At 36.3% G+C, this 72,089-nt stretch overlaps 3 protein-coding genes, 1 long non-coding RNA gene and 1 pseudogene across 4 annotated transcripts; all 5 read left to right on the forward strand.

The window, feature by feature from the left end:
• Positions 1-19,842: 19,842 nt before the first annotated feature.
• On the forward strand, positions 19,843-20,737 carry LOC141832818 (uncharacterized). The gene is made up of 3 exons (XR_012602152.1): positions 19,843-20,238; positions 20,337-20,403; positions 20,720-20,737. It is a non-coding gene; the product is annotated as an uncharacterized LOC141832818 (long non-coding RNA).
• A 9,347-nt stretch (positions 20,738-30,084) lies between these two features.
• LOC141832951 (sulfate transporter 1.2-like) lies at positions 30,085-34,807 on the forward strand. Its single transcript, XM_074720318.1, has 14 exons — positions 30,085-30,175; positions 31,252-31,658; positions 31,737-31,785; positions 31,873-32,080; positions 32,178-32,352; positions 32,437-32,502; positions 32,596-32,709; positions 32,802-32,918; positions 33,007-33,133; positions 33,207-33,493; positions 33,577-33,767; positions 34,080-34,165; positions 34,241-34,317; positions 34,417-34,807. Exons 2-14 carry the CDS (start codon positions 31,323-31,325, stop codon positions 34,558-34,560), a joined length of 1,977 nt encoding a protein of 658 aa, XP_074576419.1. The 5' UTR covers positions 30,085-30,175; positions 31,252-31,322; the 3' UTR covers positions 34,561-34,807.
• A 1,657-nt stretch (positions 34,808-36,464) lies between these two features.
• Positions 36,465-44,281, forward strand: LOC141833724 (uncharacterized). Its single transcript, XM_074721218.1, has 9 exons — positions 36,465-36,878; positions 38,849-38,910; positions 39,138-39,252; positions 39,427-39,550; positions 40,210-40,290; positions 40,890-41,231; positions 41,323-41,495; positions 41,575-42,419; positions 42,607-44,281. The coding sequence occupies exons 1-9, from the start codon at positions 36,538-36,540 to the stop codon at positions 44,064-44,066; spliced, it is 3,543 nt and encodes a 1,180-aa protein (XP_074577319.1). The 5' UTR covers positions 36,465-36,537; the 3' UTR covers positions 44,067-44,281.
• Positions 44,282-45,966: 1,685 nt separating this feature from the next.
• Positions 45,967-47,543, forward strand: LOC141833204 (AT-hook motif nuclear-localized protein 10-like). The gene is made up of 5 exons (XM_074720590.1): positions 45,967-46,345; positions 46,570-46,622; positions 46,754-46,888; positions 47,026-47,193; positions 47,328-47,543. The coding sequence occupies exons 1-5, from the start codon at positions 45,967-45,969 to the stop codon at positions 47,541-47,543; spliced, it is 951 nt and encodes a 316-aa protein (XP_074576691.1).
• Positions 47,544-50,432: 2,889 nt separating this feature from the next.
• On the forward strand, positions 50,433-69,901 carry LOC141832844 (beta-glucosidase 12-like; annotated as a pseudogene).
• Positions 69,902-72,089: the final 2,188 nt, after the last annotated feature.

A 72,089-nucleotide genomic window follows, 5' to 3' on the forward strand; every position in this document is an offset into this window, starting at 1 on the left:
CAACCGACGACCCTCGACCGTGCCGTTACTCACTAGGTCTTTCCACCCCTGGCCAGTGGATTTTTGCCTTCCCCAGGATTCGAACTCTAGACCTCCAGGTTAAGTATCTCCCCTGTAACAATTGACTTTCCCTGAATACATATCTGCTATATTAACTCCATAACAGGCTATGGATATGTAATGACAGATAAATAACCAAAATGACCCCCCCCCCCCCCCCCCCCCCCCACGGTTCTATACATCCCTATGCACCCAAAATGACCCACACGGTCACTGTCCTCATCACATAAACTAACCCAGTATAACGATGCATGAAAAATAAGACTCACATCCATAAGAATATCCAAGTCTCAATAATACCAAAATGTCGAATCATCAAACTGCAGGTACTCAAAAATAAATAAGAAAAACCATAAAGGAACTCCGACTAAGTCTGATATACAGATAGCATGAAAACAAACAGACTCAACCGATCTCTTAGGACTAGTAGGGCAGCTCTCCAGACGACATCAACCTGAAATAGACATACAAGTAAACGGAGTGAGTTCAAACGAACTCAGCAGGTATCAAGTAGACATTTATCAATTAGCTAGCAGACAGTAATGGAAACACCGGTAGAAGAATAACAGGAATGAAAATCTGAACTCATGTGTATATATACTCACCAGAACATGCTAACGATATAATCATAGGTAACAATCCATATGATCCCTGTATATACATATCCAACATATGCAGAATAATCGGAAAGTAACCATATCGCCAAAGAATCTCTATATCATGCACAAGTATAAAAACATATCCTGGTCACCTCTGCTACCCATCTAATCCTTACATACCAAAGTGAGGTCGCGTGGGTCCTCAATGATAAAATGCCCGTCAGATCCATCACCGAGATGTGAGGTCGCGTGGGAACCATGCCCGTCAGATCCATCACACTCGAATGGTGAGGTCGCGTGGGAACTGACACATGCCCGTCAGATCCATCACCGATAGGTGAGGTCGCGTGGGAACTGAATATGCCCGTCAGATCCATCACCGATAGGTGAGGTCGCGTGGGAACTGAATATGCCCGTCAGATCCATCACCGTTAGGTGAGGTCGCGTGGGAACTAAATATGCCCGTTAGATCTAGCACTGGTATGTAAGGTCATATGGGTAGGGGTATAACCGCTGTGCACTCTGACGTCATCGCTAATGCGTGACCGAATGGATAGTATGCTGGCCAGCATGTCATAATATAAACATGGAACTCTAACCCTAGTACAGATAATCACCTACAATCCATCAGGCATCCTACACTAGTACTAAAGTGGTACAAATCATATGTCTAGCATGTGCATCAGAAAAGGTGATGTATAATAATCAAGCAGTAGCATATGAAATGTGTAACATGATATTCAATCAAAGGCATAACAGATAAATAATCAGATCATAGGTATCAAATAAAATTTACATGAACTGAAAATATACTATCACTGGCAGCTAGAAATAAATACATGTCTAAACAGGCATATCTATAAATAGATAAGTCAGAGACAAGATACCCGCCTTCCGAAAGTAGGGAATATCAGGAAAGTGAACCTCCGTCTAGAATTCCGGTTCAATGTCCTGTAATCACAATAAATACTCTTCCTAAGTATAACGATAGATAAATTTTTTTCAAATGAAATCCTAACCGATTATAAAGTTAGTTTCACCCCCTCCAAAACTAACCTAACTTCCTCGATTCAACAATAAGCAACAAATCCAAGAGAATTTAGAATTTTTTTATCATCCCCAACATAATAACCACAAAACCCTAAAATCCACCATAACCCCACAAAACCTCTCAACAGATCAACCGAAAATCAATAAGGAGATCTAATAATCACCAATACTATGGCAACATCAAATCCCAAAATCCCTACAGCAGCTAACAAATCAACCTTTCCACACCAAGTCCAACTTAGGTTCCTCCACCGCCAGCCACTCCATCCCCTGCTCTGTTTCAACCATAGTGCACTCCAAGCCTATTAGTCACGGCAACACCTAAGGTTTCCACTAAAAACATTGGCTAAACAACCTAAATCAAAATCCAAACACTTACCTCCGATTGAAACCCAATCAAGCCTTAGATTAGCCTTCCTTCTTGCTTCGGTTCTTCCTAGCCGAAACCAACAAGAATCCTCCAAGCTGCTGCCGGCCGGATCCACGAACTCCCACCAGCGATCAGCTTCTCCTCCTCTTCGATTTGCTGCCGCCGAACTGCTTCTACCACACGAGCCAAGCCCCCTTTTCGGCGCCACCTGCCTAGCAGCCCTATCCTGATGTCCGAAGAGTTCCTTGAGACTTCTGCAGTCAACACTATGTCCAGATTTCTTTTCCAATCTATGTAGTTGGGACTAGTAAGTTTGTTTTCTTTTAGTATGACAGCTAGTGGGTTGAAGGCCATTTTCCTGAAAAATCATGAAAATAACCATTGGTCAAATATTCGAATTTAAAATTATATTGATTCCTCAAAACAATATAATTAAATTCACCAACACCTCAAGCACCGAAGAATTAGCATGCCACGTTAGTGTGGACGTATACTAACTCAAACATTCGCAAAAGGAGGTTTTACCCATTAATTTTATTATCTGGTCAACCTATCTTTATGACCAATAAAATTAATAGTTGGTCCTACTTTGGTCATGCACATTCAATAGCAAGCCACGTTAGTGTGGACGTTTACTATTGACTGCATTCTAAGTGTACACCATTACTTGGTACTAAGTCCACTACTTAGGGTTACGTATGCCACGTTAGTGTGGACGTATACGCGAGCTAAGTAGCTTCCTATAACCATCCCTTAGGAAGTTTGTCTGGTGATCCGCATACAGACCCATCCGTTGGGGAGGAAGGTCTAAGCCAGCACGCAAGTCTGTATGCATCACCTACAAACCAGTAATGGAGACCGCGGGATTCGAAGAATCCCTCTCCCACTTAGTTTTTACTTTGAGGATTTTAAATTATGATCACATTAATAATTAATTCAATAAATTGATTTCCAGGCGAACCTTAGACAAAATCAATTATTGAATTCCTTATTTATGCTTTCATAATTAATTCTAATTTCCTATCTAATCATGCTTGTATAAAAAACTAATTCCTAATTGATCTCCAGGTTATGGCGAGGCAAAGGCCTTCTTGGATATGGGAGCAACCACCCCTTCCTAGACAAGATCAATTTCGGAGTTCGTTAATTATACGCGCATAATTTTCCTTAATTGTCCTTAAGGGATAGGAAATTAACCTATGTGTATTTTATGTTTAAACAAATTAAACACAACCACACACATATATATTTGCAGCAAAAATTAAAATCAGCAATAAATATGGAAATAAAAAAAATTAAAATTATTTCCAACTATTATGGCCTTTTAATTTTTTTCTTCGCTGCAACTCGGCTTTTGACCGTCTCGCTTCCTCTTCCGCTGCGCCTTTGTGGCCTCAAAGATCCGCGCCTTGCTAGGAACCCGGTCGATGCATGTAAATAAAATTTTACAAAATTTTCCTATACTCCTTTGAAGGAGTTTACATAAGATCTAATTTTGCAAAAAATTAAACTAATACGGTCAACCCCCGTATTTAAATCCTATACATGCACAACACACACACATACAATCACATAATTTTGGCCACAATAGTTGGAAAATTTACCCTGCAACACCGAGTTAATCTATTGCAATTTTCTAACTATTAATTATATGAAATAAGCATGCAAAACTAAACCGAAATAATTATTTCTGGAATCGGAGAACCTCGCTCTGATACCATTGTTGGCGATCTGGATCTCCGTTCTGCGATCCGGATTCTATCCGCTCCGAAGAGCATAGAACCCCACAGAAAAAAAATTTAATCCCGCCTTGGATCAATTGACAAAGTCTATAAGGAAGACAAAATCAATTGATCCTTCAGGATCGCCGATTCCTAATTATTATCTACGGTTTATCTAAAAAATTAATTCTAGTAAATTAAAACTGCGGAAATAAAATAATTTACCAGAACCTTTTGTCGACCTCGCTGCCTTCCGCTGTATTCCTGTCTTCTTCCTGGACGTTGGGTGGACAACGATCCTCCAGGAACTAAGGAACTGCAACACCTCCGGATGAAGAACTGGATCTCCTTCTCTTCTTCTCGCAGCAACTTCGCCTTGTCTCTTCCCTTTTGCTAGGACCGGCCACCACCTTGGAGGAAGAGGTTCGGCCACCTCTAGGGAAGAAGGAGAAGGGGCGGTGGAAGAAGAAAAAAAAAGAGGAAGGAAGAAGAAGAGAGGGGGGCGGCGGCAACAAGAAGGAGGCTAGGGTTTGGGAAGAGGGGCCTAGCCACCTCTCTTCTCTTGTTCTTGTTTATTGTTGCCGCCCACCCCTTCAAGCCCTCCTTTTATAGCCTTATGCCCAAGACCAAGCACCCCTTTCTTAGCCATTAAGAAATAATTTTAATTTGAATTAATTCCATGAATTATTTCCAATTATAAAAACTTCTTAAATCTAGGCCCTTAGATTAGCTTGCTTGGTTTCTAGCCGTTAGATCTTTATGGAAATAACAAAAATAATTATTTCCATCTTTATCTAATTATGGCCGGCCCTTTAAAGAATTATTTCCATGAATTAATTTATATTAAAAAGAAAATAAAACCGAACCGAAGAGATCTCATCCATCGGATGCAACTTAATCTCATCTAACGGTTACTAATATAATCTCTTTAATATAACTTGATCTGATTCGATCCAATGGCCATGATTGATCTCTTGGGCGTGTGGTTCAATGAACCATCTCTGGTTCACCTCGTGAACCGGTTCTTCCTTCCAAAGAGAATTAAAACCGAACCGGATAGATCTCGTCCATCGGAGACGACTTAATCTCATCCAACGGTTCTAATCTATTCTCTTCTATTCCTCTTTATTTATTTCGATCCAATGGATGCAACTTGATCTAATCCCACGGATACAAGTTGATCTCATCCATTAACTCATCCTACGGTTGAGAACCAATCTCATCCAACGGTCGAGATTCAATCTCATCCGACGGCTGAGAACTAATCTCATCCGATTGATTGCATCCTTTTGAAGATGACTTTAGGCTACAGCGGGGACCTCGAGGAGGTATTAGATCTGGCCTTCTGATGGGTTTCGGATCCCGTATTCAACCCCGAATACACACCTACATCCATCAATAACGATCCATTCCACTAGAGGATCATTATTGCACTACCAATCTAATCCCCAAATTACATTTTGGGTTCCTTCTTATTATATTATGCATTGCTCCCCGTGTTTAAGATATCGTATGTCCGTCAATTATCTGAGTTCACTGACAACTCAATAATCGACATCTAAGACCTTGAATAGTACCACTCAACCTTATTGTCAGTCGGACCAAGTCCACTTGCAAGATTTGACTTGACAATCCTTATGAGCTCTCCAAGGGGACATCATCAGCCCTACTGGGACACGGATTCCTTCTGTAATTAATGGCACACCGTATAGATAATAACATCACCCAACTTACCGGGAATAATTGATCTGACGCAAAGATCTCACCCTTTGGTAAATCAAAGCAATAATTACTACCTATAGATGCCCATTTATTACATCGGGATTAAGAGTGCATAATCTATAATAACAGAGGTCTTGTTCAATTTGTGAGTCAGAGTAAATTGAACAACCTCAATGGTCCTACTCAATACACACAAAGTGCACTAGTGTAATTCTACAGTCAAGACAGACAGTAACCGAATTACACTACAACCGTTCCCGATGGGTTGTCCAACGCCATCTTGGTTGTGAGCCTTAGTTTATAATTCACAAGGGACTGATAATCATGGTCTTCTGTGTCTCACAGACACCAAGTTATCTACAATGTGAACTAAGAGGACTTTATTGCAAAATGCACTATTGCAATCATTTGACCAAAACATGATTTCTTATTTCATAAATGTTTATACAAAAGACCTAGTCTTTTCAGTATACTTCCTAACACTGTTCCTCCTTGGCACGCGCTTCTGCTAGTTGCTCGCGTTCCCTAGCAAGGTCGGTCTCCAACTGCTGAATCTGACCTCTAGCCCCAATCAGCTCAGCCTCACGCTTCTCTGACAAACGCTCCGCTTGTAGGCAGGACTCCAGCAATTGCCTCCGGACGTGCCGCAGTTCTTGGACCTCCCTCTTCCATTTCTCAACCTCTTCCTCTGCTCTTACTTGAGCATTTTGAGCCGTCATCACCTCGGCCCGAGCTAGGTCCACGTCCCGTAGAACCTCGGACATGCCTTGAGGCATGGGAGGTCGGTCAGCCAATTCTGCTAGCAAACGAGTTATCTCGTTATCCATCCGAGCAATACGTTTATCCGACCTAACCACTTAACGATACAAGGCTTTTTGCTCCATCCCGATCTGCGAAAACAGGACAGTTAGAAAATTTACGGCATTATTAGATATCTTCGGCGCGAAAAGAATATACCATGATATAGGACTCATAAAGATGATCACTTAGTTCCACCATCTCGAGGTGAGGAAGAAGTCTCTGATGAGCCTCCAGACGCTCAGTAGCGGCTTCGCAAACGGTACGAGAGAATAAACTCCCGGGGTCAATTTGCGTACCCGGGGACGAAACGGGATGGGGCACATATGGCTCAACCCCGTTGGACTCATCAATCGCCAATTCATTAGGAAGAAAAAAGGAAGAGGGTGACGTTTCTGTCGATCCTCGGTCAATTTGATCCCTATCTCCGGACCGAAAGACAAGAGGTCGGGGAACGACCGGAAGCTCTGAACTAGGATGCTCGGCGTCGACAGGGCACCGACGCTTGCTTTTAGGATCATCCTCAACCGTTTCACTAGGAGGTCGATTCTTTTTCCTCTGCCGACCTGCACCTGACGACCGAGGTCGGGAAGAACCCTCTGGAACAGCTGTCTTATTTAGCCCGGCAGCATTTTTCGACGGCCCAACTTCTCTGGAGTAGGAGTTACCCCCGACATCCCGATTTGCGACAGACACTCTTGAAGGTAATAAGGTACCAGAATCTTCAGTTGGATCTCCCGACACCCACATGCTCTGCAAGCTGGTTAAATCCCACTTGAGAACTTTATTCATGGACGCATTTATCATTATGCGACCTGCGGGAAAAACGAAAGGTTAATGAGCAACCGTGAAATCAATTACTAAAGTAGGTTCTTACTCAAACGATTCCCCAGCCGAATCTGGATGGGACTAAGCCCGACTCGATGTAATAAGGCTTCGTTCTCTGCCAAATCATTAACATTAAAATTCAAGCCTGCCAATCTAGAAGATGCTTCCAAAAAAGCGGGAGAGCGACGTATTTGACCTAACGCAGGAACCAACGGTAGGTCGGTCACCCATGGCGTAAGCCAAACATAAGGTCGAGGGGGCTTGAGGAAAATAAAACAACCTTTCCAACCTTTATGAGAAGTCGGATATTTACTCAGAAAATTAAGACTTTGCCTGGCAGAAAAGTAAAAGACCCCGCATTCAAATTGACGCAAAGCATATAGACCATTAAACAAGATCGGGATTAACACAATTTGGTATAACCAACAGATAATAATGGTACTGCAAATCAGGCGGTAAGAATTCGGCGCAAGTTGAGAGAGGTTGAGACGATAGTACAGAGCCAAATCTAGAAAGAAAGAAGGGATAGGAAATCTAAGGCCGCTAGTCATTTGGTCATAAAAAACAGTTATATGGCCAGTAGGTGGTCGGCCGGGCCTCTGATCCGGAAAGGGCACATAAAGTTTGTGGTCTATCGGAATCTCAAATTGATCCCGAAACAAACCAATGACGTCCGAATCATAGACGCTGCGATGAGTCTCGAACCACGGAGTAAAGGACACCATGTGAAGTAGGGGCAAAAACTAAGCGGAAAAGCAACTTGGAACGCACCTGAGCAATTACACCAACAAAGAGCACCCAATGAGAGCGGCAAAATAAGGGAAAAAGTTGGAAAGACGGCGGCGATGAGAAACCAAGGATGCTAGGAGATGAGAAGCGTCGCTGCGCATATATAGGGTAGCGATAACCCATCTATAACGGAATATCTGAAATTTTATAAACATATAGGAAATATTCTAGCATACCTTTTCTGCCGTAAACTTAAGAAAAGGCTATTACGACAGGAAATTCAGTTCCGTATAATCATAAACGAATAGACCGTTTAAGTCCCAAGGTCCCTTTCAAAATCTTTAAAAGCGGGGGCCTGTGTTAAAAAACACGAGAAGAGCTAAGAACTCATCCTTATCGAACTCATCGCCCTTACGGGACACGCATAGCTCGACATACGCTTCAGGAAGCGAAATAAGATGAAACTCATGTGCTCATATCCGGTCCGATCTCATAGAGAGCTCAGCGAGACCACCTAAGAAACCAACACCAGCTCGGAACAAGCTAGGATAGAGGTACGTCTAACTTTGAAAAGAGCTCGGTCACGCTCAGGAAGAATCTTTAGAGATCGGAAAGAAGTGTTCAGTAAGTAAGATGTTAGATTCAGTAACAACTTAAACACCTAACAAACAGATCGGCTCCACCAAACAGAGTCTTAAATCTGTGAGTATCCCCAAACCTTCGAACAATCATCACTGCGTATCACATCTCACACTCGTCGACCTCTCTCGCAGCACTAACTTCCTCTTTAAGAACCGGTCATAAGCATAACCCTGAATCTAGGTCAAAGACCACAGAATTTGATAACCTGACCGATACGCCAGCACCTTATGCCTCTAACTACGTGACACTTATCAAAAGGAGCACATAGTAAAAACAAATATTACCATAAAATAGAAAATATAGCCAATAAAACTAAGTATTACAACAAAATAATACTCCCGTAAGGGAGGTAACCAATGATCACGACAAAATTCCTAATATTCTACATAACAGAAATTTCAAGTAGTCTGACCAAGAAACAACACAAATCAGCGGCCCTGCTTCTCTAAGTCCGGCAGCTCATCCCAAACCTTCTCTGGATTTAGACCACTCAGATCTGTACCCTTAGGTACCGCCCCCAGCTGGATAAGCTGCTTGACAGCTTCCTTGAATCCATACATGATCATCTTCCCTGTCCTAGCTCCCAGCAGCTCGTAAAATTCTGAAGATTCCAAGAAAGTCATTTTCTTCTCTTGCCAGCGCTGCTCCCCATCTTCCTTCGACCTGGTCAGCTCTTCCCGGAGGTCGAATAAGGCCTTCTCATGAGCCGAAGCCAAATCCACTTGGCGCTTCCTTTCTTCAGCCAGTTGAAGCTCCATAGCCTGCCTCTGGCTGATGCTTTCCGATAGCTCCTTCTGGAGTCCTTCTTGCTGATCCCGTTGGGCAGTTAGATCCGTCTCTAGCTTCTGCCTCCCCTCCCTTAACTGATGTGCCTCCTGTTGGGCTGTGGTTAGCTCCCCTTGAACAGAAATGAGCTGTCGCTCTAATTGTTGGAGTCGGGAGGTATTGAGCTCGGCATCCTTACGTTTCTGAATTTCGGCTCAGAATGTTAAATAGAACATATTCAGAATATCAGTCTACTGATAATTCCATCAGTCGACTGGTCAGTCGACTCAGGACCAAAATGACTCGACCAATCTTTCTGTAAGTTTCGAAATTTCAGGACAGTCGACTGATACATGAACAGTCGACTGATGCAAGTCGACTCATCCTCATACTTCACTCGACCAATCTTTCTGGAAGTTTTAAAATTCGATATCAGTCGACTGATATGTCACCAGTCGACTGATGAGAGTCGACTGAACGTTCACAACACTCGACTAATCTTTCTGCGAAGTTCAAAATCAAAGGTCAGTCGACTGTTTTACACCAGTCGACTGATATCAGTCGACTGTTTTACATCAGTCGACTGATATCAGTCGACTCACCTATCATCAGTCGACTGATGAGCGAAAAACCTTATATACGTGCCCGATAGCAGGCGACTGAAAAACTAGGTTTTCAGTCGCCGGTGGCCATTCTTCTCCCTCTCCAGCCTTCCTCCGGTCATTTCGAAGACTCCAAAGCCTTCCTAGGTCTAACCCTAGGTCTCCACTCCTCTTTTCTCAATTTGTTGCAAACCCTAGAGCTCTATTCTTCTCAATGGAACAACCAAGAAGGTAAAATCCTTTCCAACATTCATTTCCTTTCAAAATCTATGTTTTTACTCATTAACTAACTTATTCTTGTCTTGTGTTTGTGTTTATGTCATTACATTACATTGCATGCATCATACACATGTCATTTATATTGATTTGGTGCATATAGAGGTCTTAGGTTTAAACATGCCGTATCTAAACGACCTAGCCATGTGGGGCCTTCTCGTCGGGAACCCTCACCACCTAGTAGGGAGCCCTCACCTCATCATGAGCCTAGTGTCCCTAGATTTCATTCGGCGGAGCCGAAAATCTTTTTAATACTATCGACTTCCACCTCATGGAATGTCGTATATTGAACACTGCTTACTTCACTGTTAGGACTCCTCAACTCATGGGCATTATGGCTTTTTATAATCTAGGAATCCTTATGACTTGTACTCAAGATATAAATATTGACCTATGTAAGGAATTCTTTGTTAATCTTCGCCAAATAGGAGGGGATGTCAAGAGATATGAATCTACTGTGGGGGGAACCATTATTGAGTTCAACCCAGACATCCTTCAAGCTTTTCTCCAATGTAGACCATCAGAAAATCCTTTTGTAACTTTTCCCAATCCACATGGTATCATTTCTGGATCTTCTTTCGTCATATTTCTGCTGATACCATGCATCAATTCTATTTTGGTACTCCTAGACCTCCACTGCAAAATATTTTTGATCATTCTAGTATGTCTGCATTTCATTATGTTTGGTATCGCATCATTTTAGATTGCATTCTACCCATAGTCACTCGAGGGCGATCTGTTATTCGCATGCCACATCTTATCATGATGTACGCCCTCGAGCATCGTCTTGATATTGATATCGCTTTGAATGTCTTTTCTTCTATCATTTACTATTCTGCTCCACGCCAAGAAAAACTCTACATGCCCTTTTGCCACATCTTGACTGCATTTTTCGCATCTAGGGATATAGATATCTCCAAGGGTCAAATCAAAAAATCAAAAAGGCATATGATTGTCTAGGGTCCCGCCAGCTCAAGCTGGCAAAGATAGAGTTTCATGATGGTGCCATGATCTGGGCACATGACATGCCACCCAGGGACCTGCTGACCCTGCTGATCCTGCTGCTGAGGAGGATGCACCTGATGCACCAGAGGGACCTGCAGCTCATGATACAGATGCCCCTGCTCCAGCACCAGTTCCATCTGAGGATCGTCTCACACGCATGGAGCAGAGACTTGGACGATTTCTATGGAGAGTTCCTGTCCTTCAGACAGGACGTTCATGTGGAGTTCCAGACTTTGAGGCAGGACTGGGCTACAGATCGAGGTCAGATCCTCGATCTGTTACGAGGACTGCAGATGCCTCAGGCTCCACCACCTCCTCCTCCACCAGCAGCTGACGAGTAGATTTTAGGATTTTAGATGTCAAGATGTATTTAATGATATATCACATGTATCTTGAACATCTAGTTTTGTTTTGTTTGTTATGTATTTTTGGATATATGACTTGGTTGTTTGTTTTGACTTATGACATGTTTGATTTTGTTTCTATGACTTATTTGAATGTTTAATAACTTTTATGAATTAATTGTGTTTAATTTTAATATCTCATATGATGATTTTATGATTATATGTGTTTAATGATTTCTATGAATGTTCTTGATTTTGAATGATCAAGGGGGAGTTTTAATGCCATATTTAGAAAGAGTTTTAATCAAAACCTAAAGGGGGAGGTTGAATTTTTAAACTATTTAGAAGGAATTCAAAATTTTCAAAACCTTAAGGGGGAGCTAGAAGTTTGAAATATCAAGAAGGAATTGTGATTTCAAAACCTTAAGGGGGAGCTTAATTGTGTTAAATTTAAAGGAGTTGTGATTAAGGGGGAGTATATGATTTAAAAGTGTTTGAAGGAATATATGATGTTTAGGGGGAGCCTTGTGGTTAAATCCTAAACCAACACAATCAAACACATTTTAAAATCCCTCAGGAAATTAAAGATATTACCCCAATCAGAAAATTCTAATCCATTAGAAATAGTGATACAAAGTTGGACATATATTGACCTTTTCCATCCATTTATGGACTTTGTATCAAACTACCATATTTGAGATCTAAAATTTTTCAAATTATTTTTCTCAAATAGTGTTAGTCATAAGTAATGTACGTGTGAAATTTCATGAATTTTTGAAACTCGTACAATTACTTATGCATTTTTCAATCTCGTCTCTGATAACTGAAATTCAGTGTATCAGTCGACTGGTTCAGAGTGCAGTCGACTGATGAGTCGACTGATCGATTATGAGTCGACTGATACTACTGTTTTCAGCATATTTTGTGAACTTAAGGTATTCTTTTCCCTCCTAAACTATTGTTGGTGCAATACTAAAGGGGGAGAATCAATTTTAGAGAGAATTTAACCCTACTTAGCCTATGGTTTTAACTTTTTGATCTTTGACAAAAAGGGGAGAAGTATGAAAGGTTAAGTTAGGAAAAGAGGGAGATAAATGTTTATCATGCTTATTCATGCTTATTCATGCTTATCATATTTTATTATGCTCTGATATCATGTGATTAATGCTTTATTTATCATATGTTAATCACATGCTATGCTTTATATGTTTTAAAGACCTAACTTAAACAGGGTTTTGCCAAACATCAAAAAGGGGGAGATTGTTGGTGCAATCTTTGCCCCAAGTGCATTGAGTTTCAATGTTTGGCTAAACCATGTTTGAAGTTAGGCAATATCTGTGATCTAACATGTTTAATGCAAGTTTGCAGGAAAGTCCAGGTTGAAAACTTGGCAAAGGAAAGTCCAAGGTTGGTCTTGGCAAAGGAAAGTCCAAGCATGGGTCTTGGCAAAGGAAAAGTCCAAGGTTGGTCTTGGCAAAAGAAAAGTCCAAGGTTGGTCTTGGCAAAGGAAAAGTCCAAGGTTGGTCTTGGCAAAGGAAAAGTCCAAGCGTGGGTCTTGGCAAGGAAAAGTCCAAGGTTGGTCTTGGCAAAGGTGAAGTCCAAGGTTGGTCTTGGCAAAGGACTTGACATGACGAAGCTGATGGAGGCATCTCAAGCTAGTGCGAGGATGATAGAGCATCCAGGGGAGGCACGAGGCTGTGGGAGGTGTTTGAAGGCCGAGGTCAAGGTCAAGAGAAGCTGAAATGGGATTTTTCAGCTTCACCAGTCGACTGGCCCTGCCAGCAGTCGACTGCTCATAAATCAGAACCAAACAGAAAAATCAGTCGAGCCAGAGGAAGACAGGAGTCGACTGGGCAGTCGACTGGAGTATGGAGAGTCGACTGATGCCAGTCGACTGGTCTTGGAATCAGTCGACTGATATTTGAACGTTGGCGAAAAATGGCAAGCATTTAATGCAGATTTTGTTGTCGTTGAAGACCATCAGTCGACTGGCCCTGCCAGCAGTCGACTGATGTCGAAGAAAATAAAAGAAGCCTGCTCGAAATCAACTCAAGAATTTTGCCATTCTTTTATTTCTCTGTGCTTCTTCTGAGAACTTGTTGTTCTCTGTTTTTGTGCGTTCTTCCTCTCCTCCAAAACTACTTTTCATATCATTTGAGGAGAATCAAAAGATTGTAAAGGTTTCTCCGCCTTCGAGGGTTTTCGAGAAGGAGAAGATTCATAGTGCATCGGGTGTGTGCGTGCGCGTGGATCCTTGGATTAGTCACCTCTGCGGAGGTGGATACCAAGTAAATAATCCGGGTTAGCGTTGTGATCTTGTTTCTCTATTATATTTTTGCTTCCGCTAACACTCTTGCAGAGAAACTCGAAAGAAAGATTCGAAAACGCTATTCACCCCCCTCTAGCGAACCAACCGATCCTAACAGTTAGGTCGCATCCGATGGATGAGATCTCTTCGGTTCGGTTTTAATTCTCTTTAATACAAACTTGGTTCACGAAATAAACCAAATCCACCTTGATATGGCTGGCTTATGGGTTTTATTTGGAAACGGTTTTAAACCAAGTCCAAATTAAAACCAAATCAAAGAGTGGCCAATTAAAAATGGTCGGCGTCCACTTTTATAGGAATTGGAATTGGTTTTGGAAACCAAGTCCAATTAGATCCTAAAAAGGAGGGGGCGGCCAAGGACTTGGTGAGGTTTAAGGGGGCTATAAAAGGAGAGGAGGAGGGGATGGCAAGAGCACACAAGAGCAAGAAGAGAATACGAGATCATAACGATTTCGAGATTTCTCTCTTCTCCCTTTTCTCTCTAGTGGTCGGCGCCCCCTTTCCCTCTTTCTCTTCTTCTTCTAGCTTTCTTTCTTCTATTGGTGGCAGGATCTCCTCTCCAAGGTGGTTGGCCGAAACCAAGGTTGAAGACAGAAGGAAAGCAAAGGTTTCTCCAAGAAGAGGTGAGGCGATCCAAGCGTCATCCGGAGAAGGTTGCAGTTTCTTTGTTCCTGGAGGTTCGTTGCCCACACAACGTCTGGGAAGAAGATAGGAATACAGCAGAAGATCCTGAGGTCATCTTCAAGGTTCTGGTATGATTTTGTTTCCGCATTTTAAATCATAGTAGAATTGTTTAGTTTAACCGTAGTTAGTAATTTTAGAATCGGCGATCCTATGGATCGATTGACTTGGTCTTTTTAGACTTTGTCAATTGATCCAGGCGGGATAAAATTTTTATCCTGTGGAGTTCTATGCTTCTCGGAGCGGATAGAATTCAGTACATGGGACGGAGATCCAGAACGCCAACAATGGTAATCAGAGCGAGGTTCTCCGATTCTAGAAATTACTTCGGTTTAGTTTTGCATGCTGATCATACATAGTCAATAGTTAGGATGTGCAATAGTCTAACTCGGTGGTTGCAGGCATCTTAATTATTCCAACTATTGTGGCCAATGTGTGTATGATTGTATATGTGTGTGTTGTGCATGTATAGGATTTAAATACGGGGGTTGACCGTATTAGTTTAATTTTTACAAATAGATTTTATGTACACTCCTTCAATGGAGTATAGGATCAATTTTGTAAAAATTTTATTTACATGCATCGACCGGGTTCCTAGCAAGGCGCGGATCTTTGAGGCCACAAAGGCGCAGCGGAAAAGGAAGCGAGACGGTCAAAGCCGAGTTGCAGCAGGGACAAAAATAAAAGGTCATAATAGTTGGAAATAGTTTTATTTTTCATTTCCATATTTATTGCTTTTATTTTTTGCTGTGTATGTGTGTGGTTTGTTTATTTAAAACATATAAAATACACATAGGTAATTTCCTAACCCTTAAGGACATTAAGGAAAATTATGCGCGTATAATTAACAAATTCTGAAATTGGTCTTGTCTAAGAAAGTGGTGGTTGCTCCCATATCCAAGAAGGCCTTAGCCTCGCCACGGCCTGGAGACCAATTAGGAACGAGTTATTTATACAAGCATGATTAGATAGGAAATTAGAATAATTATGAAAGCATGAATAAGAAATTCATTAATTGGTTTTGTCTAAGAAAGTGGTGGTTGTTCCCATATCCAAGAAGGCCACGCCACAGCCTGGAAACCAATTTTTGAATTAATTATAAATGTGATCATAATTAAAATTCCTCAAAGTAAAAACTAAGTGGGAGAGGGATTTTTCGAATCCCGCGGTCTCCATTACTGGTTTGTAGGTGATGCATACAGACTTGCGTGCTGGCTTAGACCTTCCTCCCCAACGGATGGGTCTGTATGCGGATCACCAGAACAAACTTCCTTAGGGATGGTTATAGGAAGCTACTTAGCTCGCGTATACGTCCACACTAACGTGGCATACGTAACACTAAGTAGTGGACTTAGTACCAAGTAATGGTGCACACTTAGAATGCAGTTAATAGTAAACGTCCACACTAACGTGGCTTGCTATTAAATGTGCATGACCAAAGTAGGACCAACTATTAATTTTATTGGTCATAAAGATAGGTTGACCAGATAATAAAATTAATGGGTAAAACCTCCTCTTGCGAATGTTTGAGTTAGTATACGTCCACACTAACGTGGCATGCTAATTCTTCGGTGTTTGAGGTGTTGGTGAATTTAATTATATTGTTTTGAGGAATCAATATAATTTTAAATTTGAATATTTGACCAATGGTTATTTTCATGATTTTTCAGGAAAATGGCCTTCAACCCACTAGCTGTCATACTAAAAGAAAACAAACTTACTGGTCCTAATTACATAGATTGGAAAAGAAATCTGGACATAGTGTTGACTGCAGAAGAGTACAAGTTTGTACTCCAAGTGGAATGCCCACCTAAGCCTACTGAAAATTCTAGTGAAGAGGAAAAGGAGAGTTATAGGAAGTGGATCAAGGCAGATGAGATGGCGAGGTGTTATATCTTGGCTTCAATGTCAAGTGTGCTTCAACATCAGCATCAGTCCATGGTCTGCGCCTATGACATGATGACAAATCTCAAGGAACTCTTCGGACACCAGGATAGGGCAGCTAGGCAGGTGGCAATGAGAAGCTTGATGACGACTACCATGGCTGAGGGAACGCCCGTAAGGGATCACGTTCTCAAAATGATAGCTCATCTGAACGAAATAGAAATTCTTGGAGGACAGATGGATGCGGATACGCAGATCGATATCATCCTCCAATCACTGCCGAAGAGTTTTGAGCAGTTTCGCCTGAATTACAACATGAATAAGTTGGATTATACATTGGCGGAACTTCTGACAGAACTAGTATCGGCAGAAGGTCTACTTCGTCAAAATTCTCAAATTCACATTGCTGAGAAGGTTTCTGCTTCTAAGCCGAAAGGCAGGAAGAAGAAGAAGACCATCTGGACCGGCGAAGAAGGTGAATGGACCACAGGTGGCTAGGCCACAGGCAGGAGTGAAGAAGCCAAAGGGCAAGTGCTTCACGTGCAAGCAGTCAGGACACTGGAAGGCAGATTGTCCCCGAAGAAAGAAGAACAATCCAGGTAAATCTTACTCCTTAGTTGTTGAAACATGTTTAGCGGTGCTATCTACCAGTACCTGGTGTGTAGATACGGGAGCCACTGATCATGTCTGCAATAATTTGCAGGGGTTCCAGGAAACCCGACAACTGCTTAAAGGAGAGATCACCGTCTACATGGGCAACGCTACGAAGGTGGCAGCTGTTGCAGTGGGAGAAGTTCATTTGAAGTTTGAGAGAAATAAAACTTTAGTTTTGAGAGATTGTCTTTATGTACCTAATTTTAGAAAGAATTTAATTTCGGTTTCTAAATTGTTTAAGGATGGATATTCAGTCTTGTTTGATAATAAAGTTGTTGTCAAAAAGAATGAGGTTAATATCTGTTCTGGTACATTGATAGGTAATCTGTACACTCTCAACCCAATAACTCCCACGATGCAACATAAAGAACTAAATAACACATCTTCTAACTTAGGTAAGAGAAAGAATCCTTCAGAGTTGAACCAAACCTATCTTTGGCACTTAAGGCTTGGTCATATTAACTTAAGTAGGATACAAAGGTTGATAGCTGATGGACCCTTGGGTTCATTAGTGGTGGAATCATTCCCGACCTGCGAGTCTTGCTTGGAAGGTAAAATGACCAAGAGGCCTTTTTCAGCAAAGGGGTATAGAGCCAAAGAGGTGTTAGAGTTGGTTCACTCTGATGTATGTGGTCCTATGTCAATTCAAGCTAGAGGTGGGTACGAATACTTCGTCTCGTTTATAGACGATTATTCAAGGTACGGATACATCTTTTTGATGCGCCGCAAGTCCGAGTGCTTTGACAAGTTCAAGGAGTACAAGGCTGATGTGGAGAAGCATCATGGTAAGAGTATCAAGACACTACGCTCGGATCGTGGTGGCGAATACCTCTCGGGTGAATTTAGGAACTACTTGTCAGAGGCTGGGATCCATTCCCAGTTGACCGCACCGGGTACACCCCAACAGAACGGTGTGGCGGAAAGAAGGAATAGGACTCTTATAGAGATGGTTAGATCGATGATGAGTTATGCGGAGTTGCCTAAGTCGTTCTGGGGGTTTGCTTTGGAAACAGCAACATACATTCTGAACTTAGTACCTTCTAAGTCAGTACCCTCTACACCCATAGAATTGTGGACTGGGCGCAAGCCTAGTCTAAGACATTTTCGGATTTGGGGTTGTCCAGCACATGTGCTGAAAGGGGAGGCTGATAAGTTAGAACCTCGTACAGAAGTATGTCTGTTTATAGGCTATCCCAAAGGAACGAAGGGTGGTTTGTTTTATAATCCTAAGGATCAGAAGGTCATCGTTAGTACGAATGCCCGATTCTTGGAAGAGGATTATGTAATAAACCACAAGCCCATAAGCAAGATTGTTCTAGAAGAAATTAGGGGAGAAAGTCCAGTGTCAATACCAACAGTACAAGAGGAAATACCACAAGTAGCTGCACCGCGTGTCACAAGTGATACGCAGTTACAGACGGTGCCTCGTCGCAGTGGGAGGGTTGTCAGGCAACCTGACAGATACATGTTCTTGGGAGAGTCTTCGGATTTTATCCCGGGTGAACATGAACCCGATCCCTTGACCTACGACGAAGCACTCCAAGATAAAGATGCAGATTCTTGGCAAAAGGCAATGAAATCTGAGATAGAGTCTATGTACTCTAACCAAGTCTGGGAACTTGTAGAACCACAAGATGGTGTAAAAGCCATCGGGTGTAAGTGGATCTACAAAAGGAAAAGAGGATCAGACGGAAAGGTGGAAACCTTTAAAGCAAGGCTTGTTGCGAAGGGGTATACTCAGAAAGAGGGTATCGATTATGAGGAAACCTTTTCGCCGGTAGCCATGCTTAAGTCTATCCGGATTCTTTTAGTAGTGTGTAAGCTTAAAAGGTTCATTTATGGACTGAAGCAAACTTCAAGGTCTTGGAACATCCGGTTCGATGAAGTAATCCAGTCTTATGGATTTATTCAATGTCCGGATGAGTCTTGTGAAGCACCAACATTAAAGATTATAAGTTTGAACATATTGTTGAACAAAGAACAAAGTAAATATCTACTAATAAGTGGCAAGATAGAATCAAAATCCATTGAAAATTCAGCATGAATCTGAAAACAGGGGTATCAGTCGACTGCTATCTGATCAGTCGACTGATGTCTGATAATCTGATTTTCAGTCCAACTTTGAAAAGTCATAATTAATTCAGTTTAATTCGTAAAAATATGAAATTTGACACTATGATATATTTACCCATAAGCATTTTGGGAAAAATAGTTTCAAAGTAATTTCAATACCATTTTGATACCATGTACCAAGAAATTAAAATTTTAAAAATAATGTATCAATATTAAAGTGTTTTGGGCATTGAAGTGTTATGTTTGGACCAGTCCAATTGACCAGGAATGTAATTCTAGGGCATACATCAAGAGTTTGATGTCAAAGAATGGTCAATTTCCAAGAAACAGGTCAAAAACACAGTAAAACAGAGACATCAGTCGACTGGTATCTGCATCAGTCGACTGATGACTGTAAAGCATGATTTTTCAGCCCAACTTCAGAAATTCACAACTAATTCAATTTTCGTCGAAAAATTATGAAATTTGACACCATAGTTGCTTAACTCATTTGTCATTAGGAAAAATTAGTTTCATAAATTTTTCATTATTAAAATGTTATTTTGATACCATGTATCAAAAACTTGAAACTTTAAGTTTCTCATGATCAAAGTATCAACATTTAGTATGAATAGATCTTTTCACCAATTAAGGAGCCTAGAATGTGTAATATCCTACAAGAAATGTCATGACTCCTTAATTCTTCAAAAAATTTGCTAATAGTTTGCTCCTCTTCCTTTTCTTCTTTTTCTTTCCTGCCGCGGCCTCTCCCCTCTTTCTTCACTTCGTCGCTTGCAGCCAGGGAAGGAACAGACTTCTCTTCCTCTCCCTCTCTCTGTGCCCTAGCCGCTGCCATCTCACACGACGCCGTTGTCGCCGAGTGAACAACCTCGAACCGAAGCCAACACCTCTCCCTCTTCCTCTCCTTCGCCTAAGTTTGAGATCCGCCGACAGCCAAGAGAGGACGAAGGCAAGCACGGCGAACCTCAGTCGGTGAAGGACTCCTTTCGCTCGATCCAACTGTAGGTTGCTTCGGTGTTTGGTTGTGAGTTCTTGGAGGTATTCTTCCACGCGGAGATCTAGCAAAAAGTCGCCGGTGGATTAGGGTTCGGATCGGTTGTGTTTTGGTAAGGGCTGAAACCTTTGATTGGTTGTATAGAATCTAATCTATTTTGGGATAATAAGTCTTACAAGCTGATTGGTCTATGGATTTTTGCTATGCTAGGTAGGATTCCTTTGGATCAACAGAGAAGAGGAAACAGAACCTAAGTTGTTTTGGGGTTCAATCGGAGGTAAACCTTATTATGGTATTGTTAGATTTGTTCTTGATTTTGAGCATAGGGTGCTGGATGTTGGGCTTGTGTAGGATGGTAATATTTGACCTATAGATAAATGGGAGATTGATTGGGTTAAACAGGCGTTTCTTTCCTTTAACTGTGTAGTGGTGATATCTGAGATTTTTCTTAGTTTTAATTTCCGAATAGGATTGAACCCACAAATTTAATTTGGATGGAATTAAACAAATCTTAATAATCGGCTAGGATTTTATTGGATGGGAATATCTATATATATCATTGTAATTAGGAATGTTATGTATTCTAATTACAGGACATTGAATCGGATTTTGGACGGAAGATTTTTCTGATACGAATCACTTTCTAAAGGCGGGTATCTTGTCTCTGACTTATCTCTTAGTAGATATGCCGTGTTTAGACATATATATATATAGTTTGGCTACCAATAATATTATGTTTTTAGTTCATACTGATTTTTGTTGATACCTATGATCTGGTTACTTATCGGTTAGGCATTTGACTGTATATTATTTGACTCTATCCACATGCTACTGGTTGAGTACTATACATCATTTTTCTGGTGCATATGTTAGACCTAAGACTCTGTACCATTCTAGTACTAGTGTAGCGTGCATTATGGTTCGGATGTGATTACCTGTACTAGGGTTAGATTTCAGGTTATAGTATAATACGTTGGCCAGCATACTGTCCATTCGGTCACGCATTAGCGATGACGTCAGAGTGCACAGCGGTTATACCCCTACCCATACGACCTCACATACCAGTGCTGGATCTGACGGGCCTATTTAGTTCCCACGCGACCTCACCTAGCGGTGATGGATCTGACGGGCACATTCGGTTCCCACGCGACCTCACCTATCGGTGATGGATCTGACGGGCATATTCAGTTCCCACGCGACCTCACCTATCGGTGATGGATCTGACGAGCATATTCAGTTTCCACGCGACCTCACCATTCGAGTGTGATGGATCTGACGGGCATAGTTCCCACACGACCTCACATCTCGGTGATGGATCTGACGGGCATTTATCATTGAGGACCCACGCGACCTCACTTGGTATGTAAGGATCAGATGGGTAGCAAGGGTGACCAAGATATGTTCTTGTACTTGTGCATGATATAGGGATTCTTTGGTGATATTGTTGCATTCAGGTTATCTGCATATGTTGGATATGTATATACAGAGATCGTATGGATTTGTTAGGGATCATGTTACCTATGATTATATCGTTAGCATGTTCTTGTGAGTATATATACACATGAGTTCAGATTTTCATTCCTGTCATTCTTCTACCGGTATTTCCATTACTGTCTGCTAGCTATTTGATACATGTCTACTTGATACCCGCTGAGTTCGTTTGAAGTCACTTCGTTTACCCGTATGTCTATTTCAGGTTGATGCCGTCTGAACATGATATAACATCATTCTTAAAACAAGTAGTTTAAACTTCTAACATCCATAGTTATCATAAGTACCAAACCACCATAGTTTTAAGGTTTTACATCAAATATTAGAATTCAAGTTATAAAATCTATCCTAGGAAATCCCAGTATGGAGCCTTAGAGGTCAAGTTTGAGTAGTTTTGGCACGGGCTCCCCCTTAATCCAAAAACATTCTTTTAACAACCAATAACATTAAATAAAGCATAAGGAATCATAAATATCAATAAGCATGATCTGTATAAGCATTAAGTCATGAATAGCAATAACACCTAACTTTAGCTAGTTCATTCAATTCATTCTTCCCCTTTCAATCATCAAAAACATGGGAACTATAGAACATACGGAATAAGAATCCAAGAGGAAGCCTAGCTTTTCAAAATGATCCACTTTTGACACAAACTCCCCCTAAAACACACACCAACAATGCTTTGTGGAGCCTAAATTATATGTATGATTAATCCTATATACCATAAAAATGTTTCTAGATCATGTGTCAAAGAATGGTAAGTTATAGGATACACAAATGGTCAAGAATGGGTCAAAATTTGAAGATTTCAGCCACATCAGTCGACTGATGGATGGACCAGTCGACTGGCATTGATTTAAAAACTCACAGATTTATTGGTCGAGTGAATTCTGGCCTGCAGTCGACTGCTCCAGTCGACTGAATTCTGAATCAGTCGACTGATACTCTGAAATCAGCTCTATGTAGCGAACTTCAGAAAATCCTTAAAAATTCCATAAAATTCAGAAAAATCTGAAATTTTGCGAGCACATTTGTTTTCACATGTATTATCAAGGAAAAATATAAATTTATGAAAAATGATTGTATTTTACAAGTTTGATACCAAGTTTCAAAAATTGTGAAAACTCTTAATGGCACAAAAGCTTTGTATCAACATTCTTGATGATTAAGATTGTCTATAGGTAGATATCACTAAAGCTTTCATATGGGTTTATGAAATGTGTCTAAATTGTAGATTTGGGTTCATGATTGAAGTATGTTTCAAAATGATATGTTAAACTACAAGAACTCCCCCTAAATCCATACACCGTCCTTAATAAAACACATATATGCAACAAATAAGGTGGATAAGAGAGAAAGACATATCATGTAATTATTAAGTTCATATACATAGCAATCCTTCCTAGGTTCTTGTGAAAATAACATTTTGCTATGGGATCATGCAATGTTAAGTTCATATTCTTTCAATATACATATCACATTTCCTTCACATCATTGTCTAAGTTCACATTTGTCCAATAGCATTTGAAGCTACCTTAGTATTTTCCAAACCAACTTTCTTGATAATTTCTTTAACATATTTGGTTTGGTAAACATGAGTTCTTACCTAAACTACATGAAACACATCACTCTTTGGTACCCAAAGACTAGATTCACTAACATTTTCTAGGTACTTCTTAGGAACCCATGCTTGTCTTACCTTACCCTTAGTGATTTGTTTACTAAGTGACCCTTGTCTTTCTACTAGAGAAATATAGGCAAACTCTTTAGGCTTATATCCTATTCCGGCCTTGTTGTATACCGCCCGTTGACTGTTTAGGATCATGTCAAGGTTTCTAGACCCTAAGGTGAATTTCTCTAAACATTTCCTTAGATCCACAATTTCATTTTTCAATTTTTCATTTTCTTCACATAAGTTATGGTGGTCAAGGTCAGTATTCCTAGTTGTTCTAAGTTCCTCTTTCAATGCTTTGACTTTAGATTTTGATTTAACTAAAGCATTCCTAAGATAAGCCATTGTACGAAAGATAAGCTTTTGTTTAGCACTATCCATTACCTCATCCTCACTTGATGAAGATTCGTCGCTACTTGATTCTTCCTCCTCACTTGAGGTCTCTTGGTCACTTACATATCCCATCAGTGCCATGTGTCTAGTGATGTGGCACATCTCTTCATCATCCGATGAGTCGCTACTCGATGTATCCCATGTGGATTGGGCCACCATGACTTCCTTCTTCTTTTTCTCCTTCTTTTTCCTTTCCTTCTCTTCTTTCTTCTTCCACTCCGGACAGTTTGTCTTGACGTGCCCCTTCTTATTGCATTCATAACAAGTTACGTTAGGGTTATAGTTGAAACTTTGAGATTTACCTTGAGGTGGTGTGAACATCTTCTTGACATTTCTTCTGGTGAACCTCCTTGACTTCCCCATCATCCTTTTGACATAGTGACCTATTTCTTTGGCCGACATCTCCTCGTCGCTATCCGAAGACTCCCGATCGGACTCGGATGAGGACTTCTCCTTCTTTTCCTTCTTCTTCTTCTTTTCTGCAACCAACGCTATACCTTTCTCTTTGGAAGACCCATTAGCTTGTTCATGTAGTTCAAATTCACAAAATAGTTCATCTAGTTTAATGACTGAAAGATCCCTAGATACTTTATAAGCATCTACCATTGATGCCCATAAAGTAGTTCGGGGAAATGCTTGAAGTACATACCTCACTAAATCGCGGTTGTCGATTTTCTCACCTATGACATGGAGCCCATTCACAATTTCCTTGAATCGTCCATGCATTTGGCTCACATTTTCGTTAAGCTTCATGGCGAAGGATTGTAGTTGACCCACCAAGAGATCTCTCTTGGCTCGCCTTGATTCGCTTGAACCCTCGTTGAGTTCAATGAGTTTCTCCCATAATTCCTTGGCCGAGTTGAATGGACCGACCTTGCTCAATTGTTCTTTGGAAAGTCCACATTGCAAGGTGGTTGTGGCTTTTGCATTTGCTTGAGCCTTCTTACATATCTCCTTCGACCATCCTTTGATAGGGAGAGGAGCTCCAGTTGTATCCTTGGGATTTTAAATCCAACTACAACACTAACAATTCTCTCAATCGACCCTTTAGTTGGAGCAATTTTACTTTGAGTGCATATTGCGCATGACCATTTACCGGGGCTGCCCAAGATTCATTGACTATCCTTTGAAAATCCTCATGTAATGCCCATAAATTCAAAATTTTAAAAGGTTGATTCGGGGGTCGAACTTTGGCTAAGATGTGCACTATATCACAAGAATGATCCGAAAGACAACCGGGTGCCATGAACTCCGCATATAAGCATCAAAATCCGCCATCAACCAATGTGTGTTTACCAGAGATCTATCCAAATTACAAGAAACTATACCATTGGTCCATGTGAGCCGACATCCGATAGAGCGAAGATCCACTAAACCACATGTGTGGGCAAAGACTTGTAGGTCCCTCATTTCATGGTTGGTGACAGGCGCACCTCCTTGCTTCTCTTGGATAGATAGTATTAAGTTGAAATCTCCCATAATCATCCATGCTTCAGAAATGGTCTCGCCAAGATTTGTAAGCGCCTCCCATAACGGTCTTCGGGTAACAATAGAGTGCAACCCATATACAAATGTGACAAAGTAACTTCTCCCAGATATTTTGCAATTGATATAACAATGAATAAACTGATCGGTTGTCTTTAGAACCTCCATCTCCACCCTATGTAAATACCAAAGGAGCAATATACGACCATTATTAGACATATCAAAGTTATGAGCATATCCCATACCTACAAATCGCCTTTGTATGATTGGAGCTAGAGATTCCTCCTTTAGTTTTTTCTCCAATAATATCATTACTTGAATATCTTTATGCTTGAGGAGATGCTGCACTCCTCCTTGTTTAAGGGGCTTGTGGAAGCCCCTAATGTTCCAGGATGCAATATTCATTGATCACCATGGCGGGCTGCTCGCGCCCGAAGTTTCCACCCTCCCCTCGAGGTCCAAGTGTCGTCTTCTGAAGCCTCCTTTGTGGCTAATGTTGCAGCTGTGGGCAAGGATGAAGATGATGCTTCCTCGAGTGTGGAATGTAGTGTCGCACTTGCCTCTTGTTCTCCATGATCTGAAGTATTCAGAGAAGTAGCCACACCGGACTGCCCAACCGGACCAGCACATTCCGGTTGTGGTATGTTAGCTCCCTTATATGATTACAGGTGGTAGGTGGTTCAATTGCCACTGGAATGGGGTTGTCCACTGGAACAAGTGCCAGAGAGTTCTGTACATCCGGATTTGGCTCTTCCGATGCATTTTGCGTTTGCTTCCATTGTTGCCTCGGTTGATTTCTAGACCTTGTTCTTGGCTGCCTTTGTCCTCTTGTTGATTGTGACCTTGTTCTCCTACGTCTCTGGTCAAAATTCTCAGTTTGTGCAGGTTGTTCCTGCTGTGAATGTAAGTCCGCCGGATTAGAATTCATTCGACAGGTTGTGGTCCGATGTCCAATTTTGCGACAAACTTCACAGGATTCTGGCACCATCTCATATACAATCCGAATATCAACCTGGGCCCCAATTGGCAAAGTAATAGGTATCACATTAACTCTTTCTCCAAAGATCGGGATCTCAACCATTAGGCGAGCATAGACTAATCGCTCCCTCGTTCGCGTCAGGTTGTCCGTATACAAAGGTTTCCCAACCTCCGAACCAATCATACTCAACACTTTCTGTGACCAACAATCCGGAGGCAACCCATGTAGTTGAATCCATGCAGGAACATGTCTGCCATCCTCATTGAACAGAAAGCATCGTGGCATTATCTTCAAGAAAATCGGAATCCCAAAAGCAAAATATGGACCACCGTGCAAAACATTATCCCTATCCTCCTGAGTGTTGAAACGATAGACAACCCAACCACTTTTATGTAAAAAGAACTTAAACTTTTATGTAAAAAAAATTTAAAGGGAACTCCCCACCGATTAGCTATCGCAATGACTCCATTCTTGCCTGGATGTCTCCCCATAAAGCATCCTACAAGACAATAACCAAGTGAATCTTCAACACTGTCCAGGTCGGAAAATTCAAAAGATAGCCTCCCTCCTTTTGCCTCATACTGATCAAGGTGCATGGCATGCTGCATCTTGCGATTATCCTTGAAAAGTCCAGCCCATGATGCATTCCGTTCAGTTGTGTTCCTTCCTTCATCAGCCCTCCGTTCATCATCTTGACCCTTTTCTCCAACAGACCTCCTTCCGTTCGAATTGTCATTTGCAACTTCATTTTGTTCCTTCTCCGGCAAGATCTCCCCTTCCTCCGGCAGTAGAAGCACACCATTGCCAGGTTGGGTTGGGAATTCCACATCAACCCCTACTTGTTCCACGTCAACGACTCCTTCCACCTCATCTTGATACGCCACCTCATCCGAGTTTGTTGAAACCGCACATTCAAAGTGTGTTTCCAAGTTAGATGATTCTATTGCCACCTCATCTTCCTTCCCAAAATCCATATGATATGAAGGATTCTTTCTTTTTCCTTTTTTCCCTTTTTTCCCTCCCATGGAGGATAGTGGTCCACGATGATAACCTTCAACAGCTTTGTAAGGAAATAACAATCATCTAATTAAAGTCTGCAGCCTTACTTACCAAGTGTGATAGAATATTCCTTTGCTTGATCTTCCTTCTATCTTACTCTCTCAAATTTGAAATTGTTTCCGCCTAAACACCAATGCCTACGTGTCAATTGATTAGTACACCAGTGTTCCACCGGAGAAGATGGCCGGAAAAGTTTGATTTCACCGGAGATATTGGAACCAGCAATCAAAACCTTCAGATTAGCAGAAAAGAAGGCTATTGGATCTCTTCCGATTTGTCTTTGATGGTTGTGGACAAAACTTCACCCAAAGGAGAGGCCGCCGCGCACCTTCAATAAAAAAATCAGAAAAATTTACCGTCGCCCTCTTTCTCGCATTAATAAAAAAAAAAATGCTATTTTCTTTCTCTTTATCAAAATGTGTATTATAGAACTCATGATAACACATCTACACAAATATATACATGCTATCAAATCCCTTTAAAATAAAATAATTAAAATAGAAATATATATAGAGAGATAAACATATATATAATTAAATATATATTTTAATAAAATCTTAACATATTTTTAGGAGGTTAATCAACTAACTAATCAACTGTAATTATTACAAAACAAAAATAATCTCCAATGTTCTATGCATATATATAAATTAAACTTTAAATAAGATTTGAAAGTCCCATCTAGACCTTGAACAGAAAATAAAATAAGTAAGAAAAGAAATAAAATATTCCTCTCACAAAAATAAAAACTTAAATAAGATTCTTTGATTGGAATAACCACGCAAAAAATTATCTAATCAAATTTAAAAACTCTCTCTATCCTTCTTTCAAAGGGAGAACTCATTAAACTACGTACTTAAAATTTTTAAATATCTAAATTATGAACGATATATATTTTTTTAATTTTAAATTGTGTAATTAATTTTTTAAAGTACCTTGCTCTATCCAATCAGTGACAACTCAACATGTGGTTGATGAACCACCTTCATGGCCAACTTAGTCATCCGGTCGGTTGGAATTTTTTATGACTGCCTATTACATCAATCATTAATCGTCAAAAGAGAGAGAAAATTAGTTTATGATTTAAATATTTAAAAAACTTAGACACATTGAAAAATTACTGTTAATTTAACCAAATCTAATTAATCTAAACCAATTGTTGCCCTTATTTAAGCTTTAACTATATAAAACTACCAAAATATGAGGTGATTATATTTTGATATTTTTTTCCAGAAAAGTATAGAGTAAACATAGTATTTAAAATTTTATTTTATTTTAATTATGATAAAAATTTAAAATGGCTATAATTTTCTTTATTGGTTTGGTAGATATTCAATTAATCTTATTTAGCATTTAAACCAGCGTTAATTTAGTGCAACAATCAAAATAACGCTTTTTTTTACTATCAAATTAAAAAATATTAAAATAATATCTCATTTTATTTTAATAATACTATTATAGCAGCTTTGTTTAAAATTATTAAACCAATTAGAAATACATATTTTGGTAAATTTTAATTAAGTAGATTGTAATAATTTTGACAAATATATTATAATAAAGATATTTTGGAGATAATAAATAGAAAGAGACCTTATTTTGATATTTTCATTGGGGCGGCTTTTGTGATAACAAAAATTAGGAAAACCTTTTTAATTTATCTTCCTAAAATGGATTTTTAATTAAATCCAAGCTCAAATAATACCAACAATACGGCATTTTGCCTATTATTTTCCTAAGGGTTATAAGGGTAAAAATAAAACGAGCACCTTCAATTTTACAAATCATCACAAGGAAAGGACTTCTCTTTAATGATTTTATCTCGAAAATAATTCTTAATTCAATATTATTATAACAACTACCAATAATTGTTATAACACATAGAAATTATTGAGTAGCTATTATAAAATGTAAAGCTACTCAATAGTTGCTACAACATAGCTTTTATAATGTGTTTCACATAAGTTTAGAATTCAAAATTTAGGATTTATACTGTGTGGAAGCTAATGAGTAATTGCTTCAATGTGTAGAAGTTATTCAGTAGATGATACAACATATTTATAGCGAGTTTAAAATTTAAGATTTAAGGTTTACACAATATAAAAGCTACCAAACAATTGTTATAATATGTAGAAACTACCTAGTAGCTATTAAACTTATTTAAGGTGAATTTAAGATTTAGGATTTAGGATCTCTAAATATTATTATCAAAATTATTTAAATTTTATTCAAAATTATTTTAAATAATTGTAAAATCTATTAGGTAACAATTACACTCATAAACTCTAAACTCATAACTCATCTTAAATATATTATAGCAGTTATCAATAATTTTTATAAGTTATAATAATTATTGGATAGCTTTTATATATTATAGTATTATTTACTTGACAATTTTTATATAGTATAAATTATAAATTATAAATCTTAAAGTTATTTTAAATATATTATAATTTACCATAAAAGAATATTTTTAAATAAAATCATGAAAGAAGCGTCTATTTAATTTTATTTTTGAAAAAAAAATCGCTCCTCTCTTAATCTCCAATTAATTTTCACCCATTATATAATTACTCGCAATAACTTCGATCACTTTTGGCATCCTCCCATTAATTACGTAATATTCGCTAAGGAAGCTCGTCGTAATGTCAATTTCAATGGATGGGGACGCGTTTGCGGTCGTCTTCTTCTTCTTCTCCGATTTCCAGAGCATTTCACTCTGTCTACGGTTACCTTTCCAAATCCCACCCCGGCGGGGATCGAGGGTTTAAATCGGTGGCATAATGATGAAGGTAGGAGATCGATCGGGTGGTTTTCCTATAAGAACGCTTTGCATGCGAGTTCATTCTTGACCTTTACAGCGAATGTTCGAACGGGTAGTGCCGGCGGGCAGTGCACGAACTGGGAAGAGGCAAATCGTGGATACTCCATTGTGGATGATGGTGATTTAGTCCGGCATCTTAAAGAATAAAGGTGAGTTCTTTTTGGGTTCCTCACCACTTTTCGCTAAAAGGTTTTACCTTTTCCGCATTGCAATGATTCGAGGAAGATTTGTCTGATGCGATATTTGTTTGACATGGTGGGGATTTTACTTTGCACATTGGTTTCAGGATCCTGCCGATTGCTTCGGATATTTGGTCTTTAAGATCCTTATTCCACTCTGAGAAGATTATCTGGAGTACTATCATATACACTTCAAACTTTTCTAGCAATAAACCTTTTTCATTCGTTAAGATGTTTTTTCTTGGAAGCGCTGAGCTTTCTGAAAGTTTCATGGTTGTGCTTTGTTCTTCCTAACCATGCTTGTGCTAAATACTTCTACCGCACGAAGAAGGTAGCAGTAGAACTGCGTGAAGTGCCTTTTTTTCGTATCAACAGTTGTCCATTCCTGCCATTTTCACCTAGATGCATCGAACTAATGGAATAAAAAATATATATGGGTTTGAAAAAGGTAATCTGCAAGGAGGAAACATTTCATCATAAATGCCTCTTGATTTCTGAATCAATCCTCATAGGCGTCTTACACATTGTAAAACATTTATCATGCTTTATTCAAGTCTGTATTCCAACTTGAAGATTTGGATCAATTTTTTGCCACAAATCTCCTATTCTAAATTTCTTACAGTCTTTTATTATCTTGCATATAGTTCATTTACCATCTAGATTCACAACTGGGATGGCAGTTTGAGAGACACTTGATAAATTTGAACAGTATGTGGTGCTCAGCCCTTAGATTGTCTCTATTTACTCACGAGAATATGATTCTTCTTGGTAAATTGCATATGTCGTGATTGTTTCTGCGACTGCAACTTTTGGTTTGCTTTTATTAAAATTTTAAATTGTTACACACGCACATATGATATGTTGGTATTAGAACAAAATCAATTAATTCTTTTGTCATGGTTGTTTTAAAACGAGTGAGACATTGCTATTGTCATCTACTTTAATTTGTCTTATAGTGTCTGTCTTTTGCATTTGTGCTAATACTGTACTGACAGAACAAGTAGATCCAACATAGTTACACCTGTATTTTATTTTTTGTGTGGCAGCATCTGCTGGAATTCAACGACAATTAAGTTGATCTCTGAGCACCTGCATTTCTATCAGCACAAACCAAACAATGGTGAAGTCAGTCACAGCTGAAGTTGAAAACAAGGATATTGAGTTAGACAATCATTTTTCCTCTATCACACACACAGAGAGCTTAAAACGTTTTCACAAGGTGGGATTCCCACCTCAGAGGAAGTTTGTCAAAGAATTCAAAGATACATTGAAAGAGACATTCTTCGCAGATGATCCACTACGCCCTTACAAGGATCAACCTAGATCAAGGAAGCTGGTGTTGGGCCTTCAGTTCTTGTTTCCGATCCTTGATTGGGGAAGAAACTACAACATTACTAAGTTTAAGGGCGACGTTATTGCTGGCCTGACAATTGCTAGTCTTTGTATCCCTCAGGTATGCATGTCTAGAGATACTGAATAAATTGATTCTTATTTTTATACAATTTCTGAAACCATATCACTCTTGAACTAGGACATTGGATATGCTAAACTTGCCAATCTGGACCCAAAATATGGGCTCTGTAAGTTAGACTTCTTTAGATCACACGAATTAAACTTGATGTCCTTTATGATTTAAATTTAAAACTAACCACTTTTCTCTCTGTCAGACTCTAGCTTTGTTCCGCCAATAATTTATGCGGTAATGGGTAGCTCGCTGGACATTGCTATTGGACCAGTAGCAGTTATCTCTCTCTTGCTTGGAACTCTTCTACAAAATGAAATAGATCCTACAACTAACAAGGAGGAATACCGTCAGCTTGCATTCACAGCAACCTTTTTTGCTGGTGTCACTCAAGCAGCACTGGGTTTGCTTAGGTGAATTCTCTCTCTCTCTCTCTCTCCATATATTTATAAATTGTGCATGATCCTAGTTCAAAAAGTGATGCCAGTTCTCTATTGTTTGATAATAAAGGCTAGGCTTTCTTATCGAATTCCTCTCACATGCTGCAATTGTTGGATTTATGGGTGGTGCTGCAATTACAATCGCTCTTCAGCAACTAAAAGGATTTCTTGGAATTAAAAATTTCACCAAGAATACAGATATTGTTTCCGTGATGAAGTCCGTTTGGGGTTCTGTTCACCATGGGGTAATTCTACTAACTATCCCTGTCTTTTACTTATTGTGAGTTGATTGCTTCGCTAAATCTCACTTAAGTTTGATAATTTTGCAGTGGAACTGGCAGACAATATTGATTGGAGCATCCTTTTTGGCATTTCTACTATTTGCTAAGTACATTGTGCGCACTTAATCCAAATTTCAAGAAGAATACAAATGGGAGAATTTTTATGATTAATTTTACATCTTTTTGTAATTGCAATTATTTTTACAGGGGAAGAAAAGGAAAAAGTTTTTCTGGGTACCTGCAATGGCACCACTGGTATCAGTTATCGTTTCCACTTTTTTTGTGTACATAACCAGGGCTGATAAGCACGGCGTACAGATTGTAAGTTCTTAGCTCTTCTATAGCTGTGCAAGTGATGATAATTATATTCAGTTAGTATACTGAACTGGGTTTCATATGCAAATTATTTGCAGGTGAAAAAGATAGACAGAGGAATCAATCCATCCTCTGTCACCCAGATTCACTTCAGCGGTCCCTTAGCTGCAAAAGGATTCAAAATCGGAGTGGTTGCTGGAATGATAGCTTTAACGGTAGCAAACCTCTGACCGTGACACTAAAATCCCAAAAATTAAAATTTCCAATTCAATTGAAGTTAGAAGCAACACTGTACATCCACAGGAAGCAATTGCAATTGGAAGAACATTTGCTGCCATGAAGGATTACCAGTTGGATGGAAACAAGGAAATGGTTGCACTTGGAACCATGAACATAATTGGCTCAATGACTTCCTGCTATGTGGCAACAGGTAATGAATGAATGCAATCATTCATATGGATGGAGGAGCCTATCACCGCGAAACATGTATTTTTTCCTTGCAGGTTCCTTTTCACGTTCAGCTGTCAATTTCATGTCTGGCTGTCAGACAACTGTGTCCAATATTGTTATGTCACTGGTAGTGATGCTTACCTTGCTATTGATCACACCCCTCTTCAAGTACACCCCAAACGCGATACTTTCTTCTATCATTATCTCGGCAGTGATTGGTCTCATTGATTATGAAGCAGCATTACGCATCTGGAAGGTTGATAAGTTTGATTTTATTGCGTGCATGGGAGCCTTCCTCGGAGTAGTTTTTGTATCCGTTGAAATTGGTCTCTTGATTGCTGTAAGAATCTATTTGATCTTCGTCTCTCCTTTCATTATTGCTGCCCCCATTATCATCTGCAATGAAATTGTTCCTCCATATAGGTCTCTATTTCACTCGCAAAGATCCTCCTACAAGTAACAAGACCAAGAACTGCTTTACTTGGAAATCTTCCAAAAACAACACTATATAGAAACATCGAACAGTATCCAGAAGCGGCCAGGGTTCCTGGAGTTTTGATAGTAAGAATTGATTCAGCTGTGTACTTCACGAACTCTAACTATGTCAAGGAGAGGTAAAGACAGCTTGACTACGTGTAATTCAAATTTATGATTTCTTCTTGGTTCTGGATCTCCAATGCAATCGATCTTATGAATTTTCAGTCATGATATAGGAAATCTGACATAACTGTTAAAAAAATAAGTTGTTTGAGTGATAGAATATGCTATTCATGAATGTGTTTGTAGGCAGCTTACTGTTTTATGTGTCATGAATGTGTTTGTAGGCAACCAAGATCACACTGTTTATCATAGTGCACTTCTATTTATCATTTTATCAGTGAACTATCACTACTGATGATTGCTATGGCTGGTTATATATATTGCAGGATCCTAAGATGGTTAAGAGACGAAGAGGAGCAACTAAATGCTCAATGTCTACCTAAAATAACAATATTGATTGTCGACATGTCACGTGAGCGGCTAATTGTATTTTTTTTCTCTCCTTGTTATCAAACAATTCTGATATACATTGCACCTTATTTTGCAGCCGTGATAGATATCGACACTAGTGGCATCCATGCCTTCGAAGAACTCCACAAGAGCCTCCAAAAGCAAGAAGTTCAGGTTAGTAGTTAGTAGTACTGTCCCATTCTACTAACAACTGAAGTCACTTGCCACTACCAACCAAATTGTTTGACAGTCTTCTTCATATCTGTCCTCCAGCTTGTTCTTGCCAACCCTGGTCCAGTGGTGATTCAGAAGCTCCATCTGGCGAAGTTCACAGAGCTGATCAGCCAGGACAATATATTCCTCTCGGTCGGCGAAGCCGTGATGTCATGTTCTTTGAACTCAAGGAGAGACGTATGAACTTGATGAAGTGCTGCAAGCTTATTCATTCTTTGATGGATTGAAGTGGTTTTCCTCAAGATCAAAAAAGAATCAGCTGCTGCTTGTTTGTGTATTTGCCTGATTTTGGGTCTTTCAATTGTGCCTGAATTGTAGCATTAATGAATTTGTTTGCGAGGTTGTAGAGTAGATTAGATGGATAATGGAGAGAAAAGTAGAATCGCTTCTACTTTTAAATAGCTTTTAGTTTTATGTAATAAATATGAACTATGGTGCTCCTCTCTCTTTGAGCCGTTTTAATAATAAATTTAAAAAATATTTCTCTAACGATTCAATAAAAAAACCTCTTTTATGAGTTTTACCCAAATTAATTAGTACTTAAATTTTTTCTTAAAAAATTATAAATTATTATAAATTACGAGGGAAATTGTCCCCTTCTAATTTATTATTATTATTATTATTATTATTATTTAATTGTTAATAATTTTAGAGATCTAATTAATTATGAAAGCCGATGACTTCTCTTCTTAATTCGTCGATTAGATAAATATAAAAAAGTGAAAGCGAAAATATTTTATAATGTATTTTGATTGAGATTTAAATTATAAATACTTAATTAATCTGTTGAACTTTTTATCACTTAATTAATCCAAAGAAACCCTAATTTAATATTATACAATATCATGGACAAAATTAAACATTAATGAGTAATTAATCCAAAGAAACCCTAATTTAATATCAACAGACGTTTATATTGACGTTGAGAACATAATATAATATTATACTTTTGTTTATGATACGATAACTCTATAAGGATCATATTTGTTAAAAATATAGTTGTGTGCCATTTAAAAAAAAATATTTTCAATGATTTTTAATTTTAATGTAAACATAATCATACTTTGATAAATATATTTTTGACGTTTTTCAATTTAATTTTTCATAAATGATCATGGAGATTAATTCTAAAGGCTATTTTTTAAAATAATTTTATTGAACAAATAAAAAATACTATATATTAAATAATATTTATTAAAATATTTATAAATTTAATTATTTTTTAGTTATCCAAATTTATTTAAATATTATTATAATAATTTTGGCTAAAAAATTTAAATAATCTTAAAACATAAGTATTTTAGGATGTAAAGGGGATGTGAAATTATTTTAATATTTTTAAATTAAGATTTCATATTGAGAAATTAACAATAACGGGCATTCTTTTATTTTAGCCCTTCTTTACATTTAATTTTTTTGTAAGAAACTATAAATTAATAAAAATATTTACATTAAAAATTAATATCATATATATATATATATATATATTTAGTTGGTCAAAAATGAAGATGATGATTTTTAAAAAACCGTCAGGACCATATTTATTTTTAATCGAAAGCCCACCTCACTATTTTACCTTGTATATTACTCAAATATAATTTTATTATCTTCCATCTAAATCATCGAATATATTTTTATAACTATGATTTCATAATTATTATAATATAAATATGAATTCAATACTCTCGAGTAAATAAAGAAATTTATATTATAATAATTAATTTTTAATAGATTCAGATTATGGTAGTTAATTTTTAATAGATTCATTATAGTAGTTATTTGTTATAATGTCAATTCAACTCTGAAATTAGAATAGTTCAAAATTTAATATTTAAATAATAGATAATAATATAAAATAAAATAAATGTGAGACGTCTTTTACGATTTGAAAAAAAAGGGCATTGATTTTTGCTCCTTTTATTTTCTTGTTTATTTTCTAAAAAATGATTTAGAATTTATTTGTCTACTTAATATAGTGGTCCCTTCGATCAAAATTGAACGGTCTGATGAAAATTCAACTGATGCGCAGAGAATTCTATTGGGTGAATAACTCTCCTCTCTCTCTCTTCACTCTCGAGACTCGATCTTGATCTATATCGTGATATCGAAACCCTAATTGGAATCCTTCGCTCCGGCAGGCGATCGATCCTTCGCTGCAGCATGGAAGACTACCCGGAGGAGCTTCGAACTCCCCCGATCTCCCTCGTCTCTGTCGTTGGATACCCGGAACTACACCAGACGATCTCCTCCTTCCTCCACGCCGAGCAGCCTCCTATCAACACTCTCGCGCTGCCGGACTTCTCCAAGATCTCAGTGCTCTCGAGGAAGCAGAAGGATCCTCTCTCTTCGTCCCACTCGGTGGCGGGAATCCTCAAACGTGATTGGCTGTCGAAACACCGGACCAGGGTACCCGCCGCCGTTGCCGCCCTTTTTCGTGCTGATTGCGTTACTGGAGATCCTGCTCAGTGGCTGCAGGTCTGCACCGATCTTGAGAATCTAAAGTACGAATTCGTTCCTCTTTGATCTTGCTTGAATTTCCTTTTTCGCTTTGACTCGAAGCATTGCCATTATTTTTGTGTTGTAAGCAGCCAACTAGTTTAACTTCTGCACCCTCTTTCTTTTCCTATCGGCATTTGATGTTTCTATATTTCTCCCTTGTTCTACCAGTGGCGATGTGCTATTGCCCTGCCAGGTTTGTCTGGTTGACCGAGTTTACCTGAAAATTTTCTGGCCACGTAGGTCAGGAAATCATTTGCGAGGCAGTGCTTAATTGCCACTCAATGCATAAATCTGCAGTATGGGTCAATAGTAAATGTGTATGGATTAAAGTATATCTGTTAATATTAAGCTTCAAATTGTACCAATTTTTGGATATCATGGATTTTCAAGCTTTATATTATCAACAACTAACCAACTTTAAGTTAGCAAGCTTTAAGTCATCACCCATTTAACCAACTTTCTTTCCAATCATATTTCTTAAGTTTGAATACTTTAGTCATATTCACCAATCACCAAAAGCATAAATGGGAACATGAGACTAGCAAGTTATCCTTAGCCATAGTTCGTAAGCTTGCTAAGTTAAAACCTTTTTTTCTCTCCCCATGGACAAGATATTACTTTTCATAGCTTCTTTGTGAATCAAGATGACTGACTCGTGGGGGAAGAACAAAGTCGAGGATCACTTAGAGTCATGCTGACTATTCATATGTGATTTGGCATATTTTCTCACGGAGGTTTGTGGGGCCATGTAAAAGCCAAGTCAGACTTCCTAAAGTTTTTCATTTAACCTGAGTTGGTGTGCAATAGAGTAGATTTCATCAGTGGCCTGATTCCTCCATCTACTTTTTCTTTTCTTCATTCTTAATGTATTATTGTTTGAATCTGGCATTAAGGTACCTTGGATTTCTTAAGGTTTATCAACTGTACTGTAGTTCACATGTGAGGAAGTAGATTTTGTCATAGTGCTTGGGGCCATGTGGAACTTCTGCTCTTCTCCATGCTTGACTTGAGGTATTCTTGGCTAGAAATTAGTGTTAAGGTGGAATGGTCCTAGGGAGCCAGGTCAATCTTATGATTTTCTGATCCTTTATTTGCTCACACGTAGTGAGTTGATACTGATGCAGGTGCATAGAGAGCCAGTAGCCTTGTAGCACCGTACAAATCCTTAGCTGCAATAAGCGTTCAAATGTATCATGCGCAAATGTGAAATTTATGCATAGTGGTTTTCAGATAAGGTGGTGCACTAGCTTTATATCCCATAATCATCATCCTATCGCTGGAAAAGTAGATTTCATCAGGGACCTGAGGCTTCCATCTATTTTTTCTTTTCTTTATTCTGAAGGGTACTGTAGTTCACATGCTTGAATGTAGATTTTGTCAGAGTGCTTGTGGCCACGTGTCAATTCTGCTCTTCTCCATGCTTGAATTGAGGTATTCTTGGCTAGAATTTAGCGTTAAGGTGGATCAGTCCTAAGGAGCCAGGTCAATCTTATGATTTTCTGATCCTTATTTGCTCATGCGTAGTGAGTTGATACTGATGCAGGTGCGTAGAGAACCAGTAGCCTAGTAGCACTTAATAAATGTTCAAATGTATCACGTGCAAATGTGAAATTTATGCAAAGTGACTTTCAGATAAGGTGGTGCACTAGCTTTATATCCTGTAGCTGTCATCCAATTGCTGGGAAAGCATGTTGTTGCTCTCCAAAATGGGTTAACCCTACTTGTCATTTATTGTCATGTCCCTACTAATGGGTGTGTTTGTGTGATGAGCATTATGTTAGTAGCAGATTACATGGGTCTGGGGTTGGGCACTTAAGCGAGGTCTTCAAATGTTTCTCTTCTGACAGAATGTTCTTTTCCATATGATTCTGCTATTGGTTTTTAGAAAAAGCTAAATATTGTATTACCTTTAAGATTTGCTTTAGGTAACTCATTAAATAATGTATTACCCGTATTTTCTGATGATTTGCAGAGCTGTGCTTCATGGAAGAGGCATCAAATTGATTGTTATTCTTGTGCAGACAAATGCAAATGGTATGTGCGATTTTGATACATATGTGAATCATTCCAAGAGGCTAGGCAAAACTTTCTTGATGTGAAAAGATATATAATCTCAATATTCTGTTTTGATTGATAAGCATTGCAAATTGCTTTAAAACGTTATTTATTCCCACATCAAACTGCAATCAACCTATTATTGACTAAAATTCATGGTAGTTTATATGCGAAATCAGTTTATTGTGCAAACATGTTTAATGCAGAAGATGTGAACGAAGACCTTAAAATTGCTTTAAGAAAGCGTGCAGAAATTGATGCAAAATACTTGATGATGCTTGTACAAGATGACACAGCAGAATTAAAGCAGTCACTTACCAGGTGGGACATGAAATTGATGCATTTGCCAGCTTTCTTCAAGTTTGTTTCATTGTTTATGCTTGATCTAGAAACCTCACTTTCTTATTGTTTAGTATTATTAGTCTTGTCATAACTTAATAAGATATTACTTCGTTTAGGTTATGATCTGGTGAAATTAGCTCCTTTTCTATGCAGACTTTCAAGTACCTTGGCTGAGCTATGTAATACATATTATCGAGAGGAAGGACGGAAGATAAGAATACGCATAGAGAAAAGGTCCTTTAGCTCTGTTGAGTTGAATATCCGCTACTGCTTTAAGGCAAGGGCTTAACTTTCTATGCTTGGTCATGTGGATGATTAAATCTTCTGATTATCTTTGACCAATAAATAGTATTTAGTACTGCTTTTTGTGAAATGTGAAAATTCAGAAAAATAAAATAACAATGACAACCCATAAGCACTTAATTCTCATCCAACAACTAGGCTTTACAACTGATAGATCCATCTACCTCATTTAATCAACATTATGGAATTTCTATTATTGTGCTGACGATTTTACATACAAATACTTGCTTTACTCTGGCACGAACATAGTGAGATCATCAGCATAATGAAAGACCTTATGAAGGCGATGATTTGTCTAGTTTTGCTATTGGAAATTATAGACAGATACAGGACTAGCTAGCGAAGTACAAAGAAGAACTTGCTTCTTATAAAAACAATCATGTCAGTTGTGTTCATCGATATATCAATATTTGTTTCGAGCTCATCGCAAATTGAGATGACTTGTCTAGTTTTGCTATTGGAAATTATAGACAGATACAGGACTAGCTAGCGAAGTACAAAGAAGAACTTGCTTCTTATAAAAATGATCATATCACTTGTGTTTATCGATATATCAATATTTGTTTTGAGCTCATAGCAAATTGAGATGTTGGAGGAAAATGAACTAATACAAGTTTTCTTTGTCAAGATTAGGTTGCAGTTTTTGCTGAGTTCAGAAGAGATTGGGCTGAAGCGCTAAGGTTTTATGAAGAAGCCTACCGTGCATTACGAGAGGTAATTTCTCTTTATGTATAATTCATGGTGCTGTGTTGATGGTAGACATTAACTTCAAAAAACTTATTGCCATTCCTAGTAAACAGTTGCGAACAAGGGTTGGTAATGTTTCAATAATGATAGGTCTGATTTTTTGCCAGGTAACATAATAATTTACCATATTAAAAGTTCCAGTCTCTGAACAGGATTGAGATGTCTGTGCCTCATCTCCTACACTTTGGCTTAGTAGTAAAGTGCTTTATACAATTATGCATGATGCATGATGCAAATTATTGCATCTCTATAACATATCACTATGCTGTTTGAGATGATGTCTATGAGAAGCAACACAGTTGTCATATAGGCAACCGAGAAATATTGTATATTGTTTTTTATCATTAAGCCTTTATTCTACATATTTTTCTTCTCAAAATTGATTAATTCAAATATACCTTCTACCATAAAGCATGAAATGTAGTTAACTTGTTGATCAGCAGTTTGGATAATGTTTATGCATACTTATGTTTTATGGTAGAAATGAAATAACTGTGAACTAAGTAGGTACTAACATGTCTCCTTTTGTTGGTCTTATTGTTTATTTTTCACTCTCGAATATTCAGATGATTGCAACCTCTACCAGGTTGCCACCAGTACAACGTCTGGTTGAGATAAGAGCTGTGGCTGAACAATTGTTTTTCAAGATATCAACTTTGTTACTTCATGGCGGAAAAGTTGAAGATGCAATTGCTTGGTTCAATAGACATTTCAACAGTTATAAACATCTTGTGGGTTTAGACGAAGTCTCTTTTCTTCATTGGGATTGGTTGAGCCGGCAGTTCCTTGTATTTGCTGAGTTGTTGGAGACAAGCTCTGCTGCCATACCAAGCACCCTCTCTTCTCACTTTGGCACACCGGAAAGCTCTTTGACTGAATGGGAAATTCAACCAGCTTATTACTATCAGGTACTTGTACCATTTTGAATAAAATGCCATGCAATAATTGCTTATTTATTTTGTTGTGTTCTCATCTAATATTATTACTTCAATCCACAAGTTGGCAGCAAATTATCTGAGGGAGAAAAGATATTGTCTAGATAACTTGTTGTCCACAACGGACTCTGAATTTTCCAGTTCTGCTGGAAAGGTGCCAGAATCTGTAATGCCTTCAGTGTTCACAGGTCAATCTGCCCGTTTAGTTGAGCAAGGAGATATGATTGAAGTTCTTCCGTAAGTACATTGTGCTGCTCTAAAGTCAATACTAGTTTCTAATGGTACTTACTGTGTCTGTGGCTATTACTGTGTGCAGTCTTTCAGATGCTGAATATGTACAATATGCCCTCTCAGAGGCTCAAAGATTTCAAGATTCATACGAGATCATTGCCCTGTTCAGAAAAGCTTGTGAATCATTCACCAACTTAAAAGCTCCAAGATTAGCTTCTCTATGCAGTAATAGAATGGCTAAAGAGTATTTTTTTGCCGAGGACTTCACTGATGCAAAAAAGCTTTTTGACAGTGTTTCTAGCCTTTATCGTCAAGAGGGTTGGGTTACTCTGCTTTGGGAAAGCTTAGGATATTTGCGAGAATGCTCTATCAGACTAGATTCAGCAAAAGATTTCATTGAATATTCTCTAGAAATGGCTTCTTTGCCAATATTTTCTAACGGTGATCAGGAAATCCCTGATAGCAAAAGGGAGTATGGCCCTGCAGGTCTAGCTAGCCAATCAAGAAGAGAAGCATTGCAAAGTGAAGTTCTCAGGCTTGTGAAGGGGGAAGAGATAGTGTCACAAACAGATAGAGGCTGCAGTATTGCTGTTACAAAAGAGCAGCCTGTCCGTATTGATGTTGATATCATAAGTCCTTTGAGAATGGCGTTACTTGTATCTGTTGCTTTCCATGATCAATCTGTTAAGCCAGGTTCACCTGTAATGATCACTTTGTCACTTGTATCACAACTTCCTTGTTCCATTGAGGTTGATGGGTTGGAAATTGAGTTCAACCAACCAAAATGCAACTTCATAATCATCAATGCCGTTGAAGATATTTCTGCAGCAAGATCAAATGGTGACAACCAAGATGTTCGAATAGAAACTGCTCCATCAATTGTGTTGCCCACCAACAAGTGGCTGCGGTTGACATATGAAGTCAAATCAGGTAGGCATGTCAGTTTTGTTTCCTGTCAACAAGTTCCAGCTATTCCTTATTATCCCTTTATTATTTTCAAGATCTAGTTTGATTGTCCTATCCATTAACAAACACCTTACTGCACCTATCACTTGGACATACGTCCCTCTGAGTGACAGCTGATTATTTTTCCTTTGACTTTCACTTGTGAATGCAGATCAGAGTGGTAAGCTCGAGTGCTTGTCAGTCACAGCTAGAATAGGTAAATCATTCAAGATTCGCTGCCAAGCTGAAAGTCCTGCATCAATGGAAGATTTGCCCTTCTGGAAGTTTGAGGACATGGTTCAGACTTTCCCAACGAAAGATCCTGTACTTGCCTTTTCTGGTCAAAAGGTTATCCAGGTGGAGGAGCCAGATCCTGAAGTTGATGTTATTTTAAATGCCTCTAGTCCTGCTTTAGTTGGAGAAAGTTTTGTGGTTCCCCTCACAGTTATACCCAGGGGACATGAAGTCTATTCTGGTGAGCTGAAGATCAACCTTGTGGATGCAAGAGGAGGTGGGCTTTTGATGAGTCCAAGAGCAGATCCATTTTCATCCGGTAATCATGACGTGGAACTTATCAGCATCTCAAGGATGGGCGATGAGGATGGATCTCAAGTCCATTCTGATAAAATTAAGAAAATTCAGCAGTCTTTTGGGGTGGTATCCGTACCAGATTTAAGAGCAGGAGACAAATGGTACTGTAAGCTAGAAATCAAATGGCACAAACCCAAGTCAGTGATGCTTTATGCTTCACTTGGTTACTCTCCAAACTCCACAGAAGCTGCGAGAATTAATGTCCATCGAAGCCTACAGATCGAAGGGAAGATCCCGATCAGCATAACTCACACTTTCATGATGCCATTTCGCCGAGAACCTCTTTTGCTCTCTAAAGTCAAATCATTGCCTGGTGCTGATCAAAATGTCTATCTTCCACTCAACGAGACAAGCATCCTCATAGTGACTGCTCGAAACTCCAGCGAGGTTCCCTTACGTGTAAAATCCATGATGATTCAGTCCAACAGCGACAAGAATGAAACCTCCTACTCCATTCAGCATGTTGGTGGTGTTTCTGCTGACGACTCCCTTCTTGTTCCTGGTGGAGAATTCAAAGGAGTCTTTTCTGTCAGACCAAAGATCGACTCTCCAAACCTTGAGCTCGGTTCAGTTTGGCTGAGCTGGAAGAGAGACTTGACACTCAGTGACTCTGAAGATTCTGGTGCAGTGACGGAGCACAAGTTGCCCGCTGTCATTGTCGAACAACCACCACTGGTAGTAAGTCTAGAGTTCCCACCTCATGCCATCCTAGGAATTCCTTTCTTATTCTACATAAAGGTGAGCAACCAGACTAACCTGCTCCAGGAGATCAAATATTCCCTTGGTGATACTCAAAGTTTTGTATTCTGTGGACCTCATGATAATGCTGGCTTCATCCTCCCGAAAACGGAGTACGTGATGAGTTATAAACTTGTGCCCCTGTGTTCAGGCTCACAGCAGCTGCCACAGGCAACGATCACTTCCCTGAGGTACTCAGCTGCCTTGAACCCATCTGTTACAGCAACAACAATCTTTGTTTATCCCAGCGAACCGAAATTTTTTGTTGCTGATAATGAAAAGGAAACCATTCTAGCCAAATAAATTTTGTAGTTTTGCCATGGCTTTGGCTTGGACCAGTGATTCTGAGCCAAAGCAATCCCTCTAAGATGTCATTGTTAGTGTGCTTGTTCTGCTTTCCAATAAGTTAACAATCCTTTTTGTTTTGTCTTTCTCTATCTCCTCTTGTAAACCTAAGAAACAATTTTACCGTTGTGATTTTAGCCTATTGTGATCAAAATTGTTGATCATATCCGCAAGTCTTTGATAAATGTGAATCTGAAGAAGAATTTCTTTTTTTTTTTTATAATTTTTTAGTTGATATTATATATTCAATTTAGGTCGAACCGCTGTATCGATGTCTTGGGGAGAATTTTTTTTTTCTATCGATGAATACAAGAACTGAAATCTCATTCATTCTATATCGGTTTAAAAAATATAAAAATTAATAAAAATAGTTTTTTAAAAAATTATAAAAAATATATTTTTATATATCTTTGTCTTTTATTTATATTTCATTTCTTTTATTTATCTTTTATTATCTTTTACTCATGTCGCACTTGATATGAAAATGAGTTGCTAATTGCGTCTTGTCTTGAATGCTCTTAAAAATAATTTTTTATAATAGTAAAATTGTGTATAATAAATTTAATTCGATTCTTCTTCAAAATTCTATACCACTTTTAATAAAAGATCCTATTAAATGACTCTACTCACATATTTTAATTAAAAGTAAAATATAACTTTAATTAATATTTGAAAAATAAAAAATATAACAGTTTTTATATTTTAATAAAATAATCCTAAAATTACAGTTTAGTATCATAATTATGTCTAATTGGTAAATTAATTTGCTTAATTTTGACGCCTTTTGTTTATTATAAACAAGATTGAATATTCGATTAAAATTAAATTAAATCGAATCAAATTAATTGAAATTTGAACAAATTTTTTTAAATTAAGAATTGATCAAATTTTTAAATAAAAATCGAATAAATCGAACCATAAAATATCAATTAATTTAATTTTCTACAAATTAATTAAAATAACTGAATTTTTTAAATATTATAAAAAATTTATCAATTAATTAAAATTTATAAATTTTTAAAAATTATTTTTAAAAATTAATTTATTTTATTTTTATATCAAATAAAATATTTTAAAATTGAAATCAAATCAAATTAATTATTTTTTAAAAAATAATTAACATTCTAAAATAATTGAATTGAATTTTTAAATTTAATTATTTATTCGATTTAATTGAATTTTTCTCATCCTTAATTATAAAACTGAGAACCATTTGAACAGGCTTTAGCTCCGTTTGACCTGGCGATTGGAGCGCAGTCATTGAAATCATCGGTAAAAAATTATGATTTGCGATGGAAATGGGGCTTATTCACTAGCAATTGGAGCGCAGAAATCTCTTTGGTTCGTGAACCTGGTCTTTATTCCTTATCTTTTACTTTTTCTTTCCTCTTTCGATGTGAAATTAGCATTACGTTTTTTTTTAATATATATATATATATATATATATATATTTTCCCCATTATTATGGTATTTAGCATTATCTCTTTCGATGGGTTTTTTTTTTAAAAATATATATATATATATATGTATGTATATTTTTCCCATTATTATGCTATTTCTTGTTGCAGTTTCGTAGAATTTTATTTTATTTTATTTTTTTTTACAGCTTGATTCTTTGCTCTGCTGTTCTCGGAGGAGGAGGGCTTACACATTGAATTTGAAACATACATCCTCAAATCGAGAAACGTTTCTTTGCTGCAGTTCTTGCAGGTTATAATCATCAAAATTTCCCCTGTTTGGATTCAGAAGAGGCTCTCCAGTTCGATCTTCATCCTCAATCAAACGCTACTTGAATCATCGAACGTTGCGAGTATAGCAGAAGAGTTCTTATTCTGTTAGCTAACGTGTTTTGAACTCAATGGAGAGGAATCCAATGTTAGGGCCTCCAGCGATGCATAGCATGCAATTAGCAACCTACACAGTCGTTGGCCAACCATTCCTTACGACGCTAGCCAGTTCATCTGCTGCTCATCCTCAGCCATCACCTTATCATCAAGGAGATGGTGGTGGAGGACTCCCCGGGGTACTTGATGGTGGCTTCACAGCTCAAGCAGTCCCAGGAGAACCAGCTAAGCGAAAGCGAGGGCGACCCAAGAAGTATGGACCCAATGGCACTCTCTTGTCCCTTTCACAACCAACTGCTTCAATGTCTTTTTCTGGAGTTAGCAATGCAGCACCTTCAAAGAAACGGGGCCGTCCACTTGGTTCTTGCAAGAAGCAGCAAACGAATGCTCCAGGTAGATCCCTTTGTTTAATTTTCAATTTAAAAAGCTCAATTTAAAAAGTTAGGAACGTTTGCAGTGAGAGTTTAGTTCTTCTTTCTGGTTATACCAAGACACGTTTGTCAAGCAACATGTTTTTCTGAGAGAATGATTAATTGTGCTAGAATTTTGTATTAGTTTTAATGTCTAGAAATAAACTGTACTGTAAATACTAACATCTCTTGCTGTACGATTGACAGGATCATCAGGAATGAAACTTCATGTTCATTGTATTGATGTACCAGCAGGAGAGGTAAGCAACCACATTATTGTTCTTTTCATACTGAGGTCATTAGCAATTACTGCCAGAACTAAGAAGATGATTTTTTAAGTTTCACAAACAATGCATTTATCTGCTATCAATGACTAAACATCTGTTTGCAGGACGTAGTTTCAAAAATTGTGTCATATTTTCAGCAAGGATCACACTCCGTCTGCATTCTTTCAACATGTGGTGTTGCATCTGAAGTGAAGGTTTTCCAACCTACGACAACTGGTTGTGGTATTGTAGGTTACCAGGTTTGTGGAGAAACAGTTGAGAATTTTGTCAGTAACCAATGTAGAACAAGAAAGATCGATATCCACTTTGTTGCTTACATTTGGAAACTTAGACTAGACTGGATTTATAATACATGTTCTTGTGTGTTTGTGTTCAGGGTCTGTTCGAGATCTTGTCACTGACAGGCACATTGATGCTCCCTCTCCCGGATAACACTGAGCAGCAGAGACTTGTGAGTGGATTGACGATCACATTGGCTAATAAAGATGGGTGTGTCTTCGGTGGTGGATTAGCAGGGCTTTTACTAGCAGCATCTCCAGTTCAGGTCTGTTAAAGCATTGTTCCATTAATGGGCAAGTATAACAAACAAACAAACAAACAAACACAGTTCATCTTTTATGAACACTGTTGATTGCTAATGAAAGTTATGGTCATCACTTGCTCAACTCTTTTATGCAGGTAGTTGTGGGGAGATTTGTACCTGAAGGGACAAATGAATCAAAACAAGCTAATGCTGCCAAGGTTGTTCCTGTTCTAAACCTTGTCTCAGGTGGGATAGCAAACACCAGCAATCCACCTTCAAGGGATGCCTTGAGTGAATCATCAGGTGACCTGAGGAGCCTGCCTATGCAGAATGCTGGCACATTCAATTACATCAATTCACTAGGTCTTTAGCCATGCCTTCCTGAGAAATAGCGTGTCGATACACTTAGTTATTTGTATTTGATAGGCGTAAAACTTCGCTCAGATGAAGAAGAAGAAGAAGATCCCTGATGCTAATGTTTTAGATTAGTTTACTGATTTTGATTTCATCTCTTTATTCTTGTGGGTGCATCATACTAAACATTATTTCAAGTTGTGATGAAATTTTGTTTATGACAGATATAATTTGACACCAGTTTGAGTTCATGCCATTGGTTTGAGTAGTTTTGGATGTTGTGATTGTTGTTATCAGAATCGGAGAGGCATCTTCAAAATCAAGATGGAGTCGGGGGCGAAAGATATGTATTTATGTTGAGAGGATGGTCATGTGGTTGTTCCTCATTCGCTTCTCATTTTTATATCCTTACACCTCTTGTACTAAAAAATCGAGGGGGCAGAGAGCAGCCGTGCCATCACCCCTATCGGGCTCTGTCCCTGTCTAAAATGCATTATGGGTTCTATTGTGCTCTAGTTTGAGATAATTTTCTTTAAAGCAAACTGTAGCTGTGTATTTGAAATGAACTTTAAGGTTTGTTTGCTTTGCAAGGAAAGATACAGAGGCCATTAGGAAAAATAAATTTGAAAGAATAAATCTTTCTACTAGTTTCAGTGTCATATATTGGAAGATCTTTCTATATTTTGAATATAAATTGTGTAGTAGAGGAGTGAAATTGTACACAGAGAAGTGAAATTGTTACGCATAGAAGTAAAATTGTATAGTAGAGGGAAATTGTTATGTAGAAGAGTTAAATTGCATAACAAATTACAACTGTCCTTAAATATATTTTTGCCTTTGGTCCACATGGATATATATCCATTGTTATTAATATGTCTAATATTATTTTTTAATTTTTTTTAGAATTTATGATTTAGGTTAAAAGAAATAAAAATTGAAAAAAAAAAATTAACACTAGATGTTTTCAGGGATGTATATACAAAATAGTAGGTGAAAATATGAAATTAATTGTATCTATTAATAAGTTTAATCAATGTAATTATTAGCTATTTGAAAGAACAAATCGTTTACTACTTTCCATTTGTAAAACAAATAATAGACCCATTTAACTTCCATAACATAAAAAACAATTATGGCTTTCTATATATCCGGGCCATTGGTAAAGAAATTATTTAACACTTGGTATATGAAAATAATAATAATTAAAAATAAGAAAAAGATAATATAAAAATATATCAAGTAAACTTTTATATTTACTTTTAGAGTCGATAAGACTAAAGTACATAATTATTTAGTTATAAAATTAATATATATATTTTAATTTATGAATCAGTTGTTTAATTTAAGTTGTTAGGTTAGATGGACTAATAGATTGTTTAGAGTAGGTTGGTCTAGATATGTCGTTAAATTGATTGAATCAAGTTATGTTAAGGTAAAGTTGAATCAAATTAAATAAGTATAATTGGTTGGCTATCTTATAATTGAAGATTGAAAGGACATCTCTTATCCCTTTTCATCTATATTGTTTAAAGATTACTTTTCTTCGTCGTGATCAATTGTTACTTTTCAATTTATCTTCTTATAGATGATTGTAAGGTCGACCGTGTGAGGTTGTTAGGGTAACGAATTTCACTTTTTTGCAGAAGAAAAAATTATCCTTCTTTGTTAGATGCTATGTCATTATCATTTATACTTTTTGAATTTATTTGATGATCAATCTGTTAGAGCGGACTGTCCACCTCTGAAATTTATATATCATAAGAGTTGAATACTTAAATTAAAAAAAAATTATCCTGCTTTTAAAAATCATCAAAATAGCTCATCATCCATGATACTCACTTTGGAGTAACAGACCAAAGCACCATTATTCATCCTGGAGTAACTTTTACTAAATCTGCATTACTTTTGAGATATACTGCTCTTCTGCAAAAAAAGGTGGATCTGCCACCTTAGCGGCCCCACGACCATCTGTGAGGAGGTAAATCAAGAAAGTACAGTTGGTTACGACGCAAGAGGGTATTACCTGGCTTCGCCAGGATTCGAACCCTTGCCCTCTTTTGCAAGTCTGCTGCGTCGTAACCAACTCACCTATGCCCCGGGGGCTGAGATATACTGCTCGAAGGAGGCATAAGTAGCTTTGATCATCTAAGCACCATGTCCCCGGGGTCATGGTGCCGCGGGTAGGACATCCGCGGTTCGATCCCCAACTATGACGTATTTGTAGGAATTTTCCTCCAAATGGGAATCGCAATCAAAGGATGCTGGACATCTGGGTTGGCCGCTGCGTGCGCTTCCCGATTTACCCTGATGATCAGTGGAAAACTTCCGTGGGGTTGGGCCTGTCACCCCAGGGATTGAGTTTTTACGATTAACTAGGATTATCATTTTTTTTATAAGTAGCTTTGATCAAAGTTGTCTTTAGTTGCTCTAAGATGTTTTTGAGATATGATTAAATTGATTATTACAGGATAAACTTGTTTAAGTAAGCAACGATCTTTAGCGAAACCAAGGTAATACATTCTCCGTAATGACCAACTACAGTTTCTTGATTTACCTTATCATAAATAGATCTCTCTATAGGTATAACCCACTGCCTACTCTCATATGGGAGCTCAGCTGATCAAAAGTTTTATCAAGGGCAAAGGAAAACGAAGACTAATTAGGAGCATAAATTTCTTAAATAATTTTTTTAAAAAGGAGTATTTTTAAATACAATAAATAAATAAGGGCATTTATTTTAATTTTTTTACTATTATATTTTATTTAGAATGAGCTTGGATAGTATTTGAATAAAATTTCGGAGTTTTGTCAAAATTGTCCATTTTTTCGCTCCCATTCTTCGAATCCTCCGTTCCATGCCAGGCATCAGAAACCGCCACTAGGGCGGTGAGATCGGAGGGAGGCGGTAGCCAGTCGATGAGGCTCCAGGGCAGGGATGATCGTCGATCGATCGAGCCTGTCTTTGTTCATCGTAGTACTCTCCGATATCACGATCAAGGATCAAAGGTTATCGTGGCCAAGGATTAGGTGAATGTTTTTTTTTTCTTTTCTAATTTTATTGTTCACGCATTAGGAAGTTGCGGTATTTTGGTGTATATGTTTACGTTTGTGAAATTTCCAAATGGCGCACCGAAGGTTGTCTCAGCTCATACGCTCTACTTTATTTATCCCAGATCAAATCATTTCGATCTTCTCTATTTACGAACCTAAAATATCCCTGGAAGAATTATCTTGATGGCTCTAAATTTGTAGCAAGAAGAGATACACATTTATCTTTTTTCATTTTTGTCATATGAGCAGTGTAGAATCGTGAAGGTAGTTACTTTTGGCAACAAATACTTTCGATGTTCTTGAACTTTTCAAACGTAAGACTATATTTATGTTAATCGAACTTCCATGGACCTTCATCGACTTTCATTTCTATCATACGATTAGTTTAGGGTCATCGAGATATTTTTGCAGAAGCACCTTGATGGCTTTGCACTTGTCAATCCATCTTCTACCAAATGACAGCTGAGAGTCCAAGGAGTAGGAATATCATCATATTTCATGATTTTGACAAGTGCATACTCTTGAAGGTATTTTTGTGAAGATACCCTGATGACCCAAAACAAGCCATTCGGGTTAAAAAAGAGAGAGCGAAAAATGTCCATTAAATTGTTTTGGAAAAAGACCGTAACAATCCATTTAAATATGTTTTAGCACTGAAATAATTTTATTTTCTAAATCTCTTTCTCATTAATCAACTGGTTCTTTTTTATTTGTCCAACATGATTAAGTTCTATTTCCTAAATATATATATTTTTAAAAAAGTGACTTAATTCCACAAAGACAAAAGGAGTAAGAGAGGAGGCTTAGCATTTGAGACAAAACAAAGTCGGATGGTGTTTTTTTTTTTTAAAACAAAAGTTCAGGTGCATCCTTTGAGAAATTTTGTCTATGTTTTCTCTTCCTTATTTATAGACTTGAGGTAGTAACTGGTATGTTCCCTTTTTTACCATACCACCTTGGGTTTCTAATCTAGATATTCTTAGTTGACCTTGAACACACTGAAATAGTTTACTAGACTGAAATTTAAGAAAATGGCAATTTCAAACTTCTAGAGTTCTAGGGCTCTCTTTGATAGAGCTGAGGTTTGCCTTTCACACTTATTGGATTTGTTATGGTTAATTCACTAATTATAATTGTTCTATGCATAACTAGGAATTTGTAAGTTGTACTAGTAGTTTTACAATCGTAGAGAAATAATTCTGAACAAATAGTTTACTCGAGAAATTAATAACCAAAAAAATTGCCTTTCCTGCAGATATCAACTTCTGATTTCTTATCTTTCACTCTTGTTCATGTTGGAAATACTGAAAAATACTTCTTCAAGCTGGTGACTGTAATACGGCCAACAATAATCTTCACGTACCTTGTCTTATTACTCGTTTTTTTCTTTCAAACATGTTTAACACCTCTAAGATCTTTCTTAAAGTATTTATTGAATGCCCCATCAGTAAAAAAAATCCTTATTTAATTTCAGAAGAAAACAATTACATATTTTACTTCCAAAAATAGTTCCTGAGAGAGAGGGCCGGTGCGTTGGCATGGTAGTCTTGCTATGCATGGGTTGGTACTAATTTATATGGTAACAAATATGGTAGGACTCAAATCTGAAATAGAACAGGAAATTTTTATTTTTAGTTCTTTGTTCTATCATCAAAAAAAGGAAGAACCATAATTGATGGTTTGCTACTATCTTTGTAATTCTTTTGCCTTTTGTTTTCTTTTTTGAAAAATCTAAAGATATAAACTGTTATGGCCTATAGTTAACTTATTATTTTCTTATATAAGAAAACAAGTTGGATTGTTCTTTATTTTCTGGCATTCTATAAATCATACCAGATACCATTCTATAAATCATACCACATGTTTTGGAGGGAATCTCATTCACTATGCCAACCTCTTGCTAACAAGATTGTTATTGAAGGATCATGAAGATAACTCCATATAGCTTTTAACTTCTAACATTGATTTTCAAATTATGTTTTCCTATTTTTTTATAAGGAGGATTAATATATGAGAGATGAGGAATCTATGAGAATTAGTAGATAAACTGAACACAGTTTTTATTTATAGTAAGACATGTCAATACTATATTTTATCCAACACACGCACAAAGACCTAAAACATACAAGCCAACACATACCTTGTAACTGTTTTCTTGACTTTAGACTTACTGGACCATTTATGAATGCAATACTAAATTTAGCTAATAGCTCACACAAGTACACTCATTGAAGAACTTGAACAATAGACAAACAACAAAGATTGGGACTCCAAATTTATTGAAATTTTATGACAACCACTATTTCATTGAAATATTGGAGAAGGATGCAAGATCACACGACGAAGAGTCTTGGTTTGTTCATCTGGAAGGGTCATAACTGCAGTAACTTCAGTTGAATCATTCTTCGTCAAGGGATCTTCAAAACATCCATAGGCTTGCTCTTTCTGAATATCTTCTTTCATGATTTTGTACTTCTTACGTACCTCAAATTCAGTTTTTTCCTTGGCCACAGTAACGCTTTTCAATTCCACTGGAGCATCCATCTTAAGATAACGCCCTCTTTCTGATGAACCACTTTGCGACACCATTCGGGGCTTCTTGGAGTTTGTTTGTCCTAACTGTTTAAGTCTCTCCTCCCTATCTTTTGCTTTGCTTACCTTACTATGGTGGCTCATATGCCCCCCAAAGGCTTGTGGATTTTGGAATTGCAGACTACAAAGTTCACATCTATAATGATATTTTGACCTCAATGGATTTGTTGGTGTATTGGGTATTGACTTGCCGCAATTGGGATATCTTAAATTATTACCATGACTTACATAACCTATATTTGAATCAAGGCGAGTATTCTGGGGATAGTTGTTGATGTTACATGCATGGGCCATCAAAGTTGATTTTTGGAAGCTAAAGTTTGGCAAAACCTCTCCTAAAGGTTGTTTCCCGAGAGAGGTATTGTGGGCGAGACTCGGAAATGGGCAAAGAGGAAATTCTACAGTAGATGAATGCTTGGGCACTACCAATTCAGATGCAGAACTAGTATGAACTTTAGCAGGTATGTTTGAAGTGGAAGAGAACATAAAAGATCCAACTAGCTTTGTTTGTGGATTAACAGAGTTTTTGGAATATTGGCTTACCGCATCAATGGGAATAGCTAATCGTTGATTCTCCATGGGAAGTTGAGTAACATCTTCGCCAGAACTAGAGTAGAAGTTATTTCTGATGGTTGCCATCTTACTCTCTATTGCAGAACTGAATGTGGCTCCTGGTGTAGGTAGCGGAATGAGTCACCGGTGATGGGTAGTTGGATTTTGAGGACCTCTAGGCAATACTTTTGGGGTTTATAAGTCATTTGGACCCTCTTTTGTAGAGGAAAGGAATGATAAGGCGATAATGAATTAAGGAAACTATTAAGGATTATTGGAAATTGATTCAATGCATAGCTTTCTTTTCAAGCTGGTATAGTGGACAGAATTAGAAGGAAACAAAGTAGCGTCGACTGTTACCAAATTAAAAAAGGAGGGCAATATATGTTCTGCAACGTGTTTCTTTGCTATTTGCGAGCTCTTTGGGTTTGGTTCTTATCCATGAGGAACTCCCTTCCATTCATGGTATTTAAACTTTTACTATTTGACCTATTCTCATGAAAAATCCAAATTGATAAATATGGAGGGCATTTGTTGTGTATCTGTTGCAAGTATTCAAGAGCTTGGACGGTTTCCTACCGTATTTACTCCTTGACATACATCACAAAATAACGGGGAAACTATGCAAGTGAAACCATTATTCAATTGAGTATTAGAAAAGGTTCAAAATATTTCTTTGGAAATAACATTTCCTTTACTTGAGAGAATTACCGAAGACTAAGTGATCAAAACATTTTTATAAATTTTCAATTTTGTTAACCTTACATTTTTCTTTTGATGGTGTATGAGTATTGAAAAACTAGATGGGATAAAAGAGGTAAAAGGCTAACAGAATTATAAAAAAATAGATTTTGTATGTGATTTTCTTCAATGTACATAAAAGATATTTATTTTCAATTGTTTTTTCTTTGTTGTTATTATTAGTACTTTTGTTAAATAATTGTGATTGGCTATATTTCCCATGATGAGTTTTGTACTCAAAAGTACTTATGAATTTCATAATTTGCTTTGTAAACTTGTGGCATGTAGTGGGTCAATGCATTGTGTTAACATAAAATAGGGATTGTGCTGTTGTTGAGTGTTAGGTTAATTGGAAATTTTCATAAGACCACAATACGATCAATATTTATTGAAGTGTTTTGGATTGTTTGGTAGCAACACGTATAGAATGTCGATATAGTAGACGTAAAATTGTTAAGATGAAATTATGGAACTATTATATGTTTAGATGGTAAAACGAGAGAAAATAGATTGAGATGGCATGGATATCTTTAGAGGCGATTTATATATTCTATAATTTAGAATTATGGAATATATTAGAGTGGACTGTATGAATTGTAGTTGGAGACCAAATAAAATATTTGTCAAAAGATGAGTAAATTGATTTGAATATTACTAGCATATGCTTGTATAGATCTTAATTGAGGATAAGATTCATGTAGTTGACCCTAGATAGTTGAGAAAAACATGATTTTTGATGATGAGGAGGATATACAGAAGGAATATATATATATAAATATATATATATATATATATATATATATATATATATATATATATATATATATATATATATATATATATATATATATATATATATATATATATATATATATATATATATATATGTATATATATATATATGATTAATTTAAATAATTGTCTGGTCCATAAAACATATTTATAATTTACCTTCTAATAAGATCTAATTTTAAATTATACACAATATATCAAGAGGCTTAAAAACCTTATTCACGGCGTTATCAATTGACTAAAAATATACTACATAAGTTTTTATTTGTTGATTTTTGGATTTATTCAGTTTAACACAAACTAAATTGTTCACTTTCATGTATACTAAGTCTCTTTCATGTAATCCATTCTTGTGTATATTAATTTGGTCCAAACCCTACCAATAGGCATAGTTTTTATTAGCTAATTGAAAATTTTAAGCAATATGCTACTCTAATAGTTTGAGTCACACGGCTAGAAATAAAGCATTCATTCTATAGTTGCTTTGACACTAATCATTAGTAGGCTAATGTTTGTTACTAAAGTTAGAATTAAGAGAAAAATTGGAACACATGGACTATTTTGGAAAGCATGACTTAACTGTCTAAATTCAGTGAGTTATGATGATAAGAAGCGTACTAATTTGGTTACACAAATATCTGTTATACTTTATCTACTATTGTTAACACAACTACACTTGTTGACACTTCAGATTCATAAATGTCTTTTCTGTATGGAATACCTAGTTGTGTTCAAAGCGTAAACTAGATATATATGCCAAACTCTATAAAATTTAGTCCATAGCTACTAATATATGGTCATAGTAAAGTCATTTAGATGATGCTTGCCCATAAAGGTATTAGGAATATAAGATGCCTTTTTGTTTCTCTCGTGGACCTTTCCAAATGCTTTATAGTACTTATGTGTACTTAGATATGGTATTGGAAGTAGTTATCCATCTATATGTTTGACATGAATGCTTCTTAAAAATTTGTGCAAGTGATCAATAGGTATTATAATCTAAGCTAGAAACAATTTGAAAGTTGAATTAAAAATTTAAAATTTGAATTAGTTTGATATACACAAATGTTTAATTATGTTAGCTTGACATATTAGGAAAGTAATTAATTAGTTTTTCTATTTTATTTTATTTTCTTGTTGTGAAAGAACTCCCCATATATTTGAATCCATAGCTTAATTAATGTTCTGAAAATTGAGCTAGAAATCGAACTTGTAAAGCTACCGGGTTGATGGTCTAACCCAAAAAAATAGTTCTAAATAATTATTTATATTTTTATATGTGACAAATATATTATATGAGTTAATAACCATATTAACAATAATATTTTGATCAATCAAACTATCAACTCATAAAAGAAAGCCATAAATATAAATTATATTTTATATATCAAAACACTTTATATAAATATAATAAGCTTATTAAAACATTAATTTTAAATTACTTGAAACATATAAAACTTGTATATATAAAACCTATTCTAGCTTATATCAGCTAATATATAGTAAAATGCATATAAATTCAAAGTAAAAATTTTATAACACACAAATTATACTTGTATATTACCAAAGCTTATGTACTATATATAGAGGTGACAAATGAGTCAGTTTATCTACCTTTTGGTTCAGTATAGTTTGGACTGTGTTACGTTGGACCTAACTTGGGAATTGGGTTGGGTTGGGCGACAACGGTTTAGGCCAGACGTGATTGCAATATGGGTTCAATATTGAAGGTGTATGAAGTGGCCCAAGTACCCTTAATTTTAAAAGACATCTAGTTTTAGGATATTTTGATTAAATTATCTAAAATTACCAAATTGACCCAAACAAATTTCAAAAATTTCCTAATAGATTTTCTATTAATACCACATTTTAAATTAAGATTTTTTTTTTCATTTTTTTTTTTTCTGTTTTTTCCCTATTATTATAGTTTTTCTATTTCCTGAATTTTTGAATGTTTTTCTTTATATATATATATTTTATATATTTTCTGGTTTTTTCTTCTATTTTTATTATTTTAAATATTGTTATTTTTAAAATTATTTTTTTGGCATGTGTGCTCATGCCATGTTGGGCTATGTAATGCAAACAATAAAACGCCATGTAAAAATTGAAATACTTGGCCACTAGATTAAGAATTTTATATTAACAATTTCCATTTTCATTGATTTTATACCAATCGGTTTATAAATTAAATTAGACTAGATTGATTCTGAATTCATGGTATCAAAAACACTACCTATAACTCCAAACTAGGGCTGTAAATGAACTAAACGTTTTGTGAACAAGCTTGGTGCTCGGCTTGGTAAGAGTTTGTTTATGTTCGTTCAATACACAGGATCAATTAAATGAATAAGCTCGAACAACTCGTTAAATTAAATGAATAAGCTTGAACACCTATGTGTTCAACTCGTAATGTTAGTGAACAATGTTCATCAATAAAACTCTTATCAACATGTTAAATAAACAGAGAAACTTTCAAAATAAACAAATAAGTTTGTACTATCAAACTCAATAAGCAATCAAACAAACTTAAAATGTAAAAGTTTCAAATAAGCAAACAAGTTTGAATTGAGAGCTTGATAACATTTAAACGAACCAAGCTTTAACCAAGCTCAAATTTATAAAAAAGAAACCAAACCAAGCTTAAACAATCATTTTGACGGTTTGGCTCATTTTAGGCTCGACTTGGCTTGACTTGGCTCGGTTATCTTATTAAACAAGCTTGAACACCACAAAGCTTGGCTCGTTTACAACCTTACTCCAAATTAAAAAAAAATGAAGTGGTGTGGTGGATCAATTGCCTAGGAGAAAATGGCTTTCACTATGTCTTTGTTAGGCTCCTTTATCAAATTTTTTGCAGTGAACATTTTTTTTATTATCATTGTTGCTATGTGTTTTTTCGTTCTATTGTTTCTTGTTAATCTAGAAAATGAGATACTTGTTATGCCATAATATTTCAATGTGTGATTATTTTTGCTTCCTAACCATGACCAAATTGTGAACTTATGGTTTATTGTAATTCCAGATTCAAGAAAAATTATAATTTGTTTTTATCTCTACACAACTTTATTGATTTTATGCTAATTCTTTATTATGATCCTAATAGAAACTAAACATCCCTAGAGAATGTACCTATTTCCAAAATTACCAAACTGTAATGAACCGTGAACAAATGTGCATTAGAGAAAAGTGAGTGGAATACCCCGTTACATTGAGATCCTATTCATGATAAAACACCACAATGGGTGACATTAGGTTTGTTTCACAAAATGAAATTGACTAATAATGGAGTGGGTGCTCTTGGATGGTAGAATAAAGTAAAAAAGAAACAGAAACATATGTTCATAATTTGTTCAAAAAGAAAATGAAACAGATATATATCTTCATAATTTGTTCAAAGCATGGAATGGATGATTCAGTGTCATTCCTATGTTTGGTTTGCCAAAATTGTAAGTCAGACAAACTAAGGTGGATTAAGAAGAAATAATTAATCTATGAATTTGGATTCTAGGGCTATTCTTTAAACTTAAATATAAGAATAGTTATTCTATCAAAACATTTGCTATTCTTGTAAAGCAAACATACAGGTACAACTGAGGGCCACACTAATCATGAGGTGTATTGACTTTATCAGGAGGATGGGAACAAGGTATTCTAGGTGAATTTCAAAATATCCACAATCATGCTAGATTGGAAGGTAGGGTTTTTTAGTCAGTTGCTTGTAAATTTGTTGTTTCCCAACCCTTAAACAGTTAAACTTCAAGACGAGAAGCAGTGTTGAATCTCAATTGATTGGTCTCATCTCACCTTATATATATTCCATATCATGGGTCTTGTGTAATGTCATTTCTTCAGCGATACCAAGAACATCTAGATCTTTTCTCATTGTATTAGGTGAATTTGTCTTTATTTGTTGCCTCCTTATAACATAAGTACGCTTCCAACTTTGAAATCTAAGGACCAACTTTTGGTATGGCCATATCTTAATCGTGGCTGCAGCTTCTCCTAATTGATTGGGCATGCTACATCTATTTCTCTCCTCAACATCTCATTCCTCTTACACTACAATTTTGTATAAGTTTTTTTAACTACCAAAAACTCTTAATCATGCATTATGTTTGGTGGTGCATTGGTCACATATAAATTCTTCAACTACAGAGCAAGAGAAAACTTAAGGAATACTACATTTTAAGAATCCAACTTTATGCTATCAACCATATCTTCATTTTTCTTTTTATCTTGATGAATAATTGATCCAACTACTATGGTATAAATTTCATTTTATTAGCAGTGGAAATTACATTGCATTATAGTATTTCTTTGCTGAATTTTCATCATGGAATAAATAAGTTTTTGTGTTTAAGTCTTGTGTTCTCTTTTCAGTACCATGACAACTTAAGTATCAGTGTGCACAGCACTCTACTAAAGGATTTGTTCTTCTTATGGTTGTGTTTAATTCTCTGTTCTTGGGGCTCAAACAAACTATTTGATGTGAAGCTATTTCCTGACAACACTATCTATGCATTCCCAAACACATCCATCTAATTTTCAATTCTATAACAATTTGTTTTGCTCTCCCTTCATATGGTATATGCTTCAGAGAACACTAATGTTTTGATCTCATTATATAGATAATCTATATCAGAGTTCGTAGTCGATGTGGGACAACCAATCATAATTCCACTATTGTCCTAGTCTTGAAGGAAAAGAACTGGATGGTGTTCAATCTCGTATTTCTGCACATATCTTGCTTTGGTGCTTTGATTGTTTCTCTCAGTAGTTTCCTACGATTTAATCAATATTATGTTTACTGTGGTTAGTTTCTTGGAAGTGATGTCTTATGAATTGAATAAACTTGCATGTTTCATTGTTACAAACAGCCAAGGTGAGAGAAGCGTTGACTAGTGTTTTATACAATTTGCTTATTATATCATTCTAAAATCAAGCAGTTTGAGATTCTTTCATGCTGGTTTTGCAAATCTTACATCATTCGGACCAAAATTCTTTAAATTTATGTTCAGGTTTGAAATTGCTCATCTTTTTTTTTTTTTGGAAAAAAAATTCCTGTTTCAGTTTCAGGATTGTAGAGTAAGAAGAGTTTGTTTACAGCAATAGGTGGTCGGGATGACTGAAGATGGGAGACTTTATAGAAAGAGAGAAATATGACTTTGAGGTATTTTGCAATATGCTTTTGTTTTGAATATTTTCAAAAATTTTAAGGTTTTAATAATTATTATAATGCTGACAATTTTATATTCAGTGTGAGTTGATTTTTTTTCTTATAAATTCAAATTTGACTCTTTAATTATACTACACAATGTTTCAGAATCTTATACCTATGGAATCACACAAGGATTCTTGTAAATCTCTACTTTATGAATATTTATTAGGGGAAATTTCATTACACTTTCCAAAGTTTAACTTTGGTTTACAATTAAGCCATTTTCCCCTTTAGGGTTTAGGGGTTGGGTTATAGTATTAAGTACAAAAAAATTTTCAAAACGAAAAAATTTAGTTGTTCAAGGGGTGTGCTGGATAAGAAGTCCGGAATAACAACCTGACATACCTCGTGAGCAACTAATTTATTTTCGTTTTGAATTTTTTTTGTGCTTAATATTATAACCCAACTCCTAAACCATAAAGGGGAAATCTTAAATGACTTAACCGTACGTCAAAAAAATAAAAAACAATAAAAAATGACACTGTTTATTGTTCCAGGTGCTCGGAAGATTTTCGGATGCCCTGAATCTGATGTTGCGCACGGATTGCGTATTTTAAGACACACAGGGTATTAAAACCTTATATATATATATATATATATATATATATATATTCTCTTATGTGATATGTGAGCTTGTTTAGATGTTAGAGCATCACATTTGTAATGTGATGACCATCAGTTTGGCTCTGAAAAATATTTTTTTTCTTATTGATTTTTTATATGATTGAGAGTTTCTCTCCTCATTTTCTCAAAATGTTGAATTACCCATCCATCTATTATGTTGTGGTAATTTGCAACTATAAATAAAACACATATGAAAGGATTAAATCTCGTTGTGCAGAATAGATGATAAAAAAAGAGAAATCATAAACGGGAGCCACAACTTCTCATATATACAAAAAATTAAAATTAATAATTATATATAGAATTATATATACATATATGCCCACTATAAAAAAATCGCAATTTAGGGACGAATTTTGTGACGAATTTTATAAATAAATTCATTGTAAAAAAATTTGCGATGAATAAATTCTCGTTGCTATTAAGTCGTCGCCAAGTTCTGCAACAAAAATTTAAAATTTCATCACAATATGTCGCGATAAAAAAAATGATTCGTCGCCAAATTTGTCGGCCATCGGCGACAAATTCTACATTCGTCGTCGATCGACGACGAACTTGGTTTCGTCGCCTATCAGCAATGAACGTAGAATTTGTCCCCAATTGGCGACAAATTTAGATTTTCGTCGCCAATTAATGATACATAGTAATTTACGATATGTTTGCATTCCTAACCATCCTACTTATTTTTGCATTTTCTCATATATACAAACGATGGATCGGATCGATTCAAATTTTACAAACAACCTGTTTAACACAATAACTTATCTATTCATACAACACAATTTGAATCTATACATATCACATATACATATCAAAATGATAAACATTCCTTCAAGTCATGATACAAAATCCATATCAAACATTCTTTAAGCTATGATACAAAATCCAAATGACAAAATACATATCAATAAATCACCAAGTAATGATATCCAAATGACAAAATCCATATTAAGTCTCAAGACGAGAGAAAGATACAAAATCATTGTCGTCGTCTTCTTCCTTGGGAGACACTGCTTCATTCTCCTTCCATATGTCTTATCTTCCTATATAAGAAAACAAAGAAAGAAAAAGTATCACTCTTAAAAAGAAATATATAAATTAAATATTTAAAGACTTACTTCTTCTGATATGAATTTCTGAATTGCAATACATTAGTTAACCTCACAATCCTGTTATAAAAAAATTAACAGTACTAATAAAAATTGTGTAAATGAAGGATTTACAAACTTAATCAAATAACAAATATTAAAAATATTAATTTTAAGAAAAAACATTCATACACAAAAAACTCATGAAGAATCACCACCATCATCGCCGTCATCACCATTATCACGAGAAAGCGGGAGAAATCTGTTGTCGATGCAACTCGTTAATTTCTTGATCTCTTTGTCTCTTTTTCTGATTCATTTGCATTATTATGTCCTTCAAATGACTAAGCTCTTTATTCAAATTATGTATTTGTGTCATTACGGCTGGGGAGGTGGTAGAAGATGTACCAGCAACTCTATGGGTTCTGCTCAAAGAACTCATACCCAATATCCTTACCCCCTTTGGATCCCTACTTGCCTCTAGCTATAAACTCAGATCATTCTCAACAAATGACTCAGATCCATCATTATCGTTACTAGCACCTAAATGTTGCTGTGCGAGCTCTAGCTCATCATATTTATCTTGTATTATCATAAGAAAAATTAAAATAAAATAAAATAATAATATTTTAGAAACATATATAATATTCATTATATCTAGTAAACACATTTAATATAACGATAGAGCAGATACACAACTAATAACATCTACTAATAGAATATAAGTTATATTAGATTAAAATCATGGTTAGAAATAATGAAATAATTTGAAATATATTAAAATTTAAGTGTTTGAAAAAAATTACCAATCTACGTATATGCTCATCGATATTGATTGAGCCGGCTGCATATGTTGTAGATAAGTCTCCAGAATTATAAGCTTGATCGAGTTTATTCTATTGACTCCTTTTTCTGCACTCTTTAGTTTCCCAAGAATTGAAGATCTTGACCCAATTTTCCTCGATGATGCGGGGCGACTTTTTCCTTTTGTCTTTGCGTGATTAAGTATATGTTGGATGTGATTCCCTTTTTTTTTTTTTAAATTCTCTTTATTTTCAATTCTTCATTAGGGCTCCAAATGAACATCCACTGGAATGAGAAACAAATAATTGATTATATATTCAACATTAATTTCATATATAAACTAAAGGGGATATGTTAACTTAAACTCATTTCACTATAGTTCTTTTATGGGATTAGGAGTGTTTGTATAAGTCATCGAATCTCCTCGCCAATAGTTATTCACAATTCTATTAATCTCATGAATAACATGTACAGAATTGCCAAGTCATGTGTTGAGCAGTGACTTTTGATGCATAGTCTTTGTAGTATAGGAGTTAAATGCAAATAAAATAACTGAGTGTATGCTTTACGTCGTTGTTGATTCCTTTTGGTAATCTTGTATCTAGCTTGATTACAGAATTTATATACTTCTGCATTTTCATCATCTCCCTAATATAACATACAACCAGCTTTGCAAGTATTAATTCTTTCCATCGGAAGATCTAAGTCTTTCATAAGTTTTTTTATATTATAAAAATCATTGGCATTATGTGATCACGCGGCAATGCCTCTCTAATAACTTGAACAAAATCATTAAAATAATTTTTAGACACATTATGTTTGGCCTTGACATTCAACAATCTTGCTGTGAGAGATATTTAGTGTGATTGTCACAATTTGACCACACTAGTTCATTTGCAGCACTCAATAATTCCTAAAATTGGAGATATAATTCATTATTCACATTTTTACCAACTTTTGGTAGTTCTATCTCCTCCAATGGTGATGCATAAGCAGTAAATATTTGTTCAATTGATGGAGGAAAACTAGAACTTGTACCACTTAGTTTAGCAATGAAATTCTGACCCGCTGCATCAATTACCATCCTCTGATGTGGATTTAATTGATCATAATAACTCTGATCCCCACTAATTGAGACTTGTATGTTTTGTCCATAATCCTCATCATATATGAACGATTCACCATGACAAATCAAATTATAGTAATTGGGGGTGAAACTAAATCTATAAAGATGTTCTCAAATTTTATCACGTTGTAAAAATTCACCATTGTGTCATTTTTTGCACGGACATCTTATCATATCTCTATCCATAAACTCAACATTACTAGAAGCAAAATTCAAAAATTATTTTAACCCAATAATAAGCTCATCAGTTAAACTCCTACATTTAGGTAAGTTCTTTTTATACATCTAACTTCTTGCTTTTTGCATTTTTTCTGTTTTTAAATTTTAAAATATTAAAATATTAACTTTTATCTATTACAAATAAAAACTAGTATAAACATGATTAATTCCTACTAAATTGGAATAACAAAAACTAACATTAAAATAACCATTGTTATAGCTAAATACTTTCCACTATCAAAAAATAACTATTATTGTAAATATACCTAAAGCCGGTGACAAAGACGAGTATCTCTCCAATTTCTTTAAGTCTACGCATAAAATAGACCTGCACAAACAACATTATAAAATCAACAATTAAATATAATATGCACAAATAAATATTGTTAGTAAACTAAATTAATATCACAAAAAATAGAAGTCTTAAAGCTACTCAGGGCTTAATTAGTTCGGAGCTAGCAAAACTCACAGTGAGGAATGAGCTCGTAAACAAACGAGCTCGCAATCAGTCGAGCTCATGGTCAGTCGAGCTTGTGGCCAGCGCCCACCGATCGCGGCTAACAACCAACAACCACCAACCGTGGACAACAGCCAACAGCCAGTGACGACCATTGACCGCTGCTAGCGACGATCACTGACCGCTGCTAGCGGCAACCATTGACCGCGGCCGGCGGCCAGCGGTAACATCTACCACGGTCACCCGCCCCTGGCCAACGACCGTCGAGGTGCGGCCCGCGGTCGTCGGGCATCGACCCCTGGCTAGCGGGCGCTAGCCCTCGTCCCCCGACCCCCGACCCCTGGTCCGTGGCGAGCCATCGACACCATGCGAGGAGGGGGGAGAGGTCTCAACGGGAGAGGAAGAGCAGAGGGAGAGGGAGAAATACTAGATCTATATCACGACCTTCAATCGTTGGAGAGATCCGACATCGGCAGCGGAGAGGCGATGACGGTGTGCATGAGAGATCTGCGAAAGGGAGAGAAAGAGAGAAGAGAATGCGATTTAGGGTTTAATGCCCTAACGTTGGCGACGAATCTGTTCGTTGCCAACGCCAATTTGGCGACGAAAAGTTAATTTCGTCGCAAATTGGTGACGAAAATACGTTTTGTCACCAATTTAAATGCGATGAATTAATATTTGATCGCGTATTCGCGATGAATAATTCTTTCGTCGCCGAATTACCAACGAATTTATTTTTCATCGCCAAATTTGTAATGAAATTTTAATTCGTCGTAAATTAGCGACGAAATATATTTTCATTGCAAATTAGCGACGAATTTGATGATAAAAATATTTTTCATAACGAAGTTTACGATGAATTTAATATGTTGCTAATTTTGCAACAAATTTATTTTTGTTGTAAAATTTGTCGTAAAATTGCGATGAAAATGTATTTCGTTGCAAAATTTGTTACTAATTTGTGACGAACATTTTTCGTCGTTAATATTCATTCCAAATTTACTAATTTTTTGTAGTGGCCAAAAATATGGACAGCAATGCAATTTGTTTTATTCTATTTTGTAGGATTTCAAAAGATTTATCTTTGCGTTGTTTGGCCTTTAGTTCAGTCTTAATAAATTGCTCTGGTGGGCATTAATTGTAATCAGTGACCAGCAGATAAAACGTGAAGCCTCCACTAAAAAAATCAAAATCTCCTTTGAAAGAGATTCCTATAACTCTCCATTCAGATCCTTCGCTGAAGTCAATACTTCTTGTATTATTTTTTTTCTTTCAAACATACGTTGCCATAATTAAGCAACCAAACAACGTGAATGTCACTTCCTCTCCTACTAATTCCTTCTCGGTCAATACTGCATTGTAAATGCAAGGACAAACCCCTTCTGCAACCATAATGGCTCATGGGGTCTCAACAAGATTTCTTCTTCCTCTTTTCCTCCTCATTTCTCTTGGTGTATTTCTGCTTCCTCATTTCTTCATCATGGAATCAATGACATCACCGCCGTCCCCCCAAAGGGATGAGAAATCAAATGCTTTCCAGCTAGATCGCAACTCCTTTCCTGAAGGTTTCATATTTGGGACTGCTAGTTCAGCATATCAGGCATCTTTTCCTGGATAGCTCGATCTTTTTCTTAAAAAAGTCAAGAAGAAAGATGTTTGTAAAATTCAATGTTTGTTTTGGTTGATTTAATGGTGACAGTATGAAGGCGCAGCAAATGAAGGCGGCAGAGGGCCAAGCATTTGGGATACCCTCAGTCACAGACACCCAGGTTTGTTTTTTCTTCTTTTACTTTCTTTTTCTTATCGTGTGTGCGTGCCCATTTTCTTTACATTTTTTCTTTTAAATTGACATGAAGAAACTATGTTCTCACGCAGAGTTAATAGCTGATGGAAGCAATGGGGATGTAGCAGTTGATTCTTACCATCTCTACAAGGTAGATTAGTTCTTTTCCATCTAAAAAAAAAGATTTGCCCCAAATTTTTTTATTCAAATTTCTGATTAATAATTAGATGAAATCACAGGAAGATGTGAGCATCATGAAGAGAATGGGCATGGATGCTTACAGGTTTTCCATCTCTTGGTCAAGGATTTTACCAAGTAATTATTACACAAACTTTTTTCTCTCTCATATTTATGTATATATATTCGAGTAATACTTTGTAAGTTTACTTCAGCTGGAAGCTTAAGTGGTGGAATAAACAGGGAAGGAGTGGATTACTACAATAACCTCATCAATGAACTAATAGCCAATGGTCTGATAAAATTCCATCTTTCCATTATCTTTTTTTTTCCTCTTTTGTTTTCTCAATTAAAAAAAAAACAAATCCTAATATTTGCAGGTTTGCAGCCATTTGTGACACTCTTCCATTGGGACTCTCCTCAAGGATTGGAAGATAAATATGGGAGTTTCTTAAGCCAATTAATTGTGTGAGCACATAGTTTCTGCACTTAAAAGTTTCAAGAATCTGAACATGAAAAATTAACTTGTTTTTCTATTTCTTTTTTACGTTATGTTTCAGTGAGGACTTCAGGGATTTTGCAGAGGTGTGCTTCAGGGAGTTCGGGGACAGGGTGAAGCACTGGACGACCTTCAACGAGCCATGGACTTTCGCTTTGATGGTGTACCCTGATGGAGACAAATTAGGGCAGTGTTTTCCTTGGGCATCAGGGGAGTGTCATGTTGCAGATCTGGGCAGGGATCCCTACACAATTGCTCATCATCAGCTTCTGGCTCATACAGCTGCTGTGGCTTTATTCAGAGAAAAATTCCAGGTGCTGCTCCCATCGTGCCTACTTACTAGGGGTTTTTTGTGATTATGGTCGGATTAGGTTTTCTTTTGAATCCAATAGACATGGTCAACCCCAGAGATTCAAATGATCTGGGTAGATTACATGTGAAGATTTACATAAATAGACATGGTCAACCCTAGAGATTCACTCCCATATTAGTAGCATTATTCTAACAAAAAGTGACATACAAGATTCACATCCCTAGCTAACATTTAGTATCTGAACAGCAGCACTATCTAACGGGGTCCATTGCATCAGCTTCCTTTTCTTAAAGTCTTATTTGTTAGTTAACCTAACTTTTCAAATATCTTTAGTTCAGGCTATGCAGAAAGGCGAAATAGGGATAGCCCTAAACTCCCACTGGTTTCTACCCTACAATGGAACAGAATCTGACCATGAAGCTGCTTCCATGTCTCTTGACTTCATGCTTGGATGGTAGGCATGCCATCAACGCCATCATATATAAAGCTGATGATTATCAAGCAAAAATCAAATCAAATCAAATTAAATCCATTATTAATTAGTCATTACTCTGCTTATGGTTTGTCTGTCTTTATATATACAGGCTTATGGATCCCTTAACTCAAGGGGATTACCCTGCAAGCATGAGGACTAATGTAAAAGACAGGTTGCCAAAGTTCACTGAGAGCGAGTCCCAAATGCTTAAAGGATCATTCGATTTCATTGGAATCAATTACTACACCAGCCTCTATGCCTACAGCAATCACCCTTCCGCTCATGCGAACCCTAATTTTTACAGTGATCAGCATGCTATTCAAACAGGTATATATAATTAGGGAAAATTTCATTTTATTCCCTAAGGTTTATTTGCTTTTGAAATGCCCTCCCAATATTTTAAAAATTGTTGAAATGAAGGAGATAATGGAGCGATGATGACTTAATTTTCTAATTCCAATGAAATGAAATCGCATGTTTGCATGTTGTCATTTCACTCACAGTGTTGGCGGTTGGTGGCTAAAATGACAAGATTTTTTAAACTCTGGGAGCATCGAATCTTGATGATCTTAAAACTCGAGGCTGATACTTAAAAAAAAAACAATAAAATTTTGCGGAGCAACATGATTTTCCCATATAAGAATGTACATTTTGATAATTTGAGTGATTTTTTTTTTAACCTTGCAAAGTTTTGAAACAGGGAAAAGAGATGAAGTGCTCATTGGTCCGAAGGTGAGAACATTTTTATTTTAAACAATGTGGAATTTCTTGGTCCTTCTAAACCTGGACCGGTCGTCAAATATATTCGACCATGAATCAGTGATTTAGGTCTGGTAATATTAGGGGAGAGCGCTAAGTTGAATCGGATTTTCAACTAGCTCAATAGGAATTTCTTGACCGGCTCAACAGGGTTTTTTCTTCATTTAATTGAATTGGAATTTTTTTTTGTTCATTTTTAGGCTGCTTCAGATTGGTTGTTCATCTATCCACCGGGATTGAAACAACTCTTACTCCATGTAAAGACCAAATACAACAATCCAGTGGTGTATATTACTGAGAATGGTGAGTTGATTTCCACAAGCTTGGTGCATTATTATTCTAGAAAAAAATATCAATACTTCAGGTAAATCAGGGATTTGTTCAACCCCTAGAGTTTATCCTCCTTTTCAAAATGCCCTCAGAGTTCTAAAACCATGAAACTAACCTTCAGGATTTTCGAACTCTTGTTTCACTTCTTGATCATTAACACTGCCAACAAAAGAAGCAATGTGGCACATGTGTATGTTGTTTTTTTAAGACAAATTAAGAGGTGAAACAAAGAATTTGAAAATTTTAGAGGTATTTCGTCGATCCTAAAAATGCGAGAGCGCAGATTTCCCAACTAGAACCTGAAAGTATCTCTGTTTCAAATACATCTTTTATTGATTGTTATTAAATTGATCAGGCGTTGATGAAGTCAACAATGAAACCCTATCACTGGAAGACGCACTGAAGGATGATGCAAGAACAACCTACTTTGAACAGCATCTCTTTTATCTAAATCAAGCAATCAGGTTTTTCATTTTTTTTTCTTCCCCTCATAGTCTATGAAAAAGTTGTATAAATTTCACGAGCAACTCATGTGTTATGATATTTTGCACAACTACAGAGAGGGTGCGGATGTGAGAGGATACTTTGCATGGTCTCTTTTGGATAACTTTGAATGGAGGTCAGGGTATACAGTCAGGTTTGGCTTAAACTTTGTGGACTACAAAAATGGATTGAAGAGGAGGTACCCAAAGAAATCTGCCATTTGGTTCACCAAATTTTTGAAGGGATGAATTTAAAATCTTGATGTTATTAATTTTTCTTTGTATGAACAAATTAGGGAAATTGCTATTGCTCATTAAGGAATTGAACATGGTGGTGCAATGCTATTTTTGAGGTTGATTTTGGAAGACCAAAAGAATTATGTTGTGTGAGTTCAAGTCTATTTGGATTAATATAATTTTGATTCGGATTAAGGATTGCCATTAAGCAAGTAATATGTTTAGTTCTTACTAGATCGTGTTATATTATGACTAGCAATCGATTTAATCGATTGTGGAGCGGATGGAAGGTTATTTAAAAAAAATAAGTGCACCCTTTAGTGCGTCTTTTATATCTTGAGTAAATTAAGGTGTGAGACCTTTCATAAACTCATTGTATATTTTAAAAAATATTTTAATCATATTTTTTTTTAAAAAAATGAACTTTAATAAAGAGAGCAAGTAAATTTTGGGTTGAAAAGCCATTGGTTGTATTTTTTTTTATAATATATCTAATTTACACCGATTAATTTTAGGATAGATAGTTTGATTTTATATTTTACTCACGAAGTAAATTTAGAAAGTGAGATTGACTCTTAATGTAGTATTTTTGTATTATTAATTGTTCAAATATCGCATGCATGTTCCATGTGGATTTTGAATTTTGGTAGTTTTAAAAAAACACCCTGATTCAAATCTGACCAGTAAACCAGATTCAAATCGATACGAAAAATATTAAGTTAGAGTTGGAGGTTTTTATATTCGAGTTGAGGGGTTTTGAGTTAGATTGAGATCAAGTTGGATTCGGATTGAGTTGAATTTATGATTTAGAGTTTTTTAGATTAAAATAAATTTTATTTTAAAAATTAAGATGTTTTATGTACATTAATAGCAGAAAATTAATATGACAATGATGAAATATTGAGATAAAAATAAAGAATTATTATGAAAAATAATAAAAAAAATCTTTTTTAATTGGATTGGTTGGGTTATTCGGGTTGGTTAGGTTATTCGAGTTTGAGTTTAGGATTTTCAGGTTGAGTTTGAGTTTGAGTCGGATTTGAGTTGAATTTTTTAAAAATATCTTTGCTTCTATCCGATCCGAATTCATCCGATCAACTAAAATTGACACTCCTATTTTTTACTACCACATCATGCTTAGGGCAAAATAGAATAAAAGGAAGTGGTTGATTAGAGTGTGGGCACAAACTTAAATTCAATCATTTAACTTTTTTTTTCCTTTGTCAACTAAAATATCCCTGGTTGAAACCAACTTCTCACCAACTACTAAGTACTTGTAAATTACGTTACAAAAGAGTCCAAATCATTTGATGAATGGAATTCCAAATAAAAACACAAACCCTGAAAGCATTCCCTTGTTCTGTTCTTCTTAAAAGATAATATATACTTCAGCACTAAATTGAAAAGATTGAGTTGGATTCCATATTGTAAAGTTTTCCTGAATAGTATAACTAATTGAATTTTATATGTAGGTGGATGGTTATGAGATTAAATGATTTGATATTGGCATTTGAGTGGAAATTAAAAAGAGAATTAAATTTAAAAAAAAAAGAAAGAAAAGGTTTTGTTGGCCCATCTACTTCCACATTAATGCATGGCTTTAATGACTCTTACAACTCACCAAACTTATTCCTTGTTGAGTGAGATTTTTATGTATCTTTTATTTTTTAATAAAAATAAATCTATTGGTGAAAATATTCTCATTGTATGAAGGGTAAGCAAGATGAATACACCTTTTTATTTATTTATTTTTATCATAATAGATGTTTTTATTTTTATTTGGGTAAAAAATTGACCACAAATACTCTTTATTGGTAACATACATTTTCATTTAGTTAGTCATAGTAAATCTATTTTACAAGGTTTCTTTATTTTTAGCAAAAAATATTAAACTTTAGATTTTTTATTTAATTATAATAAATGTCTTTATGAATGTGTGTGCTTTCATTCAATTATATTTAAGTGTTTTAATTTTTCGAACAGCTAGCCTTATTACTTCAATTCCAATATTTATTTTATAATTTAATTAATATAATTTATTCCACAATAATTGTGATCCTAGTTTAATCATTCAAAATATGTGTGATCGTGTTTGTTAAATAGTCTAAATCATTCAAAATAAATGATGAGAAAAATTAAAAACCCCTTTTAATTATTTATATCATGATTTTTTAATTATTAAAATAATAATTTATTCATATCTCAAATATCTATTTCTACTCCATTTTAAAATAATTTACT

This window comes from Curcuma longa, chromosome 8 (assembly GCF_044706935.1).
Source record: "Curcuma longa cultivar G26 ecotype Majalengka, Jawa Barat chromosome 8, ITB_CL_G26_1.1, whole genome shotgun sequence".
Taxonomy (NCBI): Eukaryota; Viridiplantae; Streptophyta; class Magnoliopsida; order Zingiberales; family Zingiberaceae; genus Curcuma; species Curcuma longa.

Bases quoted from the DNA above. Each gene is read 5' to 3' on its own strand.
- LOC141832951 (XM_074720318.1), top strand. From the start codon at position 31,323: ATGGTGAAGTCAGTCACAGCTGAAGTTGAAAACAAGGATATTGAGTTA. The intron at 31,786-31,872 runs GTAAGTTAGACT...TCTCTCTGTCAG, and splicing joins GGACCCAAAATATGGGCTCT to ACTCTAGCTTTGTTCCGCCA. The intron at 32,081-32,177 runs GTGAATTCTCTC...TTGATAATAAAG, and splicing joins GCAGCACTGGGTTTGCTTAG to GCTAGGCTTTCTTATCGAAT.
- LOC141833204 (XM_074720590.1), top strand. From the start codon at position 45,967: ATGGAGAGGAATCCAATGTTAGGGCCTCCAGCGATGCATAGCATGCAA. The intron at 46,346-46,569 runs GTAGATCCCTTT...TACGATTGACAG, and splicing joins GCAGCAAACGAATGCTCCAG to GATCATCAGGAATGAAACTT. The intron at 46,889-47,025 runs GTTTGTGGAGAA...GTTTGTGTTCAG, and splicing joins GTGGTATTGTAGGTTACCAG to GGTCTGTTCGAGATCTTGTC.
- LOC141833724 (XM_074721218.1), top strand. From the start codon at position 36,538: ATGGAAGACTACCCGGAGGAGCTTCGAACTCCCCCGATCTCCCTCGTC. The intron at 38,911-39,137 runs GTATGTGCGATT...TGTTTAATGCAG, and splicing joins TGTGCAGACAAATGCAAATG to AAGATGTGAACGAAGACCTT. The intron at 41,496-41,574 runs GTAAGTACATTG...TACTGTGTGCAG, and splicing joins GATATGATTGAAGTTCTTCC to TCTTTCAGATGCTGAATATG.